At 40.0% G+C, this 72,089-nt stretch overlaps 1 long non-coding RNA gene across 1 annotated transcript; it reads left to right on the top strand.

Moving 5' to 3' along the window:
• Positions 1 to 7,188: 7,188 nt before the first annotated feature.
• On the top strand, positions 7,189 to 25,821 carry LOC140616051 (uncharacterized). Its single transcript, XR_012016550.1, has 4 exons — positions 7,189 to 7,484; positions 15,621 to 15,755; positions 19,593 to 19,624; positions 25,412 to 25,821. It is a non-coding gene; the product is annotated as an uncharacterized lncRNA (long non-coding RNA).
• Positions 25,822 to 72,089: the final 46,268 nt, after the last annotated feature.

Below are 72,089 nucleotides of genomic sequence, written 5' to 3' on the forward strand. Positions count from 1 at the left end.
GTACGGCCCCGTGCTGGAAGCTGGGCAGCTGGGGCTAGCAGGACAGAAGGTCAGAGCTGCCAAGAGGAGGTTGAACTCAATTGTCTAGAGAAATCTTCATGGCTTCTAGGCAGTAGCCTGTGATGGCAGTTGCTCTGGGATGACCACTGTAATTCTGTTCTCATTGCCTCCACTCACACTCTTTGAAGACAAGGTTGCATAGTTTTTTTGTGGATTCAAGGAATACTAAATCCGAAAAGAACTTTAGAGGTATGTTTTCTGAACATACAGGTGAAAAATCTAAGCAGCAGAGTAAGGTGATTTACCCAAAGTTGTGTGGTTGTTTAGGAAGACATTGAGGAATAGGGCCGGGCTATTCAGCCCGTGTACTCTTTCATATAAAACTGGAACGCTCACAGCCAGTTTTGTTGTGGAACAAACTTACAATAGGAAGGAAACAGTTAGACATAACACGTGTGTCTTGGGTATAAGAGACCCACAGGAGAGAAGTAGATTAAGTAGGCAGGTGTGAGAAAGAGCCCACTACAGGAGACCAGAGTTATATGCCTTCTGCAAATATTTATTGGGTGCCAACATTATACCAGCACTGGCTAGATGCAGTATTGAACAAAGGATTATGGTTTGCCACCAAATGTCCTTTAGTAGGTCATTTCCCCACTCTGGCATGTTGGAGGTCTCTCCCTACATCCTCATGGCTATATTCCTCTGAAGATCAAAACCCTCAGGAAGCTTATAGGTTGTCAAAGAATCAGGATTCATTGAACCCCCACTATGGGATAGCCATTGCTAGAGTACCTGACATGGCTTGGGTAACTCCATGAGGCAGAATTTGTTTACCACAAGAAGGGGAAACTGATGCTCAGAGAAGGTAAATACAAAGACACTTGGCTAATAAATGGTGAGCTAGCATGCGAACGAAGGTCTGTCTGACTCCAAAATCATGACACTATTTTTGTCAATCCTGAGCAGCACTTATGAAGTGCTATGTAATTTGTGAGTATTGGGAAGTTAATGGGAAAGAAGTATATAGCTGGGTAGGCCAAAGATACTATAAGCAAATCATTAGTTTGATTCTTAATCATTCTTGCTTTGGCTTCCTCACTAGGCCACTAGGCCTCATCCTCTTCTTCTTTCTCAGCACCCTACAATCCATGGATCTTTTTTTTTTTTTAAGATTTTATTTATTTATTCATGAGAGAGAGAGAGAGAGAGGCAGAGACACAGGCAGAGGGAGAAGCAGGCTCCATGTAGAGAGCCCGATGTGGGACTCGATCCCGGGACTCCAGGATCACGCCTTGGGCCAAAGACAGGCACTAAACTGCTGAGCCACCCAGGGATCCCAACCCATGGATCTTTTGAAGGAACTTTATTCCCTCAATGGATTGCTTATCTATTTCACTTGATCATAGCAACTGTCCTCAGAGAAGACTGCGGGGGGGGGGGGGGTTGTGCCTCAAACTCTCATCACAGAAGACTAGGCTAAGACCGAGAAGGCTAAGGCACCTGCCAGGCTCATTCAGCTGGTTTACAATAGACATGGAACAAGAGCCCTGGTTGCTCATATTTTAATCCAGAGCTCTTTCTAATGACCTGGAATATTTCAATAGCCTTGCCTTGTGTTTTAGAACACACCCAGAGAATTTGTTCCTATCCTATCCAGACTCATCTGCCTACTCAAAAGACACAGGTCTATGTAGGTCCAGCATGTGTATGTATAAATGTGTCTAAATTCTACCTCCTGGTGACAGTTAGTAGTAGTTTGAAAACCATTACCACAGTACTTTGCAGCTTCTACCATCAAAAAGTAAGAGTTTATTTCTCCATTTCTTGAATCTAGGTTGGCCTTATGACTTGCTTGACTCATCGAATATGGAGGAGGTGATGTTATATAAGCTCCAGAGCCAAGATCATGGGGCCTTGTAGCTTCTACCTTTATACTCCTGGAATCTGAGACCACCATGCTCTGAAGAAGTCTAGGCTAGCCCCCCTGCAGGATAAGAGACCTATGGAGAGAGACAGACCATAAAGAGTTGGGGGTCAGGCTGATACCTCAGATATGTGAATGAAACCATCAAGGACTAACCCAGCCCCCAGGTGACCTGCGTCCTTTTTGTTTGTACTTTTGTTATCTTAAGCTCTCTGCCAACATGCACAGAGTCCTCAGTTTGCCTCTGCCATTCTCTGAGTCCTCATTCTGTCACTACCATTTTTTTTTTTTAGCAGAGTGACTTTCATCTCATTGAGCCTTTATTACCTATACCTATGTGTTGGCTATAGGCAGAGTATCTACCACATGAGGATAGTTAAGAACATTTAATGAGATAATGTATGTGAAACTGATTTATAAACTAGTAAACACTATAGAAAAAAATAAAGTCTGTCACTACCAAAGTACTTGGAATCTCCACTAAGACCACATGATCAGAACTTGTAAGATTTTGTCATTAATCTAACACACTGCTGGAAGGACGAGAGAGTTCATAGAAACTATTATGCCTAGATTCTCAAAATACCAAAATTACAGGTATTTAGGCATGCATGAGTACAACCCAAGACCCTTTCAGGAACAGCTTTTAGTCATCAGGGTGGATGGAGCTTTGTTTTGCTTTGTTTTTGTTTTTGTTTTTGGATGAAGCTTTGTGACACTCGGGTGGGTGGGGTAGAGAGGAACTCAGGATACTCAGCAAAAGAGGGATGACAGGAACACTGGTGTTTATAAACTAGTGAATATCACAACTGCTGTTTGAAAGGGAAAGAGGTGCTCATAGCATGCATTTGAAATGATTCAGTGTTTATTCAGTAAAAGAAAATTAGAGATCTCTCACTTTTTGAGACTCCCACCCCCAACCAACTACTAACACATAGCATATTACTAACACACACATACTATGGAGGAGCTGATTTCAATATTGTCTCTGTACTTTCTGCTATTCCATTCTTTATCTTTGAACCAAGAAAGTCACCTCATCCAACTGCTTCTATAGAGTAGACCCTTCCACGTAGCGGCATTAGAAACTGATTCCACCAAATAACAGAGCTTGAGGCCAAGAAGAGACTAAGTCTAATTCCTGATTTTTCCACAGAGACAGCATGCCCCTTACCCATGGTCACACTGCTAGTTAAGAGGAAAAGGGTTCAAAAACAAGGTTTTTTCCCTGGCACTGCCACTATATGGCACCATCTTAGGATAGGGAGAAAATACCCACACCAGGAAGCACATAACTCTAAGATTTCTGGTTTGGTGGTAAAGAAAGAGCAGGAATACAATCCAGGCAGAATTAGGACCTGTCGTTTCCTAACCAATTACTACCTTGATTCTGTTAGCTTTTGTCTGTGAAGGCAGCAGAACACTGTTTATGGTGAGAATGACTAATTTCATACACAGTTTAACTAGGTGGTTCAATCAAACTGCTCTTTCCTATGAAATTTGATGGTGGGAAATGATTACCATATAAAAAAGGTTTCACTCTGTTTGATTGAGTGATTTCTATAAAGCGTCTATAGCATAATTTCATGGCTGTGAACGTTAATTTCGCAACAGCCAACTGTAATTGGGTTCCAAGGCAGGAAAACCAAGCCCCCTCTCCAACAGATTTTGCCTCTCTGGTGTGGGGGAGGGTGAAAGAGGGGAGGGAAGGGGAGGGAAAGGGAGGGAGAAGAAGAAGGTGGGAAAGAAGAGTGAATTGAATCTCACTAGAATGTGAATGTGCAGATAAAGGCTCAACTTTCTGCTCTGAAAACTCCTGCAATAAGAAACAATAAATTGCAGTGCTGATTCGCTTCAAGTAAGGAGGAGTCGTGAACATAGGCTCAGCTGGGTTCCTTGAGTTTATTTATAAGGGAAAAATGTTCTTTGGATCACTCAGGAAATCCAACTGCATTTAAGATGACATTTGCTGCAAGTTCTTTCCTGGCTATCGACTTCTTGGAGTCTCTGGGCCTGTGTGAGAGATACCCCTAAACCAGACAGTCAAGGAGGGCTCCTGCCATTTGGTGGTTCACAACACTGAACGGTGATTCTGACTAGATAATTGCCCTAAAGAGCTAGCTTCCCCACATGCCTCCCCATTTCTCTCCTGTCCTTCAAGTTTTAGGGTAACTCATCAATACAGATTTTGGGAGGAATCTGATTTATTAGTTAATTTTGCCCCAAAAGAATAGACTAGTATATAAAAGCAGGTTTTCCTGGATGTTCAGTTGCAGAGGCTGAGTTGAGATTCAAATCCTTGTCCTTCTAGCCCTGAAACCCTAATGCTGCTACAGTGGTGACTTGGGACCTGAAGGTTCTGGGGAAGTTTAGGACATAGTCTCCATGTCTGATGAGTGAGTCTCTGTCACTTACTGAGAACCCCTTAACTGTATGTCAGGCATTGCACTGGGCCCCACACATAGTCAACACACTAGCTCTCCCTGAATGTCTGCCATAATTGCCTTCATTTTATAGAAGTGGGAAGAGAGCCACGAAGAGGTTGCTTGCTGTGCCCCAGGTCACACAGCCAGTAGATAGCAGAGCCAAAGTCTGGTTTCATGTTTGTCCCCTCATAGTTCAGTGTCTTTTCTGCTACACCAGGAAGGAGTCTCAGGCTCAGAGATGTCATACAGACTCAAACATTTGTCTTTGCAGTGAGTTCTACAGTTCTCTTTTCTCTTCCAGCCTGATTCACTGCTTTTCTTTAGTGGGGCAGAGAAGCTAGACCCAGGATGCAGCTTTAAGGGGAATTTTACCAGGACATTTGTACTAAATCATCTTTATACAACTATTAGTAATCACATCATAACAGGCTCATTGTTTTCACTTCAATATATTTGGGTTTTAAGAACTGTATTTCAAATTGCAAACATCTTTAGAAAAAGCAAAAATTGTAAATCTTTCCCAATTAAGTCTAAGGCCTTGAAAATGAAACATAAGACCAAAATTTGGGACTGGGAGCAGGGAATTTGAATCTGGAAAAAATGCAGGAATAAGAAAGATGGGGCAAATATTGAGAATGGCTTCTGTTGGTGACCTAGCACCAGTGGACACTTCCTAGTAGCTCTGAGCCATCCATTCAAAGCAATTTAGGTAGAGGTAGCATGACATGGAGGTCAGGAGACTGCTTTCATGGGTTTCCAATTGACCTGAACATACTCTCATCAAGTAGTCTGATGAGAAGTTATCCTCTTCTGATTGACTTACTCCACTCAGCATAATACACTCCAGTACTATCCAGTGAAAGGGATTATAGGGGAAAGGAGAGAAAATGAGTGGGAAAACTCAGAGAGGGTGACAAAACATGAGAGACTCCTAACTCTGGGAAACAAACAAGGGGTAGTGGAAGGGGAGGTGGGCAGGGGAATGGGGTGAGTGGGTGATGGGCACTGAGGGGCGGCACTTGACAGGATGAGCCCTGGGTGTTATGCTATATGTTGGCAAATCAAACCCCAATAAAAATATTCATAAAAAATAATAAATAAATAAATAAATAAATAAATAAATAAATAAATAAAATAAAGTTATCCTCCTGGCTCTGGTCTTCTCTGCCTCTTCCCCCTGCACAGCCTGAATGGAGAGACCTAGCCAAAAGCTCAGCTTTGCCTTTCTCTGCTGCCTCAACAGATATCTCCCAGCAGGAAGGGTATTAAACCCTTCCCACTCCTCCTTTCCCCAATCCTCCTATCTCTCCCATCTATTGTCATTGTTGAAAATGAATCATGTAAACAAACATTTTTTTAATCTACAGTAGCCCTAATTGAATCGTCTTGCTGCATTGTTATAGAGAAACAAGGGTAATTTCCTGTCAGTTATTGAGCTATTTAGCAATTATTTCTTATCATTAGTTTGCAAATTCAAACAGCATCAAATTCTGTTTGCCAAGTTACAAAGCCATGTCATCATAGAGCCCTCTTTGCACAAGCCAGGCCTTTTCTTAGTTTTCTCATCCTCCTCCTCCCAGGCCTGCCAGCCTGAAACAGCTTCTGCAGGAAAGGTCAGTGCCCCAGAGAGCCTGCCTAATGGGTGTTTATCTCTCTTTGGCACTTTCATTAGCTAATGGAGCGAGCTGTTTCCCATGGGAGTGACAGCCCCACCAGGGAGCTTGGAGTTGGCATGTACATCTGCCACCCTTGGGAATGGGTCACCTGGAGGGCCAGCCTCTGCTAAATAGCTAGGACAGATGAAGACGTGAACATTGTACATTACCAACGTGCACAGCCAGCTTTCTTGGCCTACTCTGAGCTCTGTCTCCTTATATCAAAATGCAATTCTCAGGCATTCAATTCAGGGAAACCATCCATACCTTGTCTGAGAATGCTACAGACATGACATCTGTCACTAGTGACACAAACATATAGGTTAAAGAAGAACATCAGTGCAAGGAAAGAACAGCCAATAGGCTATCCTTCAGGGTGAGGGTGGCATTAAGCAACTCTCACCAAACTTTCCACTGACAATGTTTATTTCCAAGTAAAATTAGGCCAGATGTTCCTTGAGGACAGCCTTAGAGAGGACCAGAGTCACAAAAGACACAGCTTCTATTATATCTACAAACTTCCCAGCTATCAGCTATCCTTGGTGATTGGGGCTATGGGGAGTTTGTGGTCTGGGCCACTGTTACTTTTTGCAACCAGCTGTTAAAGCTAACTCTTTTTCTGCACTTACTGACTCATTGGGCCACTGGGAAGCTGTCTGGGTTCATCATGAAGTCCTCTTCCCCCTCTACCTACTCACAACTCTCATCCCCAAAGGCCTAGTAATATACTTGGAGCACGTACAGGTTGAAGGTAAGAGAATTCTCAATGGAAACAAGGATAAGCGGTAGTTAAGGTAGGTAAATTCTTTTTGCTAAATTGTATTAATTATTGCTGTGTAAGAAATTACCCCCAAATTTAGCAGTTTAAACATTTGTCATTTTAAAGTTTCCATGGATTAGGAATCCAGTGTGCTTTAGTTGGTTGCCTCTGACTCAATATCTCTTAAAAAGTTGAGGTTGCAGTGAAGCTGTTGCCAAAGGTCTCAGGCTCGTCTAAGGCTAACTGGGTGCTGGGAATCTAAGTTTAGTTATGTGGTCATGGGCTTGTGGCAGTCCTTGGTACCTCTCCTGGGGGCTTTTCCCTAAGGTGAGCAATCTGGGACAGAGCAAGAGAATATCCCCAAGAAAGACACTGCAATTGTTTTGTCACAATATCAGATGTGACATTCCATCACTTCTTGTATTCTATTCGACAGAAGGCAGTCACCAGGTTCAGCCTTACACAGGAATGTGCATAGCAGGAGGGGATTATTGGGGTCACCTTAAAGGCTGCCTACTATACTAGACTTCAAAAATTCAAAGTACCTCTGGATTTTTCCTTCTCCTTTTTCTTTCCTTAATCAGCTGATTCAGCAGTGATTCATAGAGCATCTATTGTGCATAATGCCTTGTGGTAAATACCATGGGAAACACAACAATATTTAATCACAGAGCTCTGCATTTCACTTGAGGGGTCCAAATCTACAGTGAGATAAGGTAAGTCTACCTGTATCCATCCTGAAGGTGGTTTGGGTGCTCAGACAGAGGAACAAGTGGTGGTGTGACGACTCTGAAAAGGGAGCTATTTCTTTTAGGGAGAGCAATCAAGGAGAGCTTCCTTTACTTTTTCTGTTTCACAGATAGGAAGAAAGGGAAAAAAAGGAGTAAGGTGGGAGGGCAAAAAGGTAGGTGAGAAGGAGAAGAAAAAAAAACAAAGAAAGTGGGAGGTAGGGAAGAAACAAAGGGAGAGAAGGGGAGAGGAAGGAAGGAAGCTAAGGAGGAAGGAAGCAAGAAAGAAAATAAAGAAGAAAGGATGAAAGGAAAGAAAATTGTGCCAGAGGTTACTTTCTAATTTCACTTCTTTCCTCAGAAATGTTTTAATGATTTTCTATTACATAAATAAATTATAAACATTGGCATTCAAAGCTTTTCCCACTGTTTCTTCCTCTATAACCCTTATCCAACTCCTCCCTCCCACATTTAAATGTTGAAGTAAATACTGGGTGGATCCAAGATTTTAATCCGATCTTGCCAGTTTCTAAAGCTCATATGATTTCTTTTCTTTTTCTTTTCTTTTCTTTTTTCTTTTCTTTTCTTTTTTTTTTCTTTTTCTTTTTTTTTTTTTTTTTTTTTAGCTCGTATGATTTCTACCAGACTAGTCAGCTTCCCAAATCAGTATTATTTCACAACTGGTTAGCAGAGGCAAAAAACAGTGTGACTGTTATGTCCAAGACCCCAACTGGAATGAATCAAGAAATGGTAATGCTGGTGATTAAGGACAGGGAGAATGAAGAGTTAAAGCACTCCCTTTAGGACTTGCCCCTTTGAGGTTCTGACAGGACCTTTGAAAGGTAAGGTCTGAGATAGCAGAGTGAGTCTGAAGATAGTGGAAAATTTTGAGTCATCTACAAGAGGTGACAACTAAAGTAGTAGTAGTAGTAGTTGAAATCTTCAGGACTGATAAAAACCAACATTGATAGTTGTGGCCTACATACATAAGAGAACATGAAAAGATTACACAATAGAACCCCAGATAGGTGTAGTTCACTGCAAGTGACTGCAATCTATTTTGCTATTTTGCTAAATGCAAAATAAAAGGTGACCATGGAGAATTTATTTTTCAATAGTTAGGTACTCTTTCCAGTAGATCTCACTTGGAAGAGGTTCTCTTCCCACCAAAAGCCATGGAAATCTATATAAAACTTTATGCCAGTTGCGGTGGTTAGCCTCTAAGATGGTCTCCAATGATCCATCTCCTGGCGTTTATGCCCTTGAGTAAGGTCTGTCCTTGAGAATGGGTAGACTTAATGACTTGCTTCAAAAAAATAGAACATAGCAGAAGTAGTACATATCAATTCTGAAATTAGATTACAAAAAAGACTATTTTCCTTGTTGGCCACCACATCTGGCTCATTTGCTTACTTGCTCTGAGTGAACACAGACGCCATGTTGTGAGTTGTCCTGAGGAGAGGCCTTGGGCCAGGAAAGGACATCTTTGGCCAGCAGATTTGAGGCCTGCCAACACCTATGGGAGTAAACTTGGAAGAGCATCCTCTCCCAAGAAGTCTCAATTGACCACGGCCCTAACCAATAACTTGATTTCAGGGTTGTGAGGAATCCAGAGCAAAAGCACCCTGCTAAGTTATGCCTGGATTTCTGAACCTCAGAAACTGTCAAATAATACATGTTTATTGTTTTAAGTCACTACATTTTGGGGTAATTCATTACATAGCAGTAGAAAACTAAGGCATCACTTCAAGGTGAGAAAAATAGTTGTTCTCTAGTGTTGGTAACTAGAAGCTGAAGCAGAACATCTCAGAGAACTCAAATTATGGTGAAGTGAATTTCTTTACACATAGGCTTTGTGCAGATCTGTACAGTGAGTGGCTGATTGGAATTGGAATACAGAGATCTTTGGACTGAGTTTTTAACATCACATATATGGCTGAGTTTGGTCCTTATGCCGCTGGAGATGGAAAAATAAAATTCTGTATAAACAGTCACAATACAAGGAAAGTATGAATTATCATATGGCATGAACCAAGCCTGAGAAGCAAAGCAAAGGAAAGGACTCAAACAGATTAGGCTGGGGACAGTTTCCTCAGTTTCTCTGTAAGAATCCACAAAAATCTCAAGTGAGAAAGTACTAGAAATAAAACCAGAAGATCACTGTCGTGATATCTACACATTAATTGTAGTGTGTAGTACACAGAGTAAAGATCCGGGAGCCAAACCTGAAGCTTATTACTATTATGATGCAAATGTCTAAATAGCAATCTGTGGTATTAGCCACAGTACATTAAGGTAGCTAACTTGAGTATATAATGCCTACTATGTACCAGGCACTATTCCAAGTTGATGATTTATGTATCATCATTGACCTCAGGTTAAGTACTGATTATTATCCTTACATTGTAAATGAGAAGACTAAGGCACAAAACCTTTAAATAACTCACTTAAGCATTCAATTAGAAAGCTGTAGAATCAGGATTTGAGCACAGGCAGTTTGGCTTCAGAATCCAGTTGTTACCACTGGTCTGAAATGCATTTCTAATGAATCTTCTCATGGAATCAGTAAGAATGGAGCCAATAGTCATTCCTGAGCATTTAGTCCTAAAAGCAGAAAGCAAGAGACAATCCTTAACCTTCCAGATAGTATAAAAGACAAGAAAAGAACTCATCCTTTGGGAAAAAAGAGGTAGGGTGAATTGGACATTTCTGTTTGCTGCTCCAGATCTAGTCTCTGCCCTTATCTGCCCAGCTCTGTACTCCAGAAAGCTGACTTATATAAACTGCAACAACTTTCTCTCTTTAGGCTTTTTCAGAGGTGGGTGAGCAGGAGTATACAGGGGCAGCCTCCAACTCTTTCCTATTTGGGTTGTCATGGGTTGGTTGCATTCTCTCTGGAAGGTCAGAACTCTTGTCTGGCAGCATTGTCTGTGGAACTACGCTCTCCAGGACCTAGAAACCCATTTCTACTTGTGCCTCTTAAGTCCAGGGCATGGTAGCCAATCACAGCAGCATTGTAATATCCTTCATGGGTTCCCTAATTTGGCCATACTTTTGCAAATAGTCGCTTTATTAAACTCCCTTCTCTTGTTTGAATATATATCACTTCTGTACATGCTGCAGCTCTGACAGATCTTAGGATTTTCTTACCACAGCAAGGTTCAGAAAACTTGCCTAGAAGTTTGAGGTAGGGAAGATTTCAAACACATTTTGATGCCCCTTATATTATCTTCTCAATTTGCCCCTTATAGTCTTGAGCCAAGCTTTCATAGAGGGAGGGACAGAATGGCTTCAATAAAACAAAAGGCTGTACCTCCACAAGTGAGTGAGAAAACAAAACAAGAAGTGACCCTGTTGCCAAATGGAAGATTACAATAGCTACTCAGGGGTAGCTTTTAGACAAGTTCAGGGTCTCCTAAATATAAAACACAACATTTATAAAGCTGCTTTTACAGCTCTTTTGCTAAAAACACTATAAACCAGATAATACATTCATTGTGACCAATTTCCCCTGATTGTATCCTCAATTGATGTGGCCCTATGGAGACTAACATGATATATATTTATGCTGTTGGAAGTAATTGTTAATTTATATAATGTTCAAAAGTGAAATGGCTCCTTTAGGTGTACTGATAAGAAAAACAGGTTGCACATAGCTGATAATTTAGTCAAGATTCTAGTGAACCAGAATAAATAATTTGAGAAGAAAGAAAACTAAGTAGTGGGTGTTGTGGTTGTCAAGGAATTTAGATGCTTTTCATTTGTAATGATTCCCCACATAGCTCATATGAAGAAGGCTAATAATATTATTCATCTCAATGAGCACCAGAAATTGGAGCACAAAGAGGATGAGAAATCAATCCATGTTCATTAGGAGATTTTCAACTCCTGTTTCTCAGTCTCACTCTGGAATTCATTTTCACAGGCCAGTGATAAACAATAACCAGGAGACCAAATCTGGCCACTTGTTTATTTTTGTAAATAAAGTTTTATTGGAATACAACCATGCATGCTTTTTATGTATTGTTTTTGGCTGCTTTCTAACTATGTCAGTATTAAGTAGCTGCAAAAGAGATTCTGTGGCCCACAACACCTAAAACAGTGCTATATAGTTATTTACATAAAAAAAAAAAAAAACTTGCTGACCTCCAATCCAGGCTATCAATGGTTATTTTTCTTCTGTCCTTCTTTGAATTCTGATCATAAATTTTTGCACACTAAGCTTCTATTTATTCCTTCATCTTTTTTGATTCTGTGGAGATACGTGATCATGGATTGCACAACTCAGAAATAGGATGGAAAAGGACAAGTCCAAAACAGTAGGTGCCAGGTGAACTGTGTCCATTTGGTTCAAAGGAAAAATATTTTACTTTTCTAAGATCTTGTTGAATTTCAATAATCCCTTCAAGCTCTAAAATTATTAGTGTGTGAAGAGTCTAAAGTATGATCCCTGGAAATAACTAATGTTGTGTATTGAGAAAAAAAAAAGAGCCTATTTAAAAAATCATAGATAGCAATAGAATAATTGTTCCAAAACTGCCCTTTTCCGGGTTAATCTCCTAAAATTCACAGTTTAGGCATGCCAGTCTCCTACCCAAGGCTTTCAAAAATTTCTTCTGCCAGTGATCTAGAACTATACATATCATATGGATAAAAATCACCTTTATTAAAAAGCACATTTCTTTAAAAAAAAAAGATTTTATTTATTCATGAGAGAGAGAGAGAGAGAGAGAGAGGCAGAGACACAGGCAGAGGGAGAAGCAGGCTCCATGCAGGGAGGCCGACATGGGACTCAATCCCAGGACTCCAGGATCATGCCCTGGGCTGAAGGTGGTGCTAAACTGCTGAGCCACCAGGGCTGCCCAAAAAGCACATTTCTGAAAGAGCCCTGCCCAAGTTTTCCCCTGGAAGGCTATTTAAATAGCCTTCATAGTTATACTGAGTGGAATAAGTCAATCAGAGAAAGACAATTATCATATGATCTTACTTGTATGTGGAATTTAAGAAACAAAAAAGAGGATGATAGGGGAAGAGAGGAAAAAATAAAAGACAAAATCAGAGAGAGAGACAAACTGTAAGAGACTTTTAGTCATAGAAAACAAACTGAGGGTCACTGGAGGGGAAGAGTGTAGGGTAATTGGGTGATGGGCATTAAGGGGGGCATGTGATGTACTGAGCACTGAGTGTTATATCAGACTGATGAATCATTGACTTCTACCTCTGAAGCCAACAATATATGCTAATTAATTGAATTTAAATAAAATTTTAAAAATATGCAAAAAAAGAAGAAAAGGAAGATATTGTTTTGATTGACATTAAAATTCCAACCATTTTTGAAATCAAACATCCATGAATTTGTCAGTCATATGCTACAAAATTGTAAAAACTGTGTTAGTTTTAACTGAATTATTCCTCACTTACTTGTTCTTTCTCGAAAATGTTGATAAAACCTTCTCTTGCTGAGCCTCATATCTTCCTAAATAATATTACTCTGGATTATTGTCTTGTATAATATAGTTTGGGCTGATACGGCTATATATATATTTTTTTTAAATAATAACATTGGTAAAATTGAGAGGGTAGGTGATTAGACCATATTCCTCTCAATAAAAATACACTGATAAAAAAAAATACATAGAAATTATAAAAAGGAACCAAAAATAAACTCTGGGACTGAAATGTACAATAACTGAAATAAACAATATGTTAGAGTGGCTCAATAGTTATTCCACTATTATTGTTATTCCATCAGTAAACTTGAAGAGGGAATAACTGAAATAAACAATATGTTAGAGTGGCTCAATAGTTATTCCACTATTATTGTTATTCCATCAGTAAACTTGAAGAGGGAATAACTGAAATTATTGAGTCTGATAAATAGAAATTAAATGAGTAAAGAAAAATGAAAAGAGCCTAAGGGATAGTGAGACACTATCAAAAGGACCAACATATGCATTGTGAGAATCCCAGAAGAAAAGAGTAAGAGGTAGAAAGACTATTTGAAGAAATAATGGCTGAAAACTTCCCAAGTTTGAGAAGCTTAATGATACTAAGTAGAATACACTCAAAAATATCCACACCAAGACAAACTGTCAAAGTCAGAAACAAAGAAAGATCTTAAAAAGCAGCAACACAGAAGTAACTCATCATGTATAAGAGCTCCATAATAAGATTATCAGTCAATTTCTTACCAGAAATCAGCAGGTTGGCATATTCTAAATGCTAAAACAAACAGACAAACAAACATAACTCGATTCTATATCTGGCAAAATTGTTCTTCAAAAATGAAAGAGAAATTAAGACATCTGCAAATTAAAAAAAAAATGATGAAGAAGTATATTAGCCCTTGATTTGTCCTCTAAAAAATCCTTGTGTCCTTCAGTCAGGTTGATACAAAAAGAAACAATGCAATAACTTTAAGCCACATGAAGAAGTAAAGATCTTTGGTAAAGTAGGTATATAGGCAATTAGAAAAGTTAGTATTATCATAATTTTGGCTTGTAACTCCACTTTTAATTCTCTACGTGACTTAAGATACAAATGTATAAACATAACTATTAATCTATGTTTTGGGGCACACATTATATAAAGATGCAATCTATAACACCAATAAAAAGAAAAGCCAGAGAGTAAAGCTGTATAGAAGCAGAGTTTTTGCAAGCTATTAACCTTAAATTCACATAAATTCAAATTAGTTATAACTTTATACTGTTGAATGTATGTAATCTCTATTGTAACCACAAAGAAAATGTCTATAGAATATACACAAAATAAAATGAGAAGAGAATTTAAGTGTTTCACTACAAAAAATCAACTAAACACAAAAGAATCCAGTATAGAGAAAATGAGGGACAAAAAAAGGTTTAAAGTTTGTATAAAACAAAATAGCAGAATGTCAGAAGTAAATCACTCCTTATCAATAATTACTTTAAGTGTAAATGGATTAAACTTTGTAAGCAAAAGACAAAGATTGGCAGAATGGATCTTAAAATATAATCCAACTACATAATATCTATTAGAGATTCACTTTAGAGCCAAAGACACAAATATATTGAAAGTGAAAGAATAGAAAAAAATATATATATCCCATGCAAATAGTAACCAAAAGGCAGCTGGGATTGCTATACTAATATCAGATAAAATAGACTTTAATAAAACAGATTTATAAAAAATAAAGAAAGGTGTTACACATTAACAAAAAGTTAAATATAGCAAGATGATACAATATTTATAAATACCTATGCATCCAATAACAGAAAGTAGAGAAGCTGAAACTCTCCTGGATTCCTGGTGGGAATGTCAAATGTTACAACCTGTATGGAAAACAGTTTTGCAAAAAAAAAAAAAAAAAAAAAAAAAAAAAAGAAAACAGTTTTGCAGTTTCTCAAAAAGTTAAACAAGAAGCCATCACATGACCCAGCAGTTCTACTACTAGGTATATATACAGAAGACTTGAAAGTAGGGACTCAAATAGATATTTATATACCAATAGGCATAGCAGCATTATTCACAGAGCCAGAAGGTAGAAATAACCTGTATCCATCAATAGATAGGCAGATAAATACCATGTGATACATACACATAATAAAATGACATTCAGTCTTCAAAAAAGGAATGACATTTTGATATATGCTTCAACATGGGTGAACATTGAAAATATGCTTAGCAAAATAAGCCAGACACAGAAGGACAAATATTGTTAATTCCACTTATAAGGGGCACCTAGGACAAGCACCTTTTTAGTAACAGAAAGTAGAATATGGTTATCAGGGAGTGGGGAAGAAGACAATTGAAGGTTATGGTTAATGGATACAGAGTTTTTGTTGGGGGTGATGAAAATTTTCCAAATACAGATAGGTGTTAGTTACACAACATTTTGGATGTATTTAATGCCACTGAATTGAATGCTTATGGGTAGTTAAAATCATTAATATTATGTCATCTATATTTTGCTACAACAAAAGAAATATTTCTGGAGATGGTCCTGCAGCAGGACAGAAAGCATCATAAGATAGGCAGGACCCCCACCCTGACGTAGAGAATAAAAAGTCTGCGGCTGCTAGGGTTTGAGAAAAAGTTATAATTGCTTAGAAAATACAAGTCTTTCTTCCTTTCCTTGTCCAGGTTCTGGAAGAATGTTCAAACCCACATCTCCTTACACACTAGAATCCATATACAACATACTTGCAGCATTGGAGGTATTATGTCTTGAAGAGCTAAAGCAGATCTATGCAGAATTGAGTCAGAGAACATGCCATGGTAAATTGATTGATCTTTGTATCAAAAATAATTTTGTTTAGAATGGAGAAGCTTGTTTCATTCCTAGGGATTTCACCAGAAGATAGAGAAATGATGGAAGATCAACTGGAAAAAAAAAAAGTGTGCTATAAAGCTATTAGAAATCATTTTGAGGGGCACCTGGGTGACCCAGTGGTTGAGCATCTGCCTTTGGCTCAGGGCATGATTCTGGAGTCCTGAGATGGAGTACCACACCAGGCTCCCCACAGGGGGCCTGCTTTCCCCTCAGCCTATGTCTCTGCCTCTCTTTCTGTGTCTCATGAAAAAATAAATAAATCTTAAAAAAAAAAATGTTTTGAATCCCCTAAAGCCTCTCACCTGATCCTAGTTACTGCTGTATCTCCAGCATCCAGCACAGTGTTCACATAACTTAGATATCAAAAATTATGTTTTGAGTGAAGAATTGTTCTCTAATTTAAGCTCCTAAAATAGATCACTGTACACTGAGGTCCATATAGATGGCATGTGATTAAGTCACTCTTGTGTGGCTGTGCTTTTGGTAATACGTCCTGAGGAATATCCCATGTGGGTAATTGGTGATATTAGAATTCTTCCCAGATACAACATGAAGGTCAACATCTCCAGATGATGTTAAAATTGACTGGTTAGGTTCAATAACAGCTGGGCTTTGCTTTTTATCTCTATGTAACATCAGCATTCATTTGCCAATCATTGTTTGTGTTGCTTCATCATGGAATTCTTTTAATTCTTTTAATACTTTTAAATTCTAATATTTTGCCTTAGTTTTGATTAAAACAATCTTTAAACATTATATAAACAAAGGTATTAATTTGTTCTTATGACTATATACAGTAATAATGTATAAATACAGTTATAATACAATAATAATAATTAAAGATCCTGAAATGCAGGAGAGAGGAGTAAGAAAAAGCTTCTGTAATAAATAAATGAAATTCTAATTTACTCTTAGAGCTAAAGTCCATCTCAACCACGAAGAAAATGCACCTTTTTATTTATACAACATTAGCATTATTTCTATCTCACTTACAATCTATATTACTAAACTGTAGGAGTGAGAAGTTTTAAATGACATTCAGAATTCGGGAAGATTCTATATAAACAGAAAGAACAGTAGGTTCACACAAACAGGCACATATATTGGCAAGCTGACATGTACAAATATAGACACCATCTAAAGATGGCTGTGAGGAGAGAACCATGTCAAAGCTGATAAATTATTCATCACCTGTTCTGCAGAGTGAACACTATCAGGTAATGATCTGTAATTATTAATAAATAATTTAAGCTTTAATAGCTCTGAAATGAAATGCTTAATTGCATCACAACATAATTAATGGAATTAGCTGCAATGTTTAAAATGAGAATTTTTTTCTCCAATCTTTCTTTCTCACATTTTCTTTGCCCCAAATGTTGGTAACCCAAAGGATAAATAGGATGATTAAATTCTAAATGTGTCTGTCCGTGTGTGTGTGGTGTGTGTTTCAGCACAGGGATGTGTGTGTGTGTGTGTATGTGTGTGTGTGTGTGTGTGTATTTGTTCTGAGACTCTTGATATTCAAGGTATTGCAGGAAGTGGAGAAAGAGATTTCACTGAATCTTCCCTGACAGTAACCCTAGTAATGACTTTCTCAGATTGGGGCAATATTTAATTCAGAAACTACAGAGCTGCTGTGCACAAAGCTTTGTGGTGGGCATGGTGAGGGGGTAGAGGAGAGAGGAAGGGAAGGGGTGGAGCTACAGGCATACATTAAGATGAACATCTGGCTTTCTGGAGGTTATGATTTCCTGGGGGAACAATAGTCATGAGACACAAAACACAGATTCCAATTTACAAACTTGTTGGTGAAATTGGGAAAGACAGAGGCAAGAGATGTGAAGACAAAGATCAGTAAGTACAAGAATGAGGTTTGTGGATCCCTATAGCTCATAGAGCCCCAGCACCTGACTCCAACACCATTGTCACTGTAGGATCCATAGTGGTTCACAGAGCTTCCATTATCTCTTGTTAACTTATAACCTATCATCTCCTCCATAACCCCCACATTATCTTTGAACTTCTAGACTTTCTCTACTTTGCCTCATTTTTGGAAATCATCTCCTGCCTCTTGCTTAACACCTTCTCCCACATCATAAAGGGCCTTAAGCCTTGCAAAGCCTTGAAGGAGGCCTAAAAGAGATGCTAAGGAAATACAGATGTGGGAAGTGCTCACCAGGAATGGGTTCTGGAAGTGACAGTGAGTGTGGAAGAGAGACAGTCAGGGATGAGTAAGTACGTACTAAAGAGCAAGGATTCAACTGGATTGGGTAGAAGGAAAGCCAGAGCAAAGGACAAGGGGGAAGCAAGTGTGTTTGAAGTGCAGATCCAGAGAGTAGCTGGGAAGGCTGCCTAGAGTGTTGGGTATTAACCATCTACATCTACCAAACTCTGTGCTGGATGGTATTCTTGATACTTTATTGATCTTTATCCATTTAATAGCTCAATAATCCTGTGGAAAAAGTACTATCATTATAGAATACCATATTCCCATTTTACAGAAGGACAAATGAAGGCACAAAATAGTTAAGTCATTTGCCCAAGGCTACACAGCTACTCTGAGCTGGAACTGAGTTTTGAACCTAATATCTCTGGCTCCAGAGTCTATACAGTTGCCTTTTGTGCTCTTCTGAGTTGTTTCAGCTTAGATTTACAGAGGAGATATCTGGCTTTGTCTCAAGTTTTTTTTTTTTTTTTTTTTTAAGATTTTATTTATTTTTTCATGAGAGAGAGACAGAGACAGAGACACAGGCAGAGGGAGAAGCAGGCTCCCTGAGGGGAGCCCAATGTGGGACTCGATCCCGGATCCCCTGGATCACGCCCTGAGCCAAAGGCAGATGCTCAACCACTGAGCCACCCAGGTGTCCCTGTTTCAAGTTTTTAATACTGGTGGCTGCATCTATACCCACCTCCTTTCCATGGCATCAGAGTGGGAGGAAAGCACTTCCCCATCATTTGGCTTTTGGCTTGGCCCTGCACCTGTCTATGGACAGTGGGCCTATGGGTGTGACTGGAGGAAAGGCTTGAAATGTGCTGGCGTGATTGGGTTCACTCTCTTGTCTTCCTGTATTTTTCCATAAGTAGAATATGTCTCAGGTAATCACTAGTCCAAAGAGGTTGTAAGACATGCAGAGCAAACCTCAACCCAGTCCTCTGCATGGAGCCAGACTTAGCTAAGCACAACACAGAAGAACTGTGACCAGCAGATACGTAGCCTGAAGCAGAGCTACCCCCTGCCAACCTGCATACCAGTGAGCGTGGATATAAAAGTGTATTATTATATGCCATTAGGATTTTGTGGTTGTTTGTTATGTATCATTATTGTGACAATAGCTGACTAATACTGCACCATCAACCCAGCCTCAGGCATCCTTAGATATAGACACTTAATTTCTTTCAGTTTTACTTATATACCACGCCAAGGCAGTTTCAAGAGAAGTTCCCAAGCCTTTGTTTCAACCAGATGGTTCCCCTTGGGCACTTTAGTGTAGAAATTCTGGAACAATCATAGTATAGGTAGAAATTGGTAGAGCTGGCATGCAAATTCATCTTTTTCACTCAGAATCCAAGATTTCAACCACTGAATTAGAGGGCTCATCAAATATGAATGAGCCTATGCCCAAGTCTCCAGCTGAAAGTGCCTGCCAATAGCTGCAAGCAATGGTCCTCTGCTTCCAGATTCATCCATACTGCTCACTCCAAGTTGCTCACTGTTGCTTCTTTTACCTCTTACTTCTCTGGCAGCCTTTGTTTGACCCCAGGCCTTGTCTTCCATTTTTCAGCTAGCCTTGAAATACGGATGACTCAATTTGAGGTAAGTTTCCCATCTCTAATTTCAGCACCATCTGTAGGTCACAACTTTCAGGATTCCTCTTTTAATCCAAACACACTTCAGTCTCAGGTAAGAAGCTCTCTTGCCTATGAAATTGTTTGCAGTTTGGCCCCTCTTGTCTCCATCTAGTGAGTGGAATCAGATATATGGAACACAGAAATAAGCCCAAATCAAATCTAGATCCTATACACAGTATTTAACACATAGATAGCTGCGCAGATAACCTATGGTGGAAAGGGTCATGTGTCAGTTAGGCAACCAGGTGGCAGGTCTATCTGGCAGGAGCCAGGCTCCAACTCGGTTATGGCAGGGGCCCAGGAGACCTGCTATTGTTAGATGCAGACAAGGACTGTGAGCCAGAAGGATGAATCCAGGGTCTGGAAAACCAAGGGAGGTTAGGCATGGCACTTATTAGACAACACTGGGAGCTCTGCTACATTGCCCAGTATATCAGGGTGGTCAACCTAGAAGGACACTAGTCTGATCAAGGCAGAGGCAAAACTATGAAAAATCACAATGCTGCAAGGATTTTACTAACCTGCCTCACTTTTTCAAACTGGTCATCTCAGTCTGGCTGATGACAGAGGTCGATCTGAGTGAGCCAGACCATCTCTAGAGGCGCCTTCCTGTCCTATGTGGTCACAGCCAGTCTGAACACCCCGTTGCTTTCAGAACGGCTGGGATTATTTTCTCATATTTCCAAACCCATTTGTATTTATACTTATATTTATAGTGTGGTTCTCAATCATTTTAACTTAAGCTTTTAGTGCAAAAAAGTAAAAGAGGTTATTGGATTTCTCTTCCTCTGTACCAGTCAGAAGCATATTCTTCTTCCCAACTTCCCAGTTATTAATTTATTATTATAATTATTACTATTATGAAAGAAAAATGTTATGTGGCCCTAAGATGGTATCTAATTTAAAGTATATTTTAAGCATGTGATATACATCATCCTACAGGATATATTTGCTTTCTTCGGTTTATGTAAAATAAGGTGTTGAAGGGTAATTGAGACCTTTCAAGGGTGATCCTAAGCATAAGTAAGATTTACAATTTCTTCCTCTGCCTTTTTTTGTATAGTATTTGTTCAATTAATGGAATTTTTGATACCATAGCTCCATTAGAATGCAATTACTTATGCAAACAAGTAAAATCATGGCATATCAGAACTAGTTCTTACAGAAGTTCTGGTCCAAAGCCCTTATTTGATGGTGAGGAAATTGAGGTCCAAGAAAGGAAATGGGTTGGTGCTCTAGAGTCTAGACCCAAATTCTAGAAGGTCTCTCTCTCTCTCTCTGTCTTTAAATTGAGGATGAGGGGGTGGGTAGTGAGTGTAGTGTTTAGAAGCTTGGGTTCTACAGGCAGAAAGTCTAGGTTTGGATTCTACATCTGGCACTCACTGGCCTTTGGGCAACTTACCCAACCTCTCTAAACCTCAGGTTTCCCATCTGTCAAGTGAGGATAAAATAACACCTCCATTATAGGGCTATTATGATGTTTCATAAGATAATCCATTTAAAATTTTCATCACACTGCCTGAAATATTATAAGATTTTAATAAGTGTTAGTTGCTTATGAATAATCTTTAGTGTTCAGGGAAGGGTGACCAGGACGCTAAGGAGATTGGAATCATGCCTTAAAGGTAAGAGATGTTTTAAAATAGAAATGCTTAGACTTGAGATAAGACATAAGATGAACAGACCATGTCTTTTAAACATTTTAGGGGCTATTCGACACAGAGGAATTAAAGTTATTCTTTTGGCCACAGAGGCTAGTATCGATGCACACAGCTTATTCACTGTTCAACACTTCAAAGAATTCTTAGTTAACCATGGAGTCAAATCCAGCAAGTTGTTAGTGATCCTTTGCAATCTGGCCCTTGCAACAGTTTCCTTTGTTCAAATGATTTCCCTTTGTGCGCTTCATGCATGAGTCAAATGGAGCTATTTGCTTATGCGATCTGTGGTTTCTCCTCTTCACAACTTTAGCCATCTTATTTTCTCTTCACCTTGACCATTCCCACTTTTCAAAAATCTCATTCCCCTTCCAAGCCTCTGGACAATGCAGCCAGAAGTATTCTTGTGTTCCTGATCTCCCACAGCATTCATTCTTCTATGACTCCTAGACCTTGGCTTATTTTAGTTCTAAGCACCTTCCATCAATCTGTGAGTGAGAAGAAGACAGGCTTTGATTCTGGCCCCTTTATCTCTGGCTCCCCAGTAGGGCCTGGCACAGTCCCTGGAGGTCCAGGGAAATCCTTGGAGTTGGTTAGAACACATTCCCCCCGCCTCTTCCACTTACAAATTTTGACCTAGAGACTTTTCCTGAACTCTAATTGTGGCCATCCTCCGTGAAAGGAGAGCAATGGAATCCACTGTTGGAAGTGACATGATCAAGTCACTGAATTCTCATCTTGTCCTGCACAGTCACTCTGTTTTGTTCTTGAGACCACTCTTGACTCCAAGCTGCAAGCTCTGCCCAAATATTTTTCTACTCTGTCATCTGGTAAAAGCTAGACAGAGATGTACACAAATCTCATGAGAGATTCTCACACATCCATTCTTCTCCCCAAAGGTCTAGGTGAGAGTTACTTGTGAACAGATTTCTTATGCCCTGTGTCCTTGGGTCTGTCTTAATACCTGGCCCCTCAGAAACCACACAAGAGATGAATGAGACAAAAGAAAGAAGAAGATGTGAAATTATTTGCTCTTCCATGGGAAAGCCCTAACCACCATATAGGAAGACCTAATTTTGTGTCCTTTACCAAATCCCTCCATACACATTCATATATAAACCCTCCACAATCAGTGACAGTTTAATTTGAGGGTTTCCTCTATCATAGGATTGCTATGATTATTAAATAAGATAATTAACATAAAATAGCCTTCACAGTGATCCCAAGAAGAAATTCAAATAATGCTAATCCTCTTCCTTATGTTGTATTAGTAGACATAAATGTCTCTTGCGTAAAGGAGCTAGTGACTAGTGACTAAAAATTAACTAGAGCCAACAGCTAGCTGTTATATAAAGACAGATTCAGTTCAATACTGAGAAATCTTCTAAAAATAAACAAAAAAATCTCCCCTCCTGATGAAGGGACTATTTTGAACTAAAAAAATAGCCATTAGAAGTACTTAGGAAGAGGCTAACCAATCCTTTGTCAACAATGTTGTAGCAGAAAAGCATTTTGGGGGAGCAACATGCCTACTATTCCATTTCTGAGATTTTTGGATTTTGACAGCAAAATAAGCCAAGATCACTTAGGGACCAAAGTTCATCCAACAGGAATCCCTAATGCCATGTGTTTTGCCTTTTCCATGTACCAATCTTGAATTACTGATTTTCCTAAAACTTTAAATCCACCCAAGGTAATCAACCTATCTTCTAAAAGTTGATTGTACTTTTTGCTGCTGTGCCTTTTCTACTACCTTACATTCCTTCCTTGTTACTTTGCACCAGTCTTAATCATATTCTACTAGCTAAAGATTCAGCTAAAATTCAGTCTCTTCTCTGAAGTCTTCTCAAGTTATACATCATGAAGCCAACCTTTGCACTTTCAAGTCCTATAACATTCTATCTTTGAAATATATCCATTATTTGACCACTTCTCACCACCTCCATTGCTAGCTCTGGTCCAAGCTGCCACCATGGTCTTTTCTCTGGATTACTACTGTGCCTCCTAACTGCCTCGTATTTCACTCTCTGCCTCCCAGAAGTCTATCCCAACACAACAGCCAGATCAATCTTTTCAGAACCTAAGAAAGTCATGCCTTGTTTTTGTTTAAACCTTGAAATGGTTTGCCATTTCACACAGAGCACAAGCCAAAGTCTTTATAGTTGCCTACAGAGCCCTATGTAATCTGGCTCCCAGTTTCATGTTGGACCTCTTATCCTATTGCTCTCCCTTAGCTCCATCCAGTCTTACTAGCCTCCTTTCAGAGTCTTCCTTAAGTCTTCTCACTGGCTCTCCCTTCTAACTGGAATACTGTCTGCCATCTCTTCATGGCCAGAATGCCCACTTCTCTCAAGTCCTTGCTCAGCTATCATGTTCTAAATGAGGCTTACCCTGACTACCCCCTCTCCCAGTATTTAAAATCTCAATCCAAAAGAAAATGTGATACACACGCACACACACACACACACAGTGGAATACTACTCAGTCATCAAAAACAAAATCTTACCATTTGAAACAACATGGATAAAACTAGAAGGTCTTCTGCTAAGCAAAATAAGTCAATCAGAGAAAGACAATTATCATATGATCTCACTCATATGTGGAATTAAGAAACAAAACAGAAGATCATAGAGGAAGGGAGGGAAAAATAAAATAAGATGAAATCAGAGAGAGAGACAAACCATTAGAGACTCTTAACTATAGGAAACAAACTGAGGGTTACTGGAAGGGAGGAGGGTGGGGGGATAGGGTAATTAAGTGATGGACATTAAGGAGGGCACATGATGTGATGAGCACTGGGTGTTATATGCAACTGATGAATTACTGACCTCTACCTCTGAAACTAATAATGCACTATATGTTAATTAATTGAATTTAAATAAAATAAAAATAAAAAAAATAATTAAACCTCAATCCAGCTCCTGCTTCTTGATACTTTCTTCATAACATTCACCACCTTATGATTTTTAGATGATTAACTTATTTATCTTTTTTACTATTTAATTTAGTTATCAAATTTATTAACTTTTCATATCTCTAAGTCTAGTTTTTCCAGGGAGCTTATAAGCTCCTAAAAAACTAGGATTTTTTTCTCATTAATCTGTTAGCATACATCATTGTTTCTCAAACTTAGTAGAAGCTTAGTAATATGTATTGCTAAAATGATCCCATGTGAATGAAAGAGTTTTTCAGAGTACTTTATTTGAGTAGAAAAGACTTACTCTTTCAGACTTGGGTAGGGAAACAGTGCATTCCTGGTGACTCAGCATTTATTAAACACTAATTGTGTGTGTGTGTGGTTTTTTTAAGATTTTATTTATTTATTCATGAGAGACAGAGAGAGAGAGAGAGAGAGGCAGGCAGAGACACAGGTAGAAGGAGAAGCAGGCTCCTGCAGGGAGCCACACATGGGACTTGATCCTGGGTCTCCAGGATCATGCCCTGCGCTGAAGGCTGCACTAAATCGCTGAGCTACCTGGGCTGCCCAAGAACTAATTGTTAACAGAGTTTTCTATTAGGCTACAAGTAAGAACCTTATTTCTTTTTTATGTTTTTAAATATTTATTTATTTATTTTGAGAGGGAAAGAGAGAGGGAACAGGGAGAGGGGCAGAGGGAAAGAATCTCAAGCAGACTTCCTGCTGAGTGCAGTCTGATGCAGGGCCCAATCTCAGGACCCTGAGATGGTGACCTGAGCTGAAATCAAGAGTTAGATGATTAACCAAGTGAGCTGCCCAGGCACCCCAATAGAACTTTATAGGTAGTCTTGTCTTCCTGTAGAAAAGAAGATTTAGGTCTGTTATTTGGACCATCCAGGGCTCCATATTTTCCAGTGTCAAAATTACAAGGAACTGTATTGATACATTATCTAGACAATTTAGAAAAAAGTGTCTTTGTGAGGAGGGCTACATATTTCCCAAATGTTAATTATGGATAATTGCATTTTCATTGCTATTGAAATCTTAAGTCAAATTCTTTTGCTTGGGGAATATGATTGAAGCTTCATTTAATAAGTGTTGGTTTACATGGAGTTTGTCAGAGAGATTAAAATAAGAAATTGTACCTGTGGAAACATGCTTTTTTTTTTTTCCCTAGGAAGGAAACACAACCTCCCCAAACCAACTGGGCCAGTTCTAAAGCTAAGAGGAAAAGCAGTGGCTCTCAGTGCACCAAGTCTGTGTGAACTTTGTTTGCCATGCCAGGAATTCTCTTGTGCTCTTTCTTACCCTGGTCTTTCTACTGTCTCCAGAGAGTTCCCTCAACACCAGGACGTAGAACTTCGTCCACTGTCTCCCCAAATCTTCACATTTCAATTGATCTCCCAGTTGCTGCAGAATGGATTGTAGTTAAGAGGAACAACATAACTGGTAGAGCAGCTACTTGCCTTGTGTAGGAATTTTATTTAGGTGATATTGTTAGTAACAACAGTAAACATTTATTAAGAACTAGCACAATATTTGACACAGGAAGACCTGTTACATAAATAAAGTCTGGTGAGTTTATAATTCACATTGTTCTGCTTTTAAAACACAGAGCACCCTGAGAAGCAATCTGAAGACCACTGGTGGTTGTCATTTTTGTTCTGATTCTAACTGAATGGTTCTAAGTTGTTTGATCTTTCTGTGGTTGGTGATTTGAAACACTATGGTTACGTGGCTGGCCCTCACATGTAAAACAAAATGAGATACCCTAAATCGATGTAAAAGCTTGGTGCTTTGCTCAGTGATCCTTTAACCCCCATTCCACTGCTTGCATTCCTAGCTATCCTGGCCAGGCTCATGGTCTCCCTTCAGTTCATACATTGCTTTCTGGTCCTGGATATCAGTTGCCAAAGCACCAGAGTCTTGGATTCCCACATGTTGCCTGCTAGTTATGATTTCTCCTGGAGCACAGTCCCTACCACTCTATTTCAAAACATATTACTTTGTGTTATTCTTATTTCCTTATTTGTTTGTCTTACCCACTAGACTGTGAGATCCTCAAGGTTAGAGAATATGTTTTATTCATCTTTGTTTTTCTTACAGTGCTTATCATGATGTCCAGCCAGAATAGGTTTCAATAAATGTGAGTTGAATGAATGCTCCTCTAAAAATTCCCTGCATGTATGCAGTCAGTCTTGCAGCAAACTCTCCATCCCCCCCCTTTTTTTCTCAACCCCTATGCTCTAATTCTCAGATGAGACAGAAAGGATAAGGTTTGCATAAAAGTAGCAGCATGCTTAAATCAATGACTCACATAGTGGGCGCTAAATACATGTTTGTTGATGAATGAATGCCTAAAAGGAGTTTTCCCAGCCCATCCCTCTTTATAGCAGCCACTTCTGGCTATCCTTCCTAAGCATACCAATGCCTCCTGCCATTGCCTACTTACTACCTTAGAAATACCCTTCTCTTGCCACGATCACCTGGTTCACAGAGGTGGCCACATGGCTTCTCTGTATCCTATGACTGCTAGCACCTTACGAACCATTAGTAGGATCAGAATGAAATCTGGATCCTGACAGCTGGTTTTTGTTCTCTGGGAGTTGGATTCCAGTCCTAGGCACAAAGGACTAAAGGACCCTGAGCCTATCTTTGGAACACATCACTTCACTAGGACCACGTGCTTCCTGTGTCTTTGTATCTCTTACCTATTAAACATCAATTATTCACTACTTACTCTCAACAGTTTTCATCACAACCTCTTCCACTTAGTTCCTCCCCTATCTTCCCCCCAGGGGAGAAAGTGAGTTACAAAATGGAGATAGCTTCAGAGAAAAGGAAAAAAAACAAAAGCTCTGTAGATTTTACAAATGCCATAATATGACCTTGATAAAAGAAAAAAAAATTGCGCAGTGATCTCAATAATTACTAGATTCATAGTGTTTTAAATATGGTCTCTCATTTAATACTTTCAATAATCACATGGAGTTGGTGATATTCTTTCCTCAGTTTGCAAATGAAGAAGCCAGTCCTTAAAGAGTCTGTCACTTGCTGAAAGTTAAGCAGCTTAGTGAAAAAACAAACCTAGGGTTCAATTATTGGCTTCATAGCCACCCACTCTGTACAGACTTTTTTCTACAAACATTATCCTATACTCCATCGTAGGTTGTTGAGTTGGGAAAAACTCAGTCATTTTCCTGGGTTCCTCCTTTACTCTCACATGACTACCACACTCACAACCCTTCTGGTACCAGGTACATGGACTTAGCCCACAATAAGAAATTCTCTGCAACAGGAGCTGAGTGTCCTACGACTTAATTCAATTCTGATACTATCTACCTCCAGATCCCACAGTTTAAGGGCTCAGACTCACAAGGCTCCCCTCAACCTCCTTCTACGCCAATCATAAGTCTAGGTTGTCACCTGTGCTTCTGATGGATTGGCACAATGAAGGTTTCCATGACCCCCTCCTTGGGTTTGGTTAATTTTCTAGAGCAACTCCCAGAACTCAGAAAAACAGTTTACTTGCCATTTACCAATTTATTAAAAAAAAAAAAAAAAAAAAAAAAAGAATGTAAAGGATGCAGATGAGTGTTCGGATGGAAGACACGTATAGGATAAGGTATGTGGAAAGGGCACGGAGCTTCCATGGCCTCTTCAGGGCACCACTCTGTCAGCACCTCTGTATACTGACTAAACTGGAAGCTCTTTGCACCCTTACTTTTGAGATTTTTATGGAAGCTTCCTTCTGTAGGCATGATTGAACATTAGCTCCATTTCCAGTCCTTCTCTCCTCTGGAGAATGGTAAGTGGGGCTAAAAATTCCAAGCTTCTAATCATGGCTTAGTTTTTCTGGTGACCAGCTCCCACCCAGGAGCCCACCAAGAGTCACCTCATTAGAATAAAAGACATTGCTACTAGGAAATCCAAGGGACTTAGGAACTCTGTTTTGAGAACTAGGGTCAAAGACCAAATATTAGAATAAAAGATGCTTCTAGTATTTTTATTACTTAGGGTGTTGCAAGCATTTTAGGAGTTCTGAGTCAAGAAGCAGGGACAGATGCCCAAATGTAAATTTTTTTCTTTTTTTTTTTTGTTGTTGTTGTTGTTTCAAGTTTTTATTTAAATTTCAGTTAGTTAACATATGTGTAATATTAGTTTCAGAAGTAGAACTTAATTATTCATCACTTACGTATAACATCCAGTGCTCATCACAAGTGCCCTTAGTTCCTATCACACATGTAACCCATTCCCTTACTCCTCTCCCCTCTGGGAACCATCAATTTGTTCTCTATAGTTGAGTCTGTTTATGGTTTGCCCTTCTCCCCCCAAACATGTTCATCTATTTTGTTTATTAAATTCCACATATGAGTGAAACTATATATATTTTCTATTATCTCACAGTCATGAGGTCTGGTATTTTCCTAGTTTCAGACACCAGCCTTGGTTGGAGTAGTTCTATAAAAATAAATAAATAAATAAATTAATTAATTAATTAATTAACAGGATACTTTAGCTTTCGAAACCACACATCTTTCTGTTATCACTAAGCTTTTATCCTCTACATTCCCCAAAATTCTCTAAGTCCTCTCCCCAAAATTCTTCTTTACTGTAGTGCCAACCACGAATTCTCTTCCTTTGGCACCATGCCCAGGGGCCATTTCCTCCCAACAATTCCTGAGTGGCCTGTGCCTTACATTCCAAAGGCCCCGTTAGGTGATGGACCAATCAGATGCAAAATCTTTTAATAAGTTGCAGAGAAGGTTTTAGTCAATCTGTTCTGGCTAGTGATACCATATCTAAACCCAAAAAAATGGACCTTTGGAACGCCAGTAATCTTTCAGTATTTATACACTTTTCTCTCATGTTTGCAGAAGCATGCTTTCCAAAAATATATACTCAATAAACATGTGAAGAGAGAGGTGGGAAAGACAGAATGGAGGGAGGGATGATGGGAGGAAGAATTCATATCGGTAAGTTTTCTTCTCTCCCTTGTAGTAAAGCAATAATCTGAATTTCTCATTATATGAGCTCTTATTTCCATCCGTAAAACAGTATTATCCTTTTCTTTCTGGAGTGAAAAAAAAAAGATCCTGCAAAGCCACACACCCTGCCAGCTTGGGATGCAGAAATGATAGGGGACTATCTTGGCGACACAGCAGGAGGAGTGCATGTCAGCGAAATGCAATCAGCCAACGTCAAGTCCAGCGAGGAAAACTCGAGTTAACAACGCCCCTCTGCTTGTGAAAATTGTAGTGGCTGGAAAGGAAAAATGTATTTGAGAATATAGTCAGTAATAAAGTGCCTTCACTGGGAGGCAAGTTATGAGAAGAAAGCCATTGTAAGCTAGATAATAGGGTTTAAGGTCCAAGGGTCTTTCTGATAGAAGTAAGGAGATGCAAGGAGGGATTGTCACTGGGAGCTGGTGTGATATAACAGGAAGAGCCCAGGCCTTGGATAGAACCTGGGCATGAAAGTCAACCCCATTGTGTCCCATTGAATGGACTAAGCACATTTTTAGATTTGTATCAGATTCAAATTCTGAGTTTATAAAATCTTGGCAATAATATTTACCTTGGAGTGCTGTTCGACCATGAGATGATATATGAACAGTTCTGGTAAATACTAGTTGTGTAATAGATGTGTACTTTTTTCTCCTTTAAAGTATACCTGAATATTTTTCCTCTACATTAGCACCAACTAAGCCTTTTTATAATTGCAAAGTAGGCATATGGAGGACTGGGGCAAAAGAAAACTTGAAAGAATTTTAAGCCCATCTTCTCATCTTACAAAGGTAAAAAGGAAAGCCCAGTTTGGAAAAAGGGTCAAAAACTTTCTAAGACCTGAAGTGATGACTGTTTATACATGATAGTTCAGACAGTGGGAGAACCCAGGGGCTAACCTGGAGCAGGAGGTCTTGGTCACCAAGTGTAGCTTCCTCCTCTTCCTCTATGTGGAGAACCCAGGCTCTCTTAGGTCCCCCATCACCACCACAAGTACTATCATTTCAGTAACAGTATTTGATGTGGCTTTGAGCTCGAATGGGGGTAGCCACCCTCTGGGAGAAGGTGGCCTTGGGGTATAGTGGGCTCATTCCACTTCATGATGCTGGGGAACCAGATTGAGGGATTTGAGATCACTGTTTGGGATCCAGTTCTGACATCTACAAACTATGAGACTTTCAGTAATTTAACTGACTGCTCTAAATCTCATCAGTAAATTTCAGAGTAATTATATTGCCAAATTCACAAGGCTTATTTTAGGATCAAATGAAATTATCCGCATGTTGGAATTGACAGCTGATTTTTATCAAGTCTCAGAGTTTGGTAATGATAAAATATTATATAAATACTATCCGTCTATACATTTTAATGTGAGGCTTGATTCCAAAGGTTGGGCTGCAAATTGCTCAGGAAGTTAATTTCGATTGACCTTGATGAGTCCGTTTTGAACAATGGAGAGAATACTCTTCAGAGGAGAAGAGTTAAGAAGGGCAAAATCAGTTATTTCCTTCATGTCCAATAAGAATCCTATTTAACTTCCTGAAGTATACTGCAAGACCCCCAGGTTTTGTTCCTTGTGTTCACAACCCAGCTGACAGATCCCTAATCAACAAGGCATATATGAGACAGATTGTACCACGGTTTTTTTTTTTTTTTTTCTTTGACTTACCAGCCACTGCCCTTGTCTCTTTATTACCCAGGGAAACACAAATAGAAGTCAGGCAGCTGTTGCTGGACCCCAGGTCAGCTGGGCTCTCCTGGGACCCACTGACCAAAAATTCCCCCACACTGAATTCTCTAGACCATGGGCCATCTGGGATAGAAGGTCACCCTTCCCTGGAAGAAGATGGCAGTGGTAACAGGTGTTAATAAATGCAGATCCATGGCCAGAGGCTGCATGGAGCATTTTATTAGGCAATCATATATTTTCATTAGTGATGATGATCAAGCACTTAGGCTTTTATTGGGTGTTTTAATGTTTCATTTTGCCACCATACTTTATCATGCCAGCCTATTACCTGCTGGTGCAGGCTTTGCCTGCTCTTTTCTTCTGTGTACAAGTCCTTCCAGACAATTTCTTTCCCTAAGCTTCAACCATAAGATTACTCCCATCTGCTTAAGGAAACAGCTAGGGTTGTTAAAGGCCATGAAGTCAATGACAAATCTAGCTTATAATTTTTGTCCCTCTTATAACCTGATGCCCCCTAGAATGCTATCATGAGGTTAATGGTTTAAGTGAAGCAGGAACAATCAGAGAGCCTTACAATGGGCATTTGGTCCTTGGCTTGAGGAACTGACTAAAAGTGCTTGGGACATATGAGGAAGCAGCTATGTCTACTATCTGTGGGAGAGAAGGTGAGAGCTTCAGTGTTAGAAGGCCCTAATCACCTCTACTCTTCTCACTTGATCCATGAGGTAGCTGAGGCTCAGACTTGAGAGTGACTGAAGCAAGGTCACACAGTCAGGATGGAAATCCAGCCTGATTCCCAGACCATGGTTTGTTCACTGGGCACTGTTGTCTTCACTGTTGGTCACAGATCAAGACCTGAGCTTAGGAAAGATCCATCAGAGCCTCACCAGAGGAGACTTCAGGATCAACTAGCTCATCTCATCTCCCAATTTTGCAGGCAAGGAAATAGGTGAAGAGAAGGGAGTTGGTTAACCTGAGTTAACAAACTCAGGTTTGTTATGCCAGCCAAATAGTTTTAAAAGTGGACAAAAAGCATTATCTGCTCATAGGGTTGCAAGGAGTCTAGCATGACTAAGGCCCCCGAAAGGAACAAAGTCTCTTTATTAAGTACCTGCAGTTAGTAGTACTATGTTATCCAAAAATATTTGCTAAAGTCTGTTTTTGTGGTATTGTAATTTTACATATGTATAACCACAATAACTCTGCTGCATTTTCTGTGCAGTGTGGTAAATTGAAAGTGCCAAAACTTTACACTCAGAAGAGCAAGATTCAAAACCTGAATCCACTCTGTACCAGCAGAATGGTCTTGAATCTCAATCTTCTAATCTGTACAATGGGGATAAAATTATCCTCCTTAAAACGCTGAGAGAATTCAGCCAGGCAATATATGGAAAATATTTTGCTGCTGGCATAATGACCACAGAATATATGGTAGCTATTGTAATTATTATAGCTATACAGAAAGAAGAAAAGTGTTAGGACTGTGGTACTGAGCAAGGTGGACATGACGTCCAAACCCCCTTCATAATCAATGATTTCCTTGTTTCCTGAATATCTAAGAACTCTATTAGACATGAAGAGGTTAGAAGATCCTGTTGACTTTGCAATCTCTGTAGCTAGGGATACACACATGCTCGCAGCAGTAAAAGGGTTAAATATAAGTTAGTGACGGTGACTTATTAAAGAGGAAAATAGAGTAAACTAGAAAGTTGATTTTCAGAAAGGGATCAGAGGTGAATGCATAAAAGAAGAAATCAAGGCAACTTCTAAGAGTAACTCCTTTGTTCCCTACAGCACTTCACACAGCATTCAGCATATGGTTGGCGACCAATAAATGTTTGTGAAACACTGAAGCAGGCTGGTAGACCAAGAAAGATGCACTTGTCCTCTTTTTAAAACGGGAGCTATAATGCCTGAAGATGAAGAGAAGCCAAAAAGAGATCCATGTTTCCCTCTTACCCAAAAGCCCCAGAAGTGAAAGGGATCAAGGGGGAATTGATACTACCTTCATCTGTATCACCTATGTCTGTGTAATCTTTCTAGAATATCTCAAAAGACTTAGTTCCATAGAGTATTGCCTAGGATACTTTAACAGGAACTTCTCAGATATAGGACAAAAATCTGGAAACAATTTTATGAAAATTGATTAACAGATAATACCACCTTATACCTACCCCAATGATATACAGAGGAAAAACTCCAGAGACACAGAAATCTTGGAGGTTAGTCTATAGACTTAATCACTTTACTTAATGACTTCTGATAAGCTAAGCCTTTCCCTGAGTGAACATTTAAGACCTTACACTTAGGACCTCATGCACAGGGCTCTACAACACATTTTCAACCTTGGAATCTCCTTCTCATTTGTTCCTAATCCCTCCTCTGACTTCTCTTCGCCTATAAGAAAGAATCATTTCCTCTAAGGAGGAATCAGCTTCTATATACTGTTCCCTCCTACTTCCCAACTGAGGACCTGAGTCATAGGGCAGAAGGCTGGCAGGTGTCCACTCCCATATTACTGAGGGAGATATTAACAACTCTCTGTCAATGTACCCACTACTTTCATTCTCTGAACCAGAGAGTGTTTGGTCCTCTTGCTCTCTGTCATTCAGTTTTCCAACATTCCTGCATCATCATCTCATTACATCCCTGATTGATTTTGGTATCTTTCATGAAGACACATGTACCTCCTCATAAATGTGGGGTGATCACTGAAGCTCCACAGAAGAAAATTAAAGTTTCTAGGCAAAAGGAGAGTTAGGTTCCTGAGTGCAATGGTGACCTGTTCTCTTGAGTAATTTTACCTGTCATCACTCTGCTGGTCCCAATGGAATGTTTTTCACACTGCATTCCACAGAGAGGGCTCATCAGATGGCTCAACCATGCTGGTGCAGATTTCAGTTTTCTCCTCATTCTCTTCCTTTCTTGTGATAGTTGTGTGTGTAGGAAAATATGTTTTAATGGAAAGATCAACCCGTGGTTGGAACAATTTTGAATATGTTTTCATTTTTATCAGTATTAGACTAAGGCAAAAGCTTCTCTTTCAAGAAAAAAATACATATCCTTCAGTAAAAGGCTGTCATGGATTTGTATTCACTCTTGATCAGGATGAAGCATATATTCTTATCTAACCACGAAAGTGGCCATGGTTTAAATTTATGCATTTTAGTGCTCAGTAAATGTTCATGCAAAAATAGAGATCTATATATCTTTAAGAGCTTCATGCTGGTGATGAAGATGGGCCTGTCAACCACCATTACCAGGTTTTCACTGTCACAAGGATTTCTAACAACATGGCAACAAGATAAGCTGAGAGCTTCCAAAATATCAGAAAAGGAAATGTTAGGTGGAATGCATTGCCGTGGTTTCTATTTTTCTATGTCACACCACAAACTGATGGCCTAAAAATCCTCTAAGCTAGTTAGATCCAGAGTATGTATGTGACATTCATTTATGTGGCCCAGTCCCTTCTCTTTAGATGCTTTCTCCTGCTGAGGAAGGCATCTGCTGTCTCACACCAGACCTCAGATGCCCCTTTAGTTTGTCTTTCACTTTCTTGACATGCATGCCAAATATCTCCTTCACCAACTAGTAATTTTTATTTCATTTGCAATGTGTTTCTTCCTGAGTATTCTCTCCCAGTGTTTGATTAGTGCTTCCTTTCTTTTCCTTCTAGTCTTTTTATCCAAGGCTGAAACTACTTCCTCTCAGTCCCCAGACTAAACTTCTTAGCTCTTTTGCTAATATTAAGATGCAAGTATTTGCTTTGCTCAATAGCTTAAAATCACAATTCCCAAGCCTGCATGGGCTATGCAAATAACACAAATGAGTGAAGTATGTCAAGTATAAGACAATAAAAAATAGAAATCTAAAGAGCATATGCTCCTCAAAAATGCATTCCCCATCTAAAGACATTTGATTTTTTTTTAATATCATGAAGGCCAGACAGAACACTACATGTTCATTGTATGCAGGCTATAAGTTTCCAACACCTGAGGTAAAGTGTCTGATGCAATTCATAGCAAAGGGACATGATAAACTAGCAGTTACGTTTTTTGGGCGGGGGTTGGGGGGGGTTGTCACATCTGGGTTCCTTAGTTGGTAAAATTGTAAAAACAACTGTGTATTATAAAGGTTAGGATAAAATCTATGCTTAAAAGTGGAATAAGACACATATTTTAGAAATTCAGAGAAAGAAGTAATTAATTTCAATTAAGATACCAGAAAAGATTTGCCACTAGAGCATAACTAAAGAAAACAAGTTTATTTATGGTCTTCTGTCAACTTCTAAAGATGTTCAGTGGCTAAAACATATCATGATTTAATGTTCATTCTCTTTCTAACCATTTTCTGGGTAAATGTGAATCTTGATGGTGTTTACTTCAGACTTTTCCCATAGTTTAAAGATAATTGCAAATGTTGATAGTTTTGTCTTGAGTTTCTGTTTCTAATACTCTTGCATTTCAGTTTCTCTGTTCCCCTAAAATGCATTGAAATTCATACACATTGCTCAAGTGTCACTCACTGTTATTTCACCAGTATTAACATCTTTTTGTCCACGTAGCAATTAGCAGTTACAAAATATCACCAAGGCAACTAGTGGCCCATTACTCAAGAGTATATATCTCAGCATGTATTTATTTACTTCTGCATTGTCTAACAAACCTTCAAGGTCTGAATAAATGCACTAGAAACCAGATTTTCAAGGCAAGTTTCTTGATGTTCCAGTTAAAACAAGCCACTTAATTTAAGTGACCAAATTCCCAGTATATCCCACTAATAAGGCAAGTAAACAGATACTAATGGGATCCAGTCACACCTACCTGTGTATCTCAGAATCTTAAATAATACAGAGGCCCACATTACTAGGTTTCTTTGATGTAGAATTTATCCCTTTAAATAACTCAATTTGTTCACATTGCTCTCTCTCCTCCCCTCCCCAGAATATTGTAGCACTATTGGCAGAGCTTTACCTACCTTTAGTTCAGCTCAAAATGTCTTTGACTCCTACATGTAGTTTCAGCCAGATAAAGAAGGTAAGTCTTGGAGTAGAAGGATGTGAAACCTTTACCTGCCTCTGCAGGTGTGTAAATTGTCCTGAATGTATATAAGCATAAATGCCATTGTATTCCTGAGCATTTATTACCCCAAATAAATAATTTGGAAAAATGATAGCTACAATGCTGTGATTTGTGCAGTGTTTAATACTTGGTGTGCTCTGTACTGAACACTTTAGACACATGACCTCATTTAATTCTCATAATAATCCTGTGAGATAACAATCATTATCTCAATTTCAAAGATTGTAATTGAGTCTTAACAGAATTAGATAACTTGCCCAAGATCATGTAGCTAGGAAGTGGAGAGGCAGGATTAAGTCAAAGTCATTCTGGCCACAAAAGTCTGATTTTAGCCATTGTTTTATGCATCTCCTGGTCCCTGAATCCTAGGAGAACTGACTATAAATGCACTTAGTCTTGAGGAATCAGAGCTCCTGGCCTGATCCTAAGAGCCTCTGGTTTTAGAAAGTATCTGCTAGAGGTTGTGGCCTTTAACTGATGGGTTGAAATAAACATCTGGTAAGACTTCCAAAGTCTGTGGAGGGATATAATCATTTAAATAAGTATTGTCTAATATACTGAATTATAAATATGATATATAAATTCAGAAATTATTTCCAAAAGACATTAATTAAAGATTTATTCTATATCTATTATGTACATGCCATATTTCCCAAGTAAAGGTTTGAATGGATGGTTGGAGTGACAATAACTTTATCGAGACAAATAGCCTTCCAATGTATGGATATACTACAATTTTTTAATCCATTTATTTGTAGTTAGACATTTGAGCTGTTTCCAAATTGAAATTATTATAAACAAAGCTGCTATAAATATTCATGTGGATGCATATGCTTTTATGTCTCTTGACTAAGAATCTAGCTGTGGAGTAGGTAGGATTTAATCATAGGTATTTGTTTAATTTTTTAAGAATCTGACAAACTGTTTTGCAGACTGTTTGTACCATTTAACATTCTTACTAGCAGCTTCACACCCTCACCTATACTTGGTATGAACCACTCTTGAGCTACAGCCAGTCTAGTGGGTGTGTAGTTGTATCTTATTATGATTTTAATTTTCATTGCTCTAGTGATAAAGAATTTAAGCATTTTTTCATCTGTTTGTCATTCATATATCCTCTTTTGTAATTCCCTGGGTTTTGTTGGATTGTTTGTCTAATTATTGAGTTGTAAGTGTTCTTTATATAAGCTAGATACAAGTTCTTAATTGGATAACTTGCAAATATTTCTATATCATACTTGTTTTTAATTTATGAAAAATTGTTGCTGTCATATGAAAGTTACAATTTATTTTTATATATTTATTCAGTAATCTGCATAAGGTCTGAATTCATTTTTTTAGCTCGAATATTGTTCCTGGGATCCATGTTCATCAGGGATATTGGTCTGTAATTCTCCTTTTTGATGGAGCCTTTTCCGGTTTTGAGATCAAGGTAATTTGGGCCTCATAGAAAGAGTTTGGAAGTTTTTCTTCCATTTCTATTTTTTGAAACAGCTTCAGAAGAATGTGTATTAATTCTTCCTTAGATGTTTAGGAGAATTCCCCTAGGAAGTCATCTAGCCCTGGACTCTTATTTGTTGAGAGGTTTTTGATTACTGCTTCTTTTTCCTTGCTGGTTATTGGTCTGTTAAGGTTTTCTATGTCTTCCTGTTTCAGTTTTGGTAGTTTATACATCTCTAGGAATATATCCATTTCTTCCAAATTGCCCAATTTGTTGGTATATAATTGCTCAAAAAATGTTCTTATAATTATTTGTATTTCTTTGGTGTTGATTGTGATCTCTCCTCTTTCATTCATGATTTTATGTATTTGGGATCTTTCTCTTTTATTTTTTATAAGTCTGGCCAAGGATTTATTGATTTTATTAATTTTTTCAAAGAACCAGCTCTTAGTTTCTTTGATCTGTTATACTGTTCTTTTGTTTTCTATTTCATTGATTCCTACTATAATCTTTATTATTTCTCTCCTCCTGCATGGTTTAGGCTTTATTTGCTGTTCATTCTCCAGCTCCTTTAAGTGTAAGGTTAGGTTGTGTATTTGAGAACTTTCTTGTTTCTTGATGTCAAAATTCTCACCAAAATACTAGCCAATAGGATCCAACAGTACATTAAAAGGATTATTCACCGTGACCAAGTGGGACTTATTCCTGGGCTGCAAGGGTGGTTCAACATCTGCAAATCAATCAATGTGATACACTACATTAATAAAAGAAAGGACAAGAACCATATGATCAGCAAGTGATACAGAAAAAGCATTTAACAAAGTACAGCATCCCTTCTTGATTAAAACTCTTCATAGCATAGGGATAGAGGAAACATACTTCAGTATCATAAAAGCCACATACAGAAAGCCCACAATGAATACCATTCTCAATGGGTAAAAGCTGAGATCTTTTCCGCTAAGGTCAAAAACATGGCAGAGATGTCCATTATCATCACTGCTGTTCAAAATAGACTAGAAGTCCTAGCCTCAGTAATCAGACAACAAAAAGAAATAAAAGGCATCTGAATCAGCAAAGAAGTTAAACTCTTACTCTTTGCAGATGACATGATATTCTATATGAAAAACACAAAAGATTCCTCCCCAAATTTGCTAAAACTCATACAAGAATTCAGCAAAGTGACAGGATATAAAATCAATGCACAGAAATCAGTTACATTTCTATACACTAACAATGAGACAGAAGAAAGAGAAATTAAGGAGTCAATCTCATTTACAATCCCCCTCAAAACCATAAGATACCTAGGAGTAAACCCAACCAAAGAGGTAAAAGATCTGTACTCAGAAAACTATGGAACACTCATGAAAGAAACAGAGGAAGACACAAAGAAATGGAAAAAACATTCCATGCTCATGAGTTGAAAGAACAAATATCTCTAAAACTGTCTATGCTACCCAGAGCAATCTATACATTCAATGCAATCTCTATCAAAATACCATCAACTTATTTCACAGAGCTGAAACAAATAATACTAAAATTTGTGTGGAAATGGAAAGACCCTGAATAGCCAAAGGAGTATTGAAAAAGAAAACCAAAACTGGTGTCATCACGATTCTGGACAAAGCTGTAATCATCAAGACAGTATGGTATTGGCACAAAAACAGACTCATAAATCAATGGAACAGAATAAAGAACCCAGAAATGAACCCTCAATTCTATGGTCAACCAACCTTGCAGGAAAGAATATCCAATGGAAAAATAAAGTCTCTTCCACCAATGAGGTTGGTAAATTGGACAGCCACATGCAGAAGAATGAAACTGAACCATTTCCTCACACCATACACAAAAATAGACTCAAAATGGTGAAAAACCTAAATGAGAGACAGAAATTCATCAAAATCTTTAAGAAGAACACAGCCAGAAACCTCTTTCATCTCACTCACAGCAACTTATTGCTAGACTTGTCTGCAAAGGCAAGGGAAACAAATGCAAAAAATGAACTATCGGGACTTCATCTAAGATAAAAAGCTTTTGCACAGCAAAAGAAATAGTCAACAAAACAAAAAGACAACTGACAGTGGGAGAAGATATTTGCAAATGACATATCAGATAAAGGGCTAGTATCCAAAATCTATAAAGAAATTACAAAACTTAATACGCAAAGAACAAATAATCCAATTAAGAAACGGGCAGAAGGCATGAACAGACATTTCTCCAAAAACAAACAAATGGCCAACAGACACGTGGAAAAAACGCTCAACATCATTTGGCATCAGGGAAATACAAAACAAAACCACAACGAGATACCACCTCACACCAGTTAGCATGGCTAAAATGAACAAGTCAGGAAATGACAGACGTTGGCTAGGATGCACAGAAAGGGGAACCCTCATACAATGTTGGTGGGAATGCAAGTTGGTGCAGCTATTCTGGAAGCAGTTTCTCAAAAAGTTGAAAATAGAGCTACCTTATGACCCAAAAATTGCACTACTGGGTATACCTCAAAGACACAAAAGTAGTGATCTGAAAGGGCAACTGCACCCCAATATTTATAGCAGCAATACCCACAATAGCCAAATTATGAAAAGAGCCCAGATGTCATCAACAGATGAGTGGATAAAGAAAATGTGGCATTTATATACAATGGATTATTACTCAGCCAATGAAAAATGAAATTTTTTGCAACAACATGGATGGAACTAGAGGGTGTTATGCTAAGCAAAATAAGTCAATCAGAGAAAGACAGTAATCATATGATCTTATTCATATGTGGAATTTGAGAAACAAAACAGAGGATCATAGAAGAAGGGAGGAAAAAATAAAACAAGATGAAATCATAGAAGGGGACAAATCATAAGAGTCTCTTAATCATAGGAATAAATTGAGGGTCGCTGGAGGAGAGGGTGGGTGTTTGTGAGGATGCAGAGAAAGGGGAACCCTTATATGCTGTTGGTGGGAAACAGTACAGAGGGTCATCAGAAAGCTGAAAATGGAGCTACCCTAGGACCCAGCAATTGCACTATTGGGTATTTGCCCCAAAGATACAGATGTAGTGATCTAAAGGGGCACCTGCACCCCAATGTTTACAGCAGCAATGTCCACAATAGCCAAACTATGGAAAGAGCCCAGATGTCCATCAACAGATGAATGGATGAAGAAGATATGGACTATATGCACAATGGAATATTACTCAGCCATCAAAAATTTTGAAATCTTGACATTTGCAATGGTATGGATGAAACTAGAGGATATTATGCAAAATGAAATAAGTCAATCAGAGAAAGACAATTATCATATTATCTCATTCATATGTGGAATTTAAGAAACAAAACAGAGGATCATAGGGGAAGAGAGGAAAAAATAAAACAAGATAAAATCAGAGAGGGAGACAAACCTTGAGAGACTCTTAATCATAGGAATGAACAGGGTTGATGGAGGGGTAAGGGGGGAGTGGGGTAACTGGGTGATGGGCATTAAGGAGGGTATGTGATGTATTGAGCACCGGGTGTTATATAAGACGATGGCCTCTACCTCTACAGATGAATCACTGACATCTACCTTTGAAACCAATAATATATGTTAATTAATTGAATTTAAATAAAATTCAAAAAACAAACACCAAATATTATTTCTGTAAATTATTTTTGATATTTTAATTTACTACATGTCATCTATGAAGTTCAATGATTACATTTTTCTTTCCAGTATTATATATTTTATTTATTTTATTGCGCTGTCTAAAAATCCCTGAAATAATGTTCAATAGAAGCAGTGATATTTGGCATCATTTGCTCATATTTTCAATATTTCACCATTAAGTATGATGTTTGCTACATATTTGTTGTAGCCTATTCGTTACCATATTAAGGAAGATTTCTTCTATTTTTAGTTTAGTAAGAGATTGATGATGTGTGCATGTTAAATTTAGTCAAATGCTTTTTCTGTATACATTAAGATGATCACATGACTGCAACAGGGCACAACAGAATTGGATGTTTGCATGAATGCATTACGAAGGGTGAGTTTTACTGTATATAATTATACTTCAAAAAAACCCAAATTAATTCAAGAGCTGTCTTAAAGTCAGCCATGACTATTTTTCAAATGGTTTGTAAAAATGTACCTATATATAGCCAAAGTTTCCCAAATTTCACAAGCTTGTGGAACTAGTGGCATCACTCTCTCTACATTTCACTAGTTCTCACCATAAACTGCTTGCCTTACTATCTAACTTCCAGCAGCAAAGTCCTCAGGGAATTCTTGAAAACACTGCTTCTGTGAGGCACTTTGTGTGTCCCCAAACCCCAAACGGTAAAAATGTCATAGTAGAGTTGCCAGATTTAGCAAATAAAAATACAAGGTTACAAGTTAAATTTGAATTTCAAATAAACCACAAATAATCTTCATGATACAATATCTGGTGGTCAGTGGCGAGGCTGAGAGTGCAATCTTCCGTATTACCCTTGGGGGTATATAATTCAATATATGGGTACAAAACCTTGTGCCCCAGCATTATATAGGGTTTTCAGTAAGGGAGTTCTTTCTGTACCATCCTACCATACTGTCTGCCTGGCATGAGGCATGGTGATCCTGTGGACCTCACTGGAATAACAGCAACCATACTCTCTTCACAATCACCCCACCCTTCAATGAGAAATTTTTACTACCAGGTCAAAACAGTCCTTTGGTAAATTTTGTCCTTTAGGTGTCCTTTTGTTCCTTTAGGTGGACCTGCTTAACCAGACACACCATTAAGATGTCTGAATATAGGTAAGACTTCCACTGGAAACCTTATATAGCCATACACACATAGAGACAGGGATTGGGGGGGAAAATAAAGCAAACAAACAGTTTAACCCTTAATTGTGTTAACCTTTATGATTGGCCCCTCTGTGAAGTCTGCAGAATAAATTGCTTTAGATGCAAATGCTGGAAGAGGGTTTACTCTGAAAAGGACATCTCAGCCAAATCTGTTCAACAGTGACTCCCCTCTTTTTGTCAGATAATTTCCAGTAGCTCAGCCAGCCAACCACGGTGAAAGCTGACGACATGAAAAAGGGCTTTCAGTGAAAGCTTATCAAACTGAGACCAAATGCAAGCTGAGCTTTAAAGATAGGACAGAAGTCAGGACTCTCCAGAGGTGGGAGACCAAGATCTGCTTGTGTTTATCATTTTTACCTCTTGGTTTTGCTGTTGTTTTCTACTGGTTCAACTTGACATGTGGAACATTACTCCTTCCCAGGGCTCTGAACTCAACGGACATCTGAGAAGAGTTGTGTTCATCAAAAAATCATATACACTTGCTCATAGAGATACTTTGCTTTACATGGACCACTGATTACAGCTGGCAGTGCCTTAGAGAACTATGGCCAAAGATATTTTTCATGCCCAGGTTTCTGATGTTTTCAGTAACCATATAATTTCTTGGAACACTATCACCAATGCCTCAGTCCTCACAATGCCCTTTGAACCCACACATCCCTTTTCCTAATCCATCCCTACCTAAAAATTACATTCTTGCATCTTTGACCCCCAACTTTAAGAACTAAAGTTTGTTTGTTTTTTTATTTATTTTATTTTATTTTTATTTTTTAAATAGATTTTATTTTATTTTAAGATTGATTGATTGATTGATTGATTGATTTATGATAGACAGAGAGAGAGAGAGAGAGAGAGAAAGGCAGAGACACAGGGAGAGGGAGAAGCAGGCTCCATGCCGGGAGCCTGGCGTGGGACTCGATCAAGGGACTCCAGGATCACACCCTGGGCCAAAGGCAGGCGCTAAACCGCCGAGCCACCCAGGGATCCCCTGTTTGTTTTTTAATAGTATCTAGAGTTTTCAGAGTAGTTTTCCACATATTATCTCATTTAATCCTCAGCACCCTACTAGAAGAGAGGTATTATCTGCATTTTTTATATTAGAAGTTTTGAGGCTCACAGAGGTTCATGAGCTTGCTCAAGGTCAGTGATTGTTAAGAGTTGGGACCCAAATCTTGACCTTTGGGCTCCAGGTCCATCCTTTTTATACCCAAACAGAGGCTACACAGTGGGGATCAGAACCAGTACCTTCCTTAGCACCTACAGTGCTTCAAATACACTTGAGCCAATATTTTAACTTTCTTTTCAAAAAGAAAACCTGGTGATCTCAGCCTTGTATTCCTGCTTGCTAACAACAAATTGTGCCTAAAAGATAGATATTCTCCATAGTCTAGAATGTAAACTGTAGTCTGTCCCATACTCCTCATGGTATCCCTGGCACTGAGATTGAGTGTTAGCTAACATCTGTTGTAATACTCATTTCTCTTATGAGAAAGTAATGTTTCCTGCATTTATGATTCCATTGAAATCAGGACAAATAACACACATAGTGAGAGGGCCTCTTGCTTCCAGAAAAATAGACCGGGCTATTGCTTTTTGTAGGTAAAGTCTAATCTCACATGTTTAACATGAAAACATGCCAGTTTATCTTCTCATGTCTCGGAAAACTGCCTTGCTCCTGCAAGCATGTGAACTTATAGTCTTTGTGCCACCCCAGGCTGATTCCTGAGCCACCAACTTCTTGAATAGCAAGAAGTTCATAATGGGCCTCTAGGTCTCCTGATTCTCTCCACTTCAGTAAGTTGTACACTAACAATTTACACACATTGCATTCTTCCACACAACCATCGTTAGCAACCGATTGCTTTCAGAATAAAATCCAATGATGTTAAAAATTACAGACCAACACCTTCCCTCATTAGACTGGCTAGCCATAAGGCTCTCAAATCTAGCTGTAGCCCGAATGAACTCAACTCAATTCAGTTCAGCTCAATTCAACTCAGTACATATATGTTGCATGCCTTCTAAATATGAGCAATATGCTTATTCAATGGGAGGAAAAGAGAGATAAAAGAATGTTCTTCAGAGTGCTTTATGTCTCAAACTCAAAGAACTCAATTGAAGGAGAAAGTCATGGTCATTAAAGAGAAGCATCTTTAGGCTCTGAGAAGGAAGATATTACTTTTAATTGGCCTAGGATCTCTGCCTTCAATCCTTTGCTATTCCCTTAGCTGACCAATTATTTCACAGCCACCCAACACCTTGTACAATTCTACTACTGCACAATTGCTATCTTGTTCCTCCCGTTTGCATGGTGTTTTTGTGCAGCCTTTTGCCTTTCTGTCATCCCTCTGACCTGTCCCCTTCATTAGTCTTCCCTGATCTCCTCAGCTCACAGTGGCCCCTCCTAGTTCTTCACAAAACAGTTGAGGGGTACATTTGGTGTGAATATTGAATTACCTCTCAGTGGCATGTGCTGGACTATTTTCTTTAATCCACACAGAAGCTGCTGGAGTACAGTGAGTACTTCATATATGTCTCTGCCTCTCTAATGTTGAAAGCAGATTATGACTCCAATAAAAATGCATTGGCTTATTCATTACACTCAAAACAAATCTGTATAGACACAAACAGCTTCCATTCTGATTGAGATAGCATTTTTTTTTTTTTTGTCTAGGATTCTCTCTTGAGTCAAACAGATAGAACAACCCACCATGCTGCTCTTCTAAAAATAAACTTCCAAATCTTGGGCAACACATATGGCATGTATCCTTCCTAGGCCTCCGAGGCCCTGGTTCCTTTCTCTGCTTGGGTAACCAGAACACTATAGGTACAGAATTACAGACACTTCTGTGAGTTACTCTGTGTCACATTTTATTCTGCTGGACACAAAACACTAGATGGATAGTTTCCTTCCCTTTTTTTCTCATTCTTCCTTGCCTAAAGTGGAAGTTGAATTCTAAAATCCTAAGCCAATTTGAATAGGGTATATTATAGGCACAGAGTGGCAGTAGATGTTCAGGGCAACATGAAGCATTAGGTCAAAACAATCTATACTCTTACAAATGTTCTTCATGTTGAGCTCTCAATTCTCACCACAGAATTTTCTCCTATGAGCGTCAATATATTGTAAAAATAAGAGAGAGAGAGGGGCGCCTGGGTCTGTCAAGTGTCTGCCTTCAGCTCAGGTCATGATCTCAGGGTCCTGGGATCAAACCCCACATGGGGCTCCCTGCTCAGTGGGGAGCTTCTCCCCATCCCCATTCCCCCACTTGTGCTCTCTCTTGCTATCTCTCTCTCTCATAAATAAATAAATAAATAAATAAATAAATAAATATTTTTTAAAAAATAAGAGAGAGAGAGAAAACATGCTGTGGAAGACTGCTTTCAAGAGAGATGGTCATACAACATCTTAAAAAGAAGAATGTAGGGCAATGAAGATGTTGGGGAGTGAAGAAATGCCCTGCCTTGAAGCCATTAGGGGCTGCAGGATGAGATACAGATGGAATGAGTTGTGATTGGAAAGTCAGGAGATAGATTCAGGAACTGAGTACAGGCAGACATTAAAACATGTCTACAAGGCCCAGAAAGATCCTGACACTGGTCAAGTTTCAGAATTAATTAAAACATGAATCTCAGAGTCAGGGACAGTCTCTCTCCCTATTTATTTATCCTTTTAGTGATAAAGTTGGACATAGTGTTCTTTGAACCCAGGGATGGAAAGAGACTTTTAAGTTGAGTGTAGCAGAGATGGTAAGATTCATGAAATGTTTTATGGGCTCCCTGCATTTTGCAGCCACCATACAGTTAGGTGGGGCCTGTGACTCTCTGGCCAATGAGATGTGAGTCTTCATCATGTTCAGGCTGAGGTAATTCTCTGGTCTCTCTTTTCGTTCTTCACTCCAGATTGGGCAGCTACAGCATGGTAGCACTCCTGCCAGTCTGGGTCTCTGAGTTACGGTGTGGAATAGACCCCTACTAATCCACTCTGGACACATGGCAAGATTGAGAAAAGGACTTTTCTATCAAGCCACTGAAAATTTGGGAATGTTTATTATTGCAGTAGAATATAGTCTATCTTGAGAACTACAGTGAGCTAGAGAGTGGCAGAGATGAGGATAGAATTCGGGTTTCCAATAGACCAAATCCAGGGATGGCATGTGAGTGAGAGAATGAAGGAGTTTCCCTTTAAATCAAGAGGGCTTCTTCAGTAATTTATTTGTTTAATCATTAATTCATTCTTTAATTCATTTAAATCCACATTTACTGATAATCTTCTGTATATCTGTACCAGGTTAGGGATACAAAGATGAATAGATAAATCTGTATGACTGCCTCAGGATGTTGACAGTCTGGCCAGGAAAGCAGACATGTGAGAGAGTGAACAGCAGGCAGAGACATATGTACTGTAGAAGTCCTGTGTGGATGGTGCTCCAGAGCTGGTGCAGAAACCCCAAGCTGCTGCAGAGAGTTAGGTAAATCTTCCCAGCTCATTTGTCCTAAAGGGCCAAAAAGACAGAGAAGGAAAAGACACTCCAGTCAGAAGGAACAACTACTTCATTGTTCGGAGGCAAAAAGAATGAGGTTGTGTGGTTGGTTTATCAGGACAGGGAAGCAAAGTTTGGCTCATAATGAGCCATGGAGCTCGGATCTTATCTTTCAGACCATAAAGAACCATTGAAGGATTTTATGGGAAGTTATACTAGGGGCACCTGTCAGGAGGTTGTTGAAAGAATCCAGGTGTATGGTGATAGGAATCTAAACAAAAATGGTCGTGGGGGTTATAGTGAAGCAGAAACATTCCTTTCTGTTCTATGGTAATTATTAAGGGGACTTTGGGCTACTAGGTTACAACAGGAAAATTTTTCCTCCTGGAGAATAGCCAGGACTCTTCCCAGCAGGTTTTCATGGGGCAGGGTCCTAAGTATCATAAATGTAACATCCCTGAAATCCTGGCATCTTTTTTGTTCCCTTCACTCAGGCCACAGTGACTCTGCAGGGATGGTCTGGAAATAATGAAGCTTAAGGAAGTCTTCGAAAGTAATCAAACATTTTGTCTCTCGGTGCCGTGTCCTGCTCATTAACTTATTGTGGAGATTCATTAATCCAGTGTAAAACTGTAATTAAAAATAATCTCCTTTTCTTGAGGAAGTGGGGAGGGAAGGGGCTCAGAATGGAGCAGCAAATAACTAGGCCGATTACCACAGTCAGAACATGATGATAGCAATTCACCTTTCTCTCCCTTTCTGTAAATTTCTCTTTACTGGGAAGGCTGCAGGCTTTTGCAGTGAACAGCTTTCCTTCAACTGTATATATTGTATAATGGCTTTTTGAGCTCCATTCCCACCCTTGGGCTCAACTGCTTCTCATACCCTCCCTGTTCACCAACTGGTGAACCCCTTTACACAGGTGGGTAAACTGTGGCCCAGCTCATGTGGAGACACCCCCCAAGGTCTGCTCAATATATTAGAGTACTGCTCCCCTTAATCTCAGTGTGGAACCCATTTTGCTTTACCAGACTGGTACCCCAAACTCAACTGTGACACCATTAGATCTACAAGGTGGATATAGGGCCTGAGACTCTGCTCCATGGTGGGCATGTATAGAGTCAGAGTCATGGCCAATTGCATGTCGAAAAACATGAGCTCCAGGGTCAGGGATATCTAGTTTGAATCCAGCCTCTACCGTCTACCAACTATGTGTCCTATAACTATCACTGATGACTTCTGGTACTCAGTTTTCCCATCAGTAAAATGGGATTATAATAGTTCTTATTCATTCAATAGATATTTATTGAGCATTGAAAGGCTGTTCTAGATGCTGAGAATATAGCAGTAAATGAAATAAATCCTCTCCCCTCATGGAGCTTACATTCTAGTGCATGAGGTGGGGAGACAGGCAATATATGTCTTGTAGGGTTGTTGTAAATGAGAGAACAACATAGAGTAGATGCGGGGAAAGGTTCACTCCTTCTGCCTGCAATTTCTTCTCCACAAGGTGGTTCCTGAAGAAGGCTATAGACTAGAGGAGTCTCCTTAACTTTCTATCTCACCCATTCTTTCCTTGTGGACTATCCCCACTCCTTACAGCCTGGGTCCAATTTTGCTTTGTTTTGTTTTCAGTACTCAAGCTCTTCTAAAGAACATCCAGACACAGGTGTAAGATCATCCCACTCCCAGAGACCTTACTTGTTAACAGAGACTCTAGTAAATAACTGCTTAGAAGACCTGAAGGAATAAATGTAGAGCCTGGATATTCAGGCTGTGGAACAAGCTCTAGAGATCCAGTATGGATTTTCCTGCCTCCCCTGCAAATCACACTATGGGGGTGGGCATCTAGTGCTCCATGGCTGGTTCTCTGTCATAATCCCAAAGTTGCTGGATAGGATGTCAGGAGAATCTGTTGTTTTCCCCTGAGATTCTGGAAGTCCTAGGGGCTTCCCTGAAGGCCTCAGGGAGGGGAGAGGAAGGGCCCAAGGGCCCTGAGCTGGCTCCAATTTCTCACTGTCTCCATCCATTTCAACCCAAATAGCAGCAATTATGTAAACTAGAGTTTCAGAATAATTCTAATGAGACCCTACAGCTCTAGTTCCCCAGCCAGTTCCTTCCCAGATCTTGACCTTCCATCTGACACCTAACCATTGCAGGGTGTATAGTCACAATGTTACAGAAGGCAGACTGCAATCACAGCCTCCATCTCCCACAGTATGGTTCTTAGGTCCAATCCTCTTCCAACATGGGTTATTGTGAACTCCTAGCATCTTCCTTAGAGGTCAGGAAATACCCCACCCTCCAATGGAGGCAGAGTTCTGCTATTAGAAAGCAAAACTTTTCACTCCCCAGGGGAGCTTGGATTGAAAATGAAAGAACCCCTGGAAGAGGGTACCAAGTACCAGTGATCTTTTCCCTGAGTTCAGGGACAGATGAAGGGAACAAGAGATGAGTTTCTGACCTAAGAAAAAAGTCATTGAAAGGGAAAGGAGAGGAGACACCTGATGCTCCAGAGACAGAAGCTACTTGCTTATTAGCACTTGGGTCCTGACAAAAGCCTTCACCTAATGTCTATGGAAAATTAATTTTATCAGATTGTCCCACACAGGATTTCTTTAATTCAGGAAAGGTCCATTATATTCAGATGTACCCAGATCAGCTAGACTCTGGAAAGTTTAAAAAAATGCAGTAGACACAGACCCTTCCCTTGAGATCAGATATCCATCAGAAAACAATAGGAATTTGGGGATAGCCAAAGATCAACCGGGGATCTCCTGCTCCATGAGATGGCCTTGGTACCTAGGAAAATTGATTAAACTATTGTGAGGCTCTGAAAGTTCCTATAGAAAGAAAATAACCAGAGTAGCTATAATTGAGCACCTATGCATCTGATCCTTACCATGCATGACCAAGCCAGAATGTCACAAAAGTCCTGTGTGGAACATACTATCATTGCTATTATTATTGACATTTTCCAGAAGAGCAAAATGAGGTTTCAAGGGATTGGAAAGCAGCCCAAGGTTGCCTAGTTATGGATGAAGGCAAAGGCATCAAACTCAGATATACTGCTTCAAAGAGGCTCAAAAATATGTTCAGTAAGTAAGCCATTGTACATTACAAAAGATATAAAAATGAAGACAGGTTTGCTGAACCTCAACGATAAATACAGTGGGTTTTTTTTTTTTTAAAGATCCATTTATTTATTCATGAGAGAGAGAGAGGCAGAGAGAGAGAGAGAGAGAAGCAGGCTCCCTGCAGGGAACCTGATGTGGGACTCCATCCTGGGACTCTCTAGGATCACACCCTGAGCCAAAGGCAGATGCTCAACTGCTGAGCCACCCAAGTGTCCCAATACAGTGGGTTTAATTTCCATTCCACAGGGAAAGGAGGTTGATGCAAGAAACTAACACAGCTTGAGCTCTACTATGTGCCCAATGCCGTGTAATACCACTTCCATGTACTATGTCAACTGAATCTTCAACAGCAACAATGTGAAGTAGGCATTCCCATAGCAATCAAAATCTTAGAGAGAAATTTGCCTGTGACCAGAGATTCAAACCTATGTCTGACAATCTCAAATTAAGACTTGTATTCCACATTGTCTACCTTCTGCAAAGGAATCAGCCTTGTAGAATAGGTGAAACGGATGGGGATGGGGATGAAGAAGGTGGGATGAAGACAGTGGGGAGAAAGGCCAGAAGGAATTCTATTCGTTGCCCTAACAGCCAGACGGGCATCTAGGTTAGGCTAGGCTAAATTGGGGTGGACAGTGGTGCAGTGAAGGAAGGCTGTCTGCTTTCTCAGACCAAACTCCTCCCTCAGCAAGAAGGTTGGCCATAAACCACAGATGACTCAATGGCTAAAGGCAAAGCACTTTTGAAGGCACTGCTAGCAAACAGCTTAATTGCACCAGGCAATCCCTGCCATTCCCTCAATAGATAAATAGCTGCCACAGAAGGCATTAATTGGAATGGCTTAAATAGCTGCTGTTTATTTACTGTCACAGGGAAGGCAACTGTTTGAGCCTCCAATAGGAAAGCCTGGCTGGATCTCTTACCCCCCTACCTCTAGCACCTCCCCTCCCCATCCAGCCCTCAAGCCCCTCCTTCCCTCCTTTTGGGAGCGGTGCCGGATCAGCGTTTTTATTTTATGTTGCCTGATTTATCTGTTCTGTGAAGCTTTCATTTCAACTTGGAGAATGTTCAAAGTAAAGCTCACCCTGTTACAGACTTAATTGGACCATATTTCAGTCCCAGTGCATCTGTTCAGTGTGGCTTCCTTATCCTGGGTCCATAAACTTTTATTAAGTTATATATCAGGGAATATACATATATATTCCACTAACATGTTTGGGATCTTTTTTTCTCCTCCCTCCTCCCCCTCCTTGTCTTTTGTTGTTTTTATTTTTACCACGGGGGAGGAATGCTGATAGGCCCAGAGGGACACGGAATAGAACTTACTCTATTTCCCTATTTTTGTTTAAAATAGAAAGGACAGGGTCATATTAACCTCAATTTAGTGCAGCGACTAGATGTCAGAGTCGGGATTCTGCTAATTTCCATTCGGTTTATTGGGTACGTTTGATATGCTAATTCTCAACACCCGCCTCCCCAACCCCTCCAGGAAATTTGCCTTTCAATAGCGCGGCTCTTCGGGGAAGGGGAGAGAGATAAGGGAAACGGGATAATTTTGAAAAAGGAAAGAGACTTAAAGCCTTAAAGCGGAACAGCAAAAAACGGTTCCCTCAATCCTGTTTAGTAATTTGGAATATCATCTTAAAATAGATGCAAGAGTACCATGCCACCTGGAGGGAAAACATACCTTTTCCCTTGGGCCCCTGGTTCCTGCATTTGACAATTTGGATTGAAGGCTTTGATGGATTAACCTGTTACTAACGTCACAACTGCTCTAATAGGATGCAATGACAGTTCTCTCCCTTGAAAGTTGCCTTGGTCTACCCCAATCCCCAGGTCAAGATGCTCCTGAGTCAAGAGATAGAAGGTAGCAGAGGAAAGTTTTCCCAAAAGAAACTCTGGAAAAACATTTGAATATTGGAAAGTACAGAATGGCAGGATTGTAATGACACTCACCAGTTGCATGTGTTGAGGAGAGCTTCATGCTTTCCAATATGTGTAGCAAAACTCAGATTAACCTTACATCCAGAATTTCTGTGTTGGCACCCACAGAATTTTAAAGCTTATCAAAATTGCCAAAACCAAGTGCAATCCTTTCCAACTTCCCTTTAAACCTGTATATCCACATATCACTCAGCTAACTGGATTTGCTGATCAGCTTCAGGTCCTGAAAGAACATTTTCTTAAAAGATTTGGGGGTCCTCCTGTGCCTTCACCTGCAACACTACCCTCCCATCACCACCTGTGGTTATTAATTTTTCTTCTAGGCATTCTTCACTGTTTTGCTTGGGGGAAGGAGCTCCTTTGCCTTTTCCCCCCTCTCCCACATAGCAGCTTGAAAATCCTAGCTTACACATCCTCAGAATCTGCAGGAGGCTGTCATTCCCAGGGGCTCTCCATATCATCCTCAACAATTTACTCTCAAAGACCCTTCAGTTAAAGATTGCAATAGAAAGAGAGACTATTGGGCAATCAAGCAAATTTGGGACTGAATTCTAGCTCTGCCATTAGTTCTAAGGCTTTAGACACGTTGTTTACCCTCCTTGAGACTGTGTGAAGCACATACAATTTAATTATCTCATAGGGTGCCCTCAGATTTAGAGATAGTGGATATGAAAACATTTATTGCAGAACCTGGCTCATGGACATTATTATTATTATTATTATTATTATTATAGCAATATTAGACCATTACTATTATTATCACCATATTATTTTGTTATTACTGTTACTATGTTAGACTGTTACTTTATTATTATTACTATTATTATTTTAAACATGAAGCCACTGAACCAAGAGTTTCATTCATTAGATGAATTAAACAAAATTTTTTAATTTTGTTTAAGCCGAACAAATACATTGCACATATGTATATGGCTCTGTGCTAGGTGTTGCAGATGATAGCACCTCTGCTTCCATTTGAAAATTGTGGATCCAGTTGGGTTGGGGAGAAGAGTGTGTGTGAGGGGAGCAAAAGATGGGGAAGGTGGAGAGAAAGGAGCACCTTTCACCTATGTAGAAGCACCACAACACCAAGTGCTCTGAACCAGGTACACACAGAATGTCTCGGCATAGAGGAGAAGTGGCTAGTTGGGAAACTGGGAAAGCCATCTGAACAGCTGTGCTATTACAGATGGGTTTTGATGAAGAAACATGTGTTTACCAGATAGAAAAGAAAGAATAGCATTAAGAGTAGAAAAAATGATTTACACAAAAGCCTGGGGATGAAGGTCCAAAATGTGTTAGAGACTAGTTAGAAGTTTACTGTGATAGGAATATTGGGTGTCTAAGTAGAAGTGCCTAAAACTCAGTGTGTTAGTCAGTTATTGCTGCTTAATAAATTATTGTAACACTTAACCTAAAGCAACAAACATTTATGATCTCAGAGCTTCTGTGGGTCAGAAATCCAAATGTACCTTGGCTGGTGTCTCTGGCTATGGATCTTGTCTTCAAGGCTGCAGTCGAAGTGTCAGCCAGGACTGCAGTCATCTCAAGGATATACTTCAGATTGATGCACTTCCAGACTCACTCATATGGCTGTTGGCAGGATTCAGTTCCTCACTAGCTGTTGGCCAGAGACCTCCCTCAGTTCCCTGGTCTGTAGGCCTGTCTATAGGGCAGCTCACAATATGGCAGCTGCCTTCATCAGAGTGAGCTAAGTGAGAGGGTAAGAGCAAGATAGTGCCAGCAAGGTGAAAATCAAGATCATTTCATAATTTCAGGCATAACATCCCATCACTTTTGCCATATTCTATTGGTTAGAAGCAGATCAGGAACAGGATTACAAAGGAGTGAACACGCAGTGGGGCCACCTTAGAAGTTTGCCTGCCACATGTAGTCTGGGGGACAGTGGTGAAGACAATTATATGCTCAGCCAGGGAACTTGTACTTTATTTTATGAGCAATGGGAAACTACTAAAAATGTTTAAGGGCTAGGAAGTGGAGATATTGATGAAATTAGATTTACATTTTAGATTGGATCACTGGTAGTTAAAGGAAAGACTCCATGGGAGAGATTGGACATGAGGTCAGCCATGAGCCTGTGGGACTGCTTCAAGCAAGAGACCATGGGGACTTGATCCAAGGTGGCGAAAGAAGAAGTGGAGAGGAAGGGTCAGGCTGCAGAGTATTTTGTAAATAGAAACAATACATCTGGGCAGCCCGGGTGGCTCAGCGGTTTAGTGCCACCTTCAGTCCAGGGCATGATCCTGGAGACCCGGGATCGAGTCCCACGTCGGGCTCCCTGCATGGAGCCTGCTTCTCCCTCTGCCTGTGTCTCTGCCTCTCTCTCTCTCTCTCTCTGTGTCTCTCATGAATAAATAAATAAAATCTTAAAAAAAAAAAAAAGAAACAATACATCTGATTCATGATTGACTGTAGGATGAGGAAGGGAAGTGAATCAAACCAGGGTACATTAACTAGGTACCTATTCCTACATAAGAATAATATGACCAGGAAACATTGAAGAGTAAGCACTTCTGGGGTGGGACTGAGCAAGAGCTATTGGACTCTGAATTGATCCTTTCCCAGGTAATGATAAAGCAGGAATGAGAACTCAGGCAGGTGTGCTGGTCTGTTCTCTGCAGCCTCCCATTACTTGTGTTAAGAGTTCAAACCTTGAATGCAGAGGGTCTGGGCTCTAATCCTGGTCCCATCATTCACTAATAATGTGACCTAGAATGAATTATTGCTTTGTCTGGATTTCTTTAGTGTAAAATGGATAGAGTGCTGAAAGTTATTTTAACAGATGATTATGAGGATTAAATAAGATAACCTATGCAACATGCTTAGCATAATCTCTGACACCTGCTAAGTATTAGCTGTTCTAAATATTCTTAGGCACTGTGTGGGTGTTTGCATTATGCTTGGGCTCAGTTCTAGCGTCCTTTAAATCTTACCTAGAGATGTGCAGAGTACTTTAACTTCAGGTGAATTTGCCCTTAACCCAAGTCGTGGCCCCTTAGGGTGGCTGTTGCAGCCATAAGCAGTTACTTGTAGTTAGATTCTAGTTCCTGTTGCATTGCATTTCAGCATGCTCTGTCTTCTGGAGTTTGGAATATACTTCATGCCCACTCCTGTCTCCAGTAGACCAGAAATCTACAATGCCCCTTTCACTATTTCTTTGTCCCCACAGAGCTCAGAGAACCTTATAAATAGCAAGCAATGCCTTCTTTTTAAATTATTGATATATAATTGATACAAAACATTAGTCTCAGATGTACAGCTTAATGATTCAATATTTGTACATATTACAACACGAAGACCACGATGAGTCTAGTTAGCATCCATTACCACATATAGCTACATTTTTTTCTCATAGCTACATTTTTTTGTGTGATAAGGACTTTTAGATTTGCTTTCTTAGAAGCAACACCTTCTTTAAGGATCGATCTCTTTGTTGCTCCATTTACCCCACAAATGTGTATTAAAGATGGACTATCCACAAGCACCTTAGTGTGTACTACTGGGGATACATCAGTGAACCGGATCACAGGGCTTGCTTTCTAGTGGGAGAAGTAGAGAAGAAAGAAACAGTTAGTGCTAAGAAGGAAATGAGCAGCAGTGAGGAGTCAGAATAGGCCTCTTTGAAAAAGTGACATTGAAACTGAAGGATGAAAAAAACTAGCCACTTAAAGAACAGGATGAAGGCATCCCAGGATTGAGGTCGGGGATGGCTTGGAGTGCTCCAGGAACTGGCATAAGGCCGTAAATCAGCACTCTTCAATAGAAAGGTAGAATGAGCCACATATGTGATTAGGAAATTTTTGATAGGCATGTTAAAAAAAAAAACCAGATAAAATAAATACACTTTATTTAATCCAATATATGTAATGTCTTATAACCACATTTAAAAAGTAAAAATAAAATCTTAATTATAACTAGACCTATTTCAAGCACTCGGTGGTCATGCATGGCTGGTGGCTACCATACTGGACAGCACAATCTTAGATTAAGTGACAAGAACATTATGTGAGACAAGATTGAGGGGATAGGGCCAGTCATGCAAAGCCTATGGTGGTAGGAATTCTAGGTGTGATGGGAACTATGAGAGTTTCTTTGTGAAGAATGATTTCTAGAATGTAACCTTTAACAGTGTAAATGGGAGATAACTGGGACTTGAACAGAAGTTTTGGCAGTGATAGTAATGGTAACTAACACTCATTGTTAGCGTAGGAAGTCCTTCACATGGATAAATTTGTTTAATCCTCATAGTGATCCCATGAGGAATGGGCTGATTTATCCCATTATCCAGATGAGAAACTGAGGCAAGGATAGGAGTGAGGCTGGGATTTGAAATGAGGCAGTTCTGAAGCTTTGCTTTTGGCCACTAGGTTATGACACTTTTCTGACAGAGGCAATAGGACTGATGTGCCAGGCATATTTAGGGGAGAACCAGTAGGAAAGGATGGAGAGGACACTGAAGAAATGGAGGGATCCATGACCACACCCTAAAGGCTCCTGTGTGAGTGGGCCACTGGATGGAATTGCTTTCTATTGGTGGCACAGGAAAGAGAGGACCTTCAGAGGAACAGTGCTGGGAATAAAGAGCTGACACTATAGATTTCTATGGTGACACCTAGCAGAAGGAAAATGGGGGATGTGAGGTCGCAGATGGATATGAGTCTGCACTGTGGAGAAGAGGTCTGCTCTCCTGTAAACCTCTGAAGTTGACCTTTGGGAGTGATCAGCAGGTAGAAGGTATTTGGGGAAACGATGGACTCCCCTGGGGGAGAAGGGCAGAATGAACAAAAACTAAAAAAGTGCTCAGCACCAAAACTCTACAGGTCTTCCAAATACAGAGACGGGGAAGAAGAGCTCAAGCAAGGAACCTGGGGAGCAGCCACATCGTCTTTGCTCCCTACCCGTTTTCATGTGCTGTCATTCTGCTAGATAGTCTTCTTTTTCTTTCCTGGTCAGCCTCCTACTTGTTTAGACCCAGCTCAGAAGACATCTGCTCTAGAGCTTTCCTCATACTGTCTGAGGCAAAGTTGGTCATTCTCTCTTATACATTTCCCAGGGTTATTGTAACAAATTGGCACAAACTGGCTGGCTTAAACAATAGAAATGCATTCTCTCACAGTTCTGGAGGCTGGAAATCTGAAATGTGAACTCTGGCAGGTGCAGGATCCCTCCAGAGGCTCTAGGGGAACATTCCATCTTCTGGTGGCCTCAAGCATTCCCCGGTGTGTGGCAGGATTGCTCCAATCTCTGCTTCTGCCTTCACATGATCTCTTCTCTGTGTCTGTCCTCTGCATCTCTCTCTATCTTTTTTTGAAATTTATTCATTTATTTTAGAGGCAGAGAGACAGAGAGAGCACAGGGCAGGGGGGAGGAGTAGAGGGAAAGGGAAAGAAAGAATCTTAAGCAGGCTCCATGCCTAGCACAGAGCTCTTGCTGGACTTGAACTCACAACCATGAGATCATGGCACGAGCGGAAATCAAGAGTCAGATGCTTAACCAACTCAGCCACTCAGTTGCCCCCCTCTGCATCTCTTTTATAAGGATACTTTTCACTGGATTTAAGTCCAACTCCAATAATCCAGGATGACCTTATCTCTAGATCCTTACTTTCATTACATCTGCAAATGTAATTTGGTAAAAAGTTGGTATTTGGTAAAAATGCCACATAAGGAAACTCATGTTTCAGGGTGAGGAAATAGACATATTTTCCTAAGGCCACTGTTCAACCCACTGCCCATCCTCTGCGCTTATCTTCTCTCTGTCGTTACCTCCAATACAGCAAGTAATGGAGACACATAAGTGTTTCTATTCCAACTAAAACATGCCTTTTCAACACAGACAATATGTCCCCCAAGGGAGAGAAAATTGGTTGAGGAGGGAGAGATTACTCTTTTATGGATGAAATATAGATATACATATAGTACATAAAAGTAATATATAGTATTCCATGGTATTGAAATTTTGTGGTGGGGGAAACCAGGGGGAGAAAAGTCTCAGCAGGCTCTGCAGATAGGAGGTAGGGGTTGATGATGGCTGAACTATTTTTCCCCAAAGGTAGTTACCATGTAATGTTTGTATCTGTAGAAGTCTCATACACACTCCCAGTCCCTGCACGTCCGGACTCCCACACTCACATTCCAACAGCACCAGCACTGGGCCAGGAACTGAAAGGATGGTTCCGGCAAATTAACAACAAACAGATTTGCCTCCTGCACATTCTTAGATGCTTCATTTAAAATTTGACTAGAGTGGCCATTGCAGTCATGGGTAGAGCCAAATCTAAACCCCCCACCCCCCTCCAGTTAATCTGCCCTCTGTCTCTGCCCGTACCCACATGGCGGAAGTATTTTGAATTATGGACTTTAATAGGCATCTATTTTACAGCCTAAAGTCACAAAGTCTAACGATTTGAAATATCACTCCTGCAGCCATCGCTCCCTTCAGAACTCTACATATTTAAACAGAATTTCAGTTACCAGAAAAACTCATCTTTAGAGAGAAAAGGGAGGGATGGGGGTGGGAAATCCACTGATTTAATGTTTTATCAAGAGGAAAAGAGTGTGGAGAGAGGCTTGCTGAACATCAAACGGGCTCCAGCGCAGTGAATTTAGCAAGGCAGAGAGCAGTGCAAATTGGAAGATTTAAAAGTCTGAAGTTTAAACATCGCTTTTGTTTTCCTAAACTCTAGATATTAATAATACTATTGTGCAAATTATAAGTCTTCCCTTTTTAGGAAATAGGGAAGAAATCAAACATTTGCATAGACCAATGGATTGCAATTCTGATGGTGGATACCTCCAAATCCCCTGCCTTTTGTGCCTCTCTCCTGGTCCAGTGAATCACATCACCTCATTCAAGCAGGGCCCCTCCTAGGCCACACTGGGCCATTTGAAACTCCCACCGCCTTTCTTCCAGCATCTATTTCTTCTGTTCCTTCTTACAGGTAACTGCAATGCCCCGGTGCATGCCCTCATTGCTGTTTTTCTGAAATGCAATTTACATATTAACTGATCTCTTTGGTTTCAACCTCTTTGTCTTCCAATCCATCCAGAATCCTTTCCCTCCGCTTGTCTATTAATCAGTCTTTTCCATCTTGACACCCGTGCTCAGGAATCTGAAATGGGGCCCAGCTGCCTATAAAATAAAGCTCACTGCATCAGCTGGCTCTCAAGGCCTTCCCTACGGGACATGCTCTGTGTCCTCTATTCCCGGATACTCGCCTTGTTCTCTAATAAAGCCAGAAGCTTCCCTGTGCCTCCTCACATATCTGTCTCATTCTGATCTCCAGGTCTCTGTCCCTCTTGGGTCTTCCACCTGAAATGCTTCCTCCTTTCTTTCCATCCACCACACTCTTCCCCTCCCTCAAGGGCCAGTTCAGACCCCACCTTCTTCACAAACTTTGGACACAACAGCCCACAATGAGAAGGTGGTTTGACACTTAGCCACATTCTGTCCAAATATGTCATCTAGCCTTTAGCAAGGAGCTTCCTAACTAGTAAAGAAATGAGATATTTTACATTATGGTTGTAGCCTTCTTAGTTCTGTACAAGATGGTAAGAAATTGCATCAGCGTTGCTCTATTCATTCATTATTTCCATCAGTAGAATTGTATTAACCCCTTTCATGAAGTGCCTATCACAGGCCAGTTTACATATTAACTTATATCCTTTAATCCCTCACAAGCAACTCTGTACACTCTCCAGATATTCAGCCTGGAAATATGGGAAAGGGAAGGTTATTGAGAGAGAGAGAGAGAGAGAGAGAGAGCATATTTTTCTTGTTCTCCTCTGTCCTGGGCTCTGTAGAGAGGCCATAATAGTTGCTATCTCATTTGATCTTTTCCCATCCAGTTATAGTAATGACCATGTGTTTTAATCCCATTTCTCAGATAAAGCAAGTAAGGCTCAGTGGTGTTAATAACTTATTTAAATGCAATGACTAGAGACTGCAGAATCGAAAACTGAACGAGTGTTTGTTTGACTAAAAAGTTTCTCTTTCCACTCTCTGTGCCATTGCACACAAACAGCCATTACTGATATATGCAGTAAATTCTCTTTTTCATCTGTAGAATGGGGAGAGTAACTCAGGGTTTTTTCAACTTTGCTCTAGAATGGAGATTGTGCTTGAAAAATCTCTGCTGCGTTGTGTATTAGCTTTGTCATAAATACCATTTGGCTGGAGCCTGGAAATCCACTTTCATTTATCCAAGCTGCATAAAGAACCACAAAGCCAGGAAGAAAGCTTCACGTCCTGAGACCTGTAAATATCACTTTCCAGTAGTAAACAGCGTGGTGCAATAGTATTTACTTCTGACATGATGGTGCATGCACTAAGACAGCTGTGCCTGCCTCTGTACAGGACTTTAAATGCACCTTGTGGTGTTCTGTAAAAGCACACTTAGGCTGCATTTGATGTGCAGTTGTGTATGTGTATGTGTGTGTGTGTGTGTGTGCACTAAATAGGGAACTAGGTATAATTTCCTCTTCTCTCGATTAGAGTCATCAGTAAAATATGGAGCCATAAGTTTGAGTGCAACAACAATGAGAGCTATCAAGTTCTATCTTTTAATACACTGAGAACAAACAATTATAAGAAAGCTTAGGGATTCCAGGGGGAGGTCATTTGCCCTTTTACCTCCTCAACTCTATTTGTGGATTCCATGCTGTTATACACAGGCTCTGCCATCATCAACTTTCCCTCCCTACCTTTTCATGAGGTATGACTTTTAGTCACAGGTACTAGAGAAGAAGTATGAGCAAGAAAATGATTTTCTTGACTTTTATTTTTCAGCAAAAAGTCCCCTTTCTTCCTAAGGACAAGTTAACATGAAATCTTAACACATAAAACAGAGAATGACACTTTTTAATAGGTAATTATTTATGAACTTAAATTTTTATCATTCACTTAATATAAATTCAACCCAGTGTGAAAGTTCAATAAACATTAAAATTTTATATTAGGATTATGGATGACATGTGCAGTCATATGCATCTCAGGATGCAATTTCTATATTTTGTGTTGACTGCACACTCTCAGGAAAATCCTAATCCTGGTGAATAAGTAGTAAGTTACTTGACCATACAATTTTACCTGAACAAATATATGCAGGTCTAAATTAAAATAAAACAAAGTAAAATTAAATTAAATCAAACTCAATTAAATTAAAAAGCAAAAATGGTATTGAGCTACAACTGTGCTAATCACTGATTTAACTAAGAATTTCAAATGCAGAAGATGGTGTAAGAAACTTTATTTTGAGATCTACATAAAAACACGCCAGTGTAGCAGCCCAATTTCATATGCCGATGGGCTCCCGTGTATTTTCATTTGGCATAGAGAACATTTGAATAGTGTATATGTGTGTATGCTTGCACACGTGTGTGTTTATTCCAGCTTTGATCTGAATAAAGTATTTAAAAATTACAAGAAATGAGAATCAAATTAATGTGGAACTCTTGAATTAATGATCTCCACTGCTTTAAAATTCTGGACAACACAATATGAAAGCACTTATATTAAGGTTTGGGGAGGCAGTTGCAGTGGATCTGGGCCTTTGTGGGCTCCTTTCTCAATCTAAATCTCAGTGGGTCATATATGGAGGAATAAGAAACCATTGACTCTCAAATGATCAAAGGAACCAGTGCAATCTGTTCCTCAGCAAGAGAAGGTGGTCCTGGTGCATCTTCATATAACTTGATTGTGCTACTTCTTTAAGAACCACCAATGGGAGTCCAATGCATGCATCGGCCTGTCTCAACTTCTAGGCTTGGCACCTAAGTGTCTTCACAATCTAACCCCATCGTTAAGTGACACTGCAAACTCCCACCTGAGTTTCCTTCCCTTGTTGTCCTCTGAATCTATCTTCTTATCTAGCTTCAACTAGATAAAAATAATTTATTTTTTTCTTGAAGCAATTAAATATCAATTCCTTTTAATAAGTTTTCTAAAACCATTTTTACCATAATGTCCAAACAGAAACATTGTTGGCCTTGCTTTGTTCCTTTATTATTACTATTAACAGAATTATATTCTTCATCATTTATGAATTACCTACTATAGGCCAACTTGTATATATATTTATGTCCTTTAACCCTCTCAAGCAACCCTATATTATAGCGATATTTAATTTATATTATAGGCTTAGAATAGTTATACAACCAACCCAGAGTTACACAACTACAAAGGGCAAGGTAAAATTCAAAACCATGACTGCTGTTTCCAAGATCCATCGTATTTCCATCTGCTCTGCTGTATCCTTTCTCTAAACTTTTGTCTGCTAGCAACTTTGTACATTCAATCAAGACAGCATTTACAAGTTGTATGGCAAATAAGTGTTCCTATGTTGTTTGTCTCCTGCACAGAACTCTGAGGACTTTGTGGAGATGCAAATTCTATGTAAACCAGACCTCTGGGTCTGGCATGTAGTTGTAGCTCAAAAATTAGTTGGATTTAATCTAAATGAAAAGAATCATTAAATTGGTGTCTTAGGGGATCCCTGGGTGGCTCAGTGGTTTAGCGCCTGCCTTTGGCCCAGGGTGCGATCCTGGAGTCCCGGGATCGAGTCCCACGTCGGGCTCCCGGCATGGAGCCTGATTCTCCTTCCTCCTGTGTCTCTGCCTCTCTCTCTCTCTCTCTCTCTCTCTCTCGAATAAATAAATAAATAAAATTTAAAAAAATAAAAAATAAAAAAATAAATTGGTGTCTTAGAGTAACACTATCTTAATCTATTAATCTACCTCTAGGCATGAACAGCAAACAATCCATCCTGGATAGAAAATGTTCCTGTTTTTAATAATTATTATTATATTTTCATCCTAAGACTATTCTTGGGATCTAGATCAGCATTTCTCCATATTAAACTAATTCTATTGGAAACTTCAGCATTAGAATGTTAAAGACTCTCAAAAGTAAGGAAAACCAATTCATCTCACTCAGTTTAGTATTTTACAAACTTGTATGAGAACCATACAATTTTCTCAGATAATACCTACTAGCAGTCCTTGGAACTGCTAAAACCCACAGCTGGATATCCTGCCATGTTCTATGAAGACTTTTTGGTGGCTGAGCTACACTTTAGTTTCAGTCTGTTTCTTCTCTGTGTTCAGAGAAGGGAACTGAGAACCATTTATGTCTTTCCCTTACAAACAACGGGGCTAATTTTCCTAAACCTCGTTTCATTGGATGGCTCTCAGGGTCATTTCACTTTCCATGCACATAAAGGATTTATGGAATCAAAGTGATCTTAAGTGGAATTAAATCCAGGAAAGCCCCCTCCCCCCCATTTTAAACAAGTACAATCTGTATAGAGGTGGAGGACTCACTCCTCAGCACTGCCACTTGCATGGGCTTTTCCCACCACTTTTTGCAAGGTAAGTTATAACATAATTCACACTGCCTCACACATTCTCACACATTATTTTATTTAAGTGATTTTCCTGGAGATCAAGGGGAATATATGTAAAATCATTAGTCATGGGATCTTCTACAAAGTTCTACATTATATGCTTATAACACATCGTTGTACTTATAAATACAGTAACCCTATCAGAGTACAAAGTATATACCAATATGTCATGAATTCCAAAACCCTGACTTCCACTTTTTGTCCCATACCTCACATCCAATCCATCAGCAAATCCAGAGGCCCTTCCTAAACAGACCCCTCTTACCACCTCCCACATCACCACCTGTGTTCAAGTCGGTCAACTCTGGACTGCCCACAGCAAGAGGCTCCTAACTGTTCTCCCTGCTTTCACCCCTGTCTCCCTACAGTCCATTTTCAACTCATTGTAAATAGATGATCTCTTCAAAACTTCCATCAGATTATGTCACTCCATTGCAGCCAAGCACCCAACATTCCATGGCTCTTATCTCATTCAGAGTAAAAGCCAAAGTCCTCCCAATGACCAATAGGTCTCACACAAGCTGTCCCCTTACCTTTCAGAGCTTATCCCTGACTGCCCAGCAGGTTTACTCTGCTTTAGCATCCCTAGCCTTCTTGCTGGTCTCAAACCATGATAAGCATGTTTCCACCTCAGGGCCTTTGCACTTACTGCTGCTTCAGCCTGAAATGCTTTTTTCCTTCTAAACATGCATAGTTTGCTTTTATCACTTTCTTCAAAACTCTGCTCAAATGTTACACTATCAACTGTACCATTGCCCTACCAATCCTCGCCATTCCCATTTTGTTTCTTTCTGAAGCATTTAACGCCTTTTAATATACCTTATAATTTATCTATTATTTTGTTTTGTTATTATTATTATTATTTGTCTATCTCCCCCTTCGCTGGAATGTAAGCTCCATGAGGTTGGGGACAACTTGTTGGCTGTACACCTTCTTAAATCCCCACAATGAATGCATCTTAGACTCTGAGAGTTGGCCATGAACTCAGAGTGAGTAGGAACTTCAGGGATTCCCCCAACTACCTGTTTACATAGACTTCAAGGGTTAGGTACAAGCAGTGATTGGGACTGGTGAGTTATTGTTAATATTTCAAAAAGCCTAATACATTTCCCCCATCTATCCATCAAGAGGCTACATGACAAACTAAAGTGTCACATTTCTTTGCTTTTAGTTGGAATTATCTCAGCTCAGTGTGTTAATTCTGATTATATAAGTCTGATCAGAATCTCTGGCTACCAGTTACAAATGCCTTTGATTTTTAGACTTGGGGAAATGAATTAATTATCATGTAATAAATGCAGATTAGTAGATGTTTTTGAAAACATGGGCTCCTTGGTTGGGGGAGGGGGCCGATAAATGAGCCGGAGCCCTATATCGCCTTTGTACAAAACAAAGACTTTGAGGCTCTGGAGGATTAAGTGATTTTCTCAAGGTTGCACAGTGAGTAACTGGCCAAACAATGACTAGAACCCAAGTCTCTGATTCCCAGCCCTGTTCATGCAATCAAAGACTCAGTTTGCTGTAAAGGAGACATATACATGCTGTATATAGTATTTGCATAACATATTACAGTAAAGCAGAATCCCAACTGAGATTCTCAGCAGGAAAATAACAATTATTTAATCAGGGTTCTATTTATACTTTTATTGTGAAGGTTAGGTTAAGATTCACTGGCTTGATTAAGGGTGCTGCCTACACATGAAAGTGTTTACTGAGCTGGGCTCCCTGGAGTGAAATTCAAACAAACTTGTGACATCCATAGCACATTTTATGTCCTGAAAGTCATGAATATCTTTATTAAGAGCCAGGTCTTTTCCTTAAAACAAATGAATAGTTATCCTTAAGGATAAATTGTAAATAGTCTGCTAAGACACAGAGTCCTTCCCCTATACCTATAGTGGAATCCTATCCTTAGTTTTAGTCTTAAATCTAATGAATATGAATATACCTAGAAATACAAAAGGAAAAGCTTGTGTACTCGGAAGCAGTATGATGTGCATTGCACTATTTGATCCTTAGAAGAACCATCCTGCAGTGTTGGAAAGGCAGATTTTATTATCTCTGTTTTACACATAAGGAAGCTGAAAGCACCCAGGGGTTCAAAGACCTGCCCCAGGTCTCCAACTTATTAGTGAAAGAAAGCACTAGAATGATGGGGAGGGGCATTTCTCCTCATCCCTTAAGCTCAGTGCGTGCACCAGAATGCCACCTACTGAATAAAGTGCTTTATTACTGGGGAGAAGGGGGCAGGCAGCAAGGACACCCCCATGTACTTCATTCTATCTCTCCCATTGATAGTATCAGTAGTCCAAGACTCAAGTACAAAACAGGAAATGGCTGCAGATTATACAGAACAGGAAGGCAATAGTAGAGACACGTCCAGGTCACCCAGTAACATGGAACTGATTCAGAAGCAGAAGGCAGGGATGAGCTCTATTTTCTGACCCTACTGCCTGACACATGCACATGGGGTATTAGGCTCTGTGAATGCGCTCTACCAGGAGGGAGCTGAAGGACAACTCTACCTCTCACTGGGTCTGTGGCCTTGGGCAAGTCACTTTATACTTTGAATCTCTTTCTCATGGCATTTTGATGGCAATCAAATGAGATAAAGGACTCAGATAGCTTAGTTCTGTGTCTCACAATCAGGAGGAGCCTGAAAACTAAGCCTCACTTAGTTTGTGGGTCTGTCATTCCATTTATCAAATATGTATTGAGGATTCACCACACCCTCAGCCCTGCATTAGGCAGTATACAACGGAAGCAGGAACAGTCTCTGTGCAGATCAGATACACACATTGACAATTCAATACTTAAATATCCCTGGCAAAAGTTCCATTATTTTTTAAGTGATTGTAAGAAAAAGTCAATGCATGATCAGATTATCAGTAAGTAATGTCGGAATTCCCAGCAGTACAAGTAAATAGGGGAGATCTGGGGGGTCAGTAGTCCCTGAGAACTTGACTTCTATACTCAAATCACCTACTCTGACCCTATATTGAGTGAGAACAGGTTCCTCTCCACACTCCTTCCCAGTTGCCCTTCTGTTCTCAGTTCTTGGCAATGCTGAGAATATATCCTTCCAGCCACGCCTCGGAGCACTACCCTGAGCCCTGGTCTAGTCTTTAGTGCCCACGTCTCCCCAGGATCCCAGCCCCTTTAGAGCTCACCTGCAGCTCAAGGTGCCTATTCCCTTTGCTCCTGCACATGTTCTCTCTCCCTGGCTCTCTCTTTCCCTCTCTTCTCTCCAGGAACTGAAGTTTCTTTAAACAGACAAGCAATTACTAGTGTGTTATCCACACTCTACTCCGTTGGTACAACACCCGCTGATGTACAGTAGCAGGCAGCTTGTTAATGGGACATATTTAAGCTGATTGCCACTGAAGATAAGTGATGTCTCTGAATGGATGCACTTTTGTTAAACTTCTGAAGGCAGAGGGGATGGGGGAAGTTTCTATTTTTTTTGCTTAAAAAAAAAAGAAGGCCTTTTGAGAATGGCTACACCTCCCCAGAGATTCTCATTTCAGATTAGGCTATCAGGTGTACAGTGCAATTGGAGGCTTCCGCTTCAGTTGGAGCCTCTGTTTGATATTCAAGCCTTTCACAAGATCCTTCCGGAATGGCTGGTGCTGCTCACTCACTGGCTCTGTGTCCTTGAGGACAGCTCTATTAAATGCAGTCCTCTCTCCTGGCTTCCCCACTCTGTCCCCTTCCCTTGTCTCTTGCTCTCTGGGCCTCTGATTTTGTTACAGCTCTCTCTCTCTTCTCTTTCATCCTCCCCTTTCCTGAAGTTGGTTTCATCCGTCCCTCCTTCCCCTCCTCTCCCTCCTCTTCCCTGGTTACCATTCAGTTACCATCCTCTTTCTGTCCTCTTTATTCTGGGTCTCCATGTCTCTCTCCCACACCTCCATCTCACCTCTAGTCCCTCCCTCTCTGCGCCCCAGGGGAAGGCCAGGCCTGGGGAGCATGTTAGGGTTCCAGTATTGTAGAGCATGGAGGCTTAACAAATCAGATTGCTCTTAGCTCTCCTGGGGCTCAATCTGAGGAGGGAGACAAGGGCAGAACAGAGAAATACTCAGGAGGTGCTGGGGATAGGGCTCCAGGGGACAAGGAAAGAATTTAGGAAGGATGCATCTGAATCAGGGACAGTGAAAAGAGAGCTGGAAGACAAAATGGAGGTGTTGGTGACAACTGCTTGACTGGAGGCAATAAAGAGGGAAAATTCATTAGTCCCGGATTAAGCTATTCTCCATCCAGTTACCACTGTTTAGATACAAAGACACCAAGCAGAAAGCAAAGTGCCAATCAATCTCTTAAAGGGGCCACTTGCTGGCATCTAATATCTAGGTAAGTGGCAGTGGAAGATAGGGGATGACCGCCTTGCTGTGGGTTCTCTAGGCAGTGAATGGAGAAAGCATCTTTACAAACACATTCTACCTCATGGGGAGTAGGGAGAAATTCAATTAGGTTTGAATGAGAAAGGTAACTTGAATGTCAATTAATTGTCTAATTGAAGATAATGGAGACCTGGGGGCGCCCTGCCAGGTTGATTCCCACACCCAAATCCAGAGATTTTCCCAGGGATTAAAGGCGCAATTTAATTACACATTTCTATTAGATTAGGCACTGATTGCATTCAACACTCTGAGTTAATTACATAGTTAATTACACAGCCAATAACTTCCTTTGCCTAATCACCCTGCTGGATGCAGCCTGGTGCTGCAGAGGAGGATCCTGTTCCTGTAATGGGAGCTCTGGGAGCCAAAGGTGATGGGAGCATCCATCGATGGCTAGGGGACAGGTGAATACTAACAGGGAATTATTCTAATTGTCCCTTGTTCTTGATGAACAGCAAATTATTCTAATAACATTTACCATTGTATTCATTCATTATCTAAGGGTAATTAGGAATGAAGGGCTTCCAAAGGCCTCCCCTGTGGCACAAACAAGGCTGTGCTAACAGGCTGCCTTCATTTTGGATGCCAGGCATTTCCAGGGCAATTTCCCCTTCTTTTTGGTCTCCTTGATACACTCTGGGACTGAGCTTTGCATTTGACAAAGTGCTTTCACATGCATCATCTTGTTTGCTTACAAAGCAATGAGATAAGTTTCAGTTTCCCTATTTTATTCTCAAGGTTGGAAGAACATTTGCAGGGGAGGAGGGTGGTCCAGTGCTTTGTCCAACGTCACAGAGCAGGCAAGTGGTGGTGATGCTAACTGGAATCCAAATCCCACTCTTGTCCCTTCCTTCACACCACAGGGCTTCGCAACTCAAAATACTTCTTCCTGGATCTTAATTCAAGAGTGAGTGTGGTTTGAGTTTTGAGTATAGGCCAAAATGGAGTTCAACACATCCAGGTGGCTGCCTGGTGGAACAACTACCAAAAGTGAAATATTAATCATTCCTGAGACTTCCAGTCAGCATTGTTATACTGGACCACAGGTGAGTGGGCTAAGATGTGAGGAGGCCTTGTCTGGATCTCTCATCTACCTACTTACTTGGACTCAAATAGCAACATTCCTAGTAAAAATGACAATGGCTTTCCTACTGTTTAAGTAAAGTGGCTGTGTGATCTACTAGGCCACCAACCCTGGCGCTGTGAATTATGTGAGGAAAGGAGTTGTCAGGCTAAAGGCAGAGAAAGGAGAGGAAAAGCCTGTCTCACTGCCTTACAGGGAGCTTTCCTGGAGGAAGAAGAATATCATCTGATATCATGTGGTATAGGCCAGACCAGTTTGGGTGAAAATATAAAGACAAGCATATTAATGATTGTTAGAGACTGAATGTTTGTGTCCTCTACCCTAAATCCAAATGCTGAAGCCCTAACTCCCCAGTTTGGCTGTATTTGGAGTAAGGAAATAATTAAAGTTAAATGAGGTCATAAGGGTAGAGCCCTGACCTGATAGGATTAGCGTTGTCAGAAGAAGACACTGGAGAGCTCTCTCTCTCTCATCATACACACTCAGAGGAAAGCCCAGATGAGGACTTAACTAGAAAGTAACTATCTGAAAAAACAAACAAACAAAAAACAAACAAACAAAAAAAGACAGTGACAGTCTATATGGCAGAAAGAGAAGCTTAACCAGAAACTGACTCCTAGCTTCCAGAACCATGAGAAAACACATTTCTGTTGTTTAAGCCATGTAGTGTGGTATTTTGTTTATGGCAGTCCGAGCTGACTAACACAATGATAAAAAAAGCAAAACCCAATTACGATTTCCAAACATCTCATTCCCCTCCATGATCCCTTCCCTCACCTCCCACACACATATTTTTATGCCTTAGGCATTTTTGTATGCCATTTTCTTTGCCTGGATTATCCAGCCCTGCTTGACTGTCAAAATGTATATCTCATTTAAAACTCTTCTGTAAAGGCTGTCCCAATATTTCTTCCCCTTTTGCTCTCTAATTTATGCATAATCTTACAATTATCCCCATGCAGTTTAATGTTTTGTTTACATACCTGCTACCCCCACTGGACAGTTAGGAATATGAAGGCGTCAGCTTTGTTTTCTCCATCTGTGCATGGGAAGGGTCTAGCATTTCCCCAGCACATAGGAGGTACTGGTCTTAGTCCTTTCATGCTGCTGTAACTGACTGGATGGCTTATAAACAAAAGAAATTTAGTGTTCATGGTCTGGGAAGCTAGGAAGTCCAACACACTAGCAGATTCAGTCTGGTGAGAGCCCATTCCCTGGTTTGCAGGGGGCATCTTTTCGCTGTGTCCTCCCATAGCAGAAGGGACAAGGGACTTCTCTGGGGACTTTGTTGTAAGGACACTAATCCCATTCATTAGGGTTTTGTCCTTGTGACTTAATCACCTCCTATATTAGTATTTTTTTTTTACAATCTTATTTTCTATATATTAAGATGTTTTGACATCTTAGAAAAACTTTCTGGCTTTTGGAGACTTTCCCTCCCTCCTGGGGCTAACCAATTTTTCAGGATAGCAAAGGATTCAACTGGGAGCATGCTTTTGATATGCAAACAATTAATCCAGAACCATACTTTCTTTATTTGTCCTGGGCTTCCTAAGAGGCAGTATCCCTCTGCTTTAGTTATTCTAGGCCCAGAAGATGGGTAACTAGGAACCACCCCTGTAGCCCAAAGCCCATCAAAATTGTTCAAACTAACCAATCCTAAGATGGTTACATCCATGGAAAACCCAATAAGGATACTGGTCTAAATCTTTCCCTTGCTCCTGATTCTGCTTCTGGACTCCAGTGGCCCCATGTGGTGAGCCTGACTTTTGTTTCTAGGGGAACTGTGAGTAATATTAATCCTTTCTTTCAGTAGCTTTGACTTTTCAGTTTTGTTGACCTTATAAATTAAGACCTGGACACAAAACACTTTCCAGAGGCCCCACCTCCAAATACCATCACACTGGGGATTATGTTCCAACATATGAATTGGTAGGGGGCAAAATTATTGAGTCTATGATAGTACTTTTGCAAATTGAACTCCTGTCTTTCTGCAGGTATTTGGGAAATTGGACATTCAATCACACAGAAGACTTGACTGGTCTGGATTTTTCTCATTGAGGTTTTGACTATACTGTTCTAACCACCAAGGCAGCTCCCAGACATGCCTCTAGATAAAGCTTTGATGGCTAAAACATGTTTGTTGGTCTGTAGTCTTTGGATATCAGTCATAAAGGGAGTCTTTGCAGGGAGTTTGTTGAAAAGGGGAAAGGGAGCTATCTTGAGTGAGATTCTCTTTCTCCTCTGTCTCCCTATCTGGGCCTTATACCTCGTTCCATGGCCCCCAGAGGCTTTCCAGCATCCTGGGTAATGAGGCCTTTGACTGTGTCCTCTCACCTTTCATCCCCACTAAAGTCTGTCTACTGAGTAGGTTCTAATCTGGGAATTTTATTTTCAAGCACTCCTATCAAAATAACCTTTTCAATGCCTCATTAGAGCAAAGGATACTGTTTTCCAGTACAGACAGTCCAATAGTCTCAATTAAGATTGAGTATTAATCGTTAACGAATCTCAGAATACTCAATGCACTATTTGCATTTGGTCAAAGGTTCCTTTAATTCCTAAACTCACTAGCTCTCAACTGGGGTTGTACCACCCTGGGGGACATATAGAAATGGTTTGGAAGTTCTTGGTTGATGAAATGACTGGGCAAGTTACTGTCAGTTAGTGGGCTGAGATCAATGTTGTTCAATGTTTTACATTGCAAAAGATAGTCCTGCACAATGAATTGTCACACCCCAAATGCCAATCACACCTCTGTTTAAAAACACTGCACTGGAAGATGGGCTGGCAAATACCTCCTACCACAGAGTTCTGAAATGGAGATGGTAGGCTGTCCTTTTAGGGAGAGGAAGACTTTTGGAAAGTGGCTGCTTGTCCTGTGTATAACCTGCCTTGGGGGTAACCTCATAGTCCTGACCTCCTCTAAGCCCTTCCTTCCTCCCTTACCTGAGTAACGTCAAGAGCCCTCTCTTCCTTGGTATAGTCTTTCCAAGTAAGAGTAAAACAGGGACAAGGGACTCAGTGAGCTCACACTCTCATGTCATATAGTCTTTGGAAAGATCCTTCTCACACAACACTATTTGTGGCTTAAGCAGTGTTCCTGCAGGGAGGGTCGTCTCATGTCAGGGTAACAGTGGGTAGGTGATCACAATTGTTGGATGTAGCCCAGGGGTCCCCTTCAGATCAGTCATAGATGTTTTAATGGCTTCTTTGACTAAAGGGGGCATGCAGCAGCTGTGAGTTGACTCTTCCTTAGGGAACCCTCAGTCGTTTGGAAAAGAACCCATCTGGAGAGTTTTTACTTTTGCACAGGAAACTCAGAGAGAGCTACTCCCAACCAAAATG

The sequence above is a fragment of the Canis lupus genome, chromosome 24 (assembly GCF_048164855.1).
Source record: "Canis lupus baileyi chromosome 24, mCanLup2.hap1, whole genome shotgun sequence".
In the NCBI taxonomy this organism is placed as follows: Eukaryota; Metazoa; Chordata; class Mammalia; order Carnivora; family Canidae; genus Canis; species Canis lupus.